This window comes from Vigna radiata, chromosome 7 (assembly GCF_000741045.1).
Source record: "Vigna radiata var. radiata cultivar VC1973A chromosome 7, Vradiata_ver6, whole genome shotgun sequence".
In the NCBI taxonomy this organism is placed as follows: domain Eukaryota; kingdom Viridiplantae; phylum Streptophyta; class Magnoliopsida; order Fabales; family Fabaceae; genus Vigna; species Vigna radiata.
In genome coordinates, this window is record NC_028357.1 from 46,821,777 (window position 1) to 46,892,944 (window position 71,168).

At 32.1% G+C, this 71,168-nt stretch overlaps 6 protein-coding genes across 10 annotated transcripts in view; 4 read left to right on the forward strand and 2 right to left on the reverse strand.

Annotated features, from left to right (window-relative positions):
* The first annotated feature begins 13,206 nt into the window (after positions 1–13,206).
* Positions 13,207–20,686, forward strand: LOC106766811 (kinesin-like protein KIN-7B). Its single transcript, XM_014651571.2, has 15 exons — positions 13,207–13,419; positions 13,919–14,173; positions 14,569–14,658; positions 14,755–14,855; positions 15,032–15,145; positions 15,247–15,328; positions 15,547–15,614; positions 15,811–15,870; positions 15,946–16,070; positions 16,615–16,810; positions 17,328–17,465; positions 17,734–17,823; positions 17,897–18,808; positions 19,852–20,159; positions 20,261–20,686. The coding sequence occupies exons 2-15, from the start codon at positions 13,936–13,938 to the stop codon at positions 20,580–20,582; spliced, it is 2,844 nt and encodes a 947-aa protein (XP_014507057.1). The 5' UTR covers positions 13,207–13,419; positions 13,919–13,935; the 3' UTR covers positions 20,583–20,686.
* Positions 20,687–28,997: 8,311 nt separating this feature from the next.
* On the forward strand, positions 28,998–32,285 carry LOC106766807 (eukaryotic translation initiation factor 3 subunit K). The gene is made up of 8 exons (XM_014651568.2): positions 28,998–29,181; positions 29,311–29,367; positions 29,461–29,511; positions 29,610–29,672; positions 30,318–30,368; positions 30,440–30,506; positions 31,329–31,411; positions 31,834–32,285. Exons 1-8 carry the CDS (start codon positions 29,059–29,061, stop codon positions 32,035–32,037), a joined length of 699 nt encoding a protein of 232 aa, XP_014507054.1. The 5' UTR covers positions 28,998–29,058; the 3' UTR covers positions 32,038–32,285.
* A 1,318-nt stretch (positions 32,286–33,603) lies between these two features.
* Positions 33,604–43,988, reverse strand: LOC106768274 (phosphoinositide phosphatase SAC3-like). Its single transcript, XM_014653326.2, has 16 exons — positions 43,203–43,988; positions 42,646–42,850; positions 42,401–42,563; positions 41,578–41,800; positions 41,380–41,456; positions 40,338–40,525; positions 40,121–40,218; positions 39,618–39,751; positions 39,399–39,527; positions 38,852–39,212; positions 37,466–37,587; positions 36,944–37,045; positions 35,587–35,778; positions 34,991–35,167; positions 34,770–34,884; positions 33,604–34,246 (listed from the first exon to the last, which is right to left on the reverse strand). The coding sequence occupies exons 1-16, from the start codon at positions 43,314–43,316 to the stop codon at positions 34,130–34,132; spliced, it is 2,517 nt and encodes an 838-aa protein (XP_014508812.1). The 5' UTR covers positions 43,317–43,988; the 3' UTR covers positions 33,604–34,129.
* Positions 43,989–48,064: 4,076 nt separating this feature from the next.
* On the forward strand, positions 48,065–51,982 carry LOC106769256. Of its 2 annotated transcripts, none has more exons than XM_014654792.2 (5): positions 48,065–48,220; positions 48,503–49,424; positions 49,552–49,752; positions 50,190–50,385; positions 51,519–51,982. In XM_014654792.2, exons 2-5 carry the CDS (start codon positions 48,552–48,554, stop codon positions 51,701–51,703), a joined length of 1,455 nt encoding a protein of 484 aa, XP_014510278.1. In that variant the 5' UTR covers positions 48,065–48,220; positions 48,503–48,551; the 3' UTR covers positions 51,704–51,982. The 2 variants fall into 2 exon arrangements, with proteins under 2 accessions (XP_014510278.1, XP_022639708.1); XM_022783987.1 differs by having other exon boundaries at positions 48,074–48,246.
* A 2,447-nt stretch (positions 51,983–54,429) lies between these two features.
* Positions 54,430–65,232, forward strand: LOC106768102 (1-phosphatidylinositol-3-phosphate 5-kinase FAB1B). Of its 4 annotated transcripts, XM_014653061.2 has the most exons (13): positions 54,634–55,038; positions 55,418–56,128; positions 56,671–57,399; positions 58,414–58,567; positions 58,732–59,076; positions 59,688–60,138; positions 60,220–60,548; positions 60,647–60,978; positions 61,849–61,975; positions 62,057–62,227; positions 62,439–63,947; positions 64,070–64,336; positions 64,499–65,232. In XM_014653061.2, exons 2-13 carry the CDS (start codon positions 55,515–55,517, stop codon positions 64,802–64,804), a joined length of 5,334 nt encoding a protein of 1,777 aa, XP_014508547.1. In that variant the 5' UTR covers positions 54,634–55,038; positions 55,418–55,514; the 3' UTR covers positions 64,805–65,232. The 4 variants fall into 4 exon arrangements, with proteins under 4 accessions (XP_014508546.1, XP_014508545.1, XP_014508544.1 ...); XM_014653060.2 differs by lacking the exon at positions 54,634–55,038 and adding an exon at positions 54,430–54,532 and having other exon boundaries at positions 59,688–60,548; XM_014653059.2 differs by having other exon boundaries at positions 54,632–54,843; positions 59,688–60,548.
* A 377-nt stretch (positions 65,233–65,609) lies between these two features.
* Positions 65,610–71,168, reverse strand: part of LOC106768103 (conserved oligomeric Golgi complex subunit 3) — an 11,201-nt gene continuing 5,642 nt past the window's right edge. The window contains exons 16-25 of the mRNA XM_014653062.2: positions 70,794–70,880; positions 70,090–70,206; positions 69,948–69,980; positions 68,786–68,872; positions 68,650–68,712; positions 67,718–67,834; positions 67,269–67,361; positions 66,884–67,009; positions 66,395–66,495; positions 65,610–66,100 (exon numbers count right to left, since the gene is read on the reverse strand). Of these exons, the coding sequence (XP_014508548.1) occupies positions 65,971–66,100; positions 66,395–66,495; positions 66,884–67,009; positions 67,269–67,361; positions 67,718–67,834; positions 68,650–68,712; positions 68,786–68,872; positions 69,948–69,980; positions 70,090–70,206; positions 70,794–70,880 (954 nt within the window). The 3' untranslated portion in view covers positions 65,610–65,970. The remainder of the gene's footprint in view (positions 66,101–66,394; positions 66,496–66,883; positions 67,010–67,268; positions 67,362–67,717; positions 67,835–68,649; positions 68,713–68,785; positions 68,873–69,947; positions 69,981–70,089; positions 70,207–70,793; positions 70,881–71,168) is intronic.

Genomic DNA, 71,168 nt, shown 5'->3' on the forward strand with positions numbered 1-71,168 from the left:
ATCAATTTTATTAAAATTAGGTTAATCTTATTCTTTACTTTATAATGATTGAATTGTTATTTTATTTTTTTCCTGTGTTTTTCTATACTTACTCATTGACTTTATGTGTAAGAATGGTAATTTAAAAATTTGGCAAGTAATAAGTTTTTTTTTTTGGCTTATATTTTAAATGTTTACTTTGACCAATTAATGTAGCAAAGAAATTTCTAATAAATTGATAAATGGATAGAACGTCCTAAACAAATTTTATGACATTACAAGATCGCAACCTTTGATAATAATGCTAGAAGACTAAAACTCATTGAATTTGTTTTTCTGAAAAAAAAAAGATAAAACTTACTGTTTGTTACTAATTAAGTCAAAAATATAACCTACAAAAACAGTCTAGCAATTAAATTAAATAATATTTAATGAGTTAGATTGGTGAAGGCAAGTTTTATTTGTAAACTAATGTCATTTCAAAGTTAACTAAAAATATAATAAAAGATTGTTATAGTGATGAATTTCATACGCTTTTAAATAAAAGTTCTCCTCATTTGTATTAATATCAATAGAAAGTCATACGTCAGTTTACGCATGCATTTATTTTTTGAGAAGATGTATTTATCGTTGTTCGTTTACAGTTGTAGATAAAAATAAAATTCAATTATCATATACTTACCATATAAAAGCTTTATTTATAGTTATCCAATCTTTTATTAAAACATTCTTATACCATTACAATGATGTTTTCAAAGTTTAAGTTTAGTTTCTGCCTATTTATATATGTGTGTAACATGTATGTGACATTTAAAGTAACATGTGCAACCGTAACAAATCTATCATGTAATTTTTTTTTTCTAAAAAAAATACATTATAAGTACAAAATATTTACTGATTTTATTAGTTACAGTCTGTCGAAGAATTCTACTATTACCATGTTAATAATTTTCCTTTATCAATATATCTTTTTTAGATGTGAAACTCTTTATTTGAATAAGTTACCTCAAACATTGCACTGCACTGCACTTAATGCTTACATTTAAATATATTAGAAAGTATGCAATAAATTTAATTGAATGATTAAATATTTTACACTTAAATATTACAATAATAATTTATTTAACAAAATTTTTGTTTGTGATTTTAATTTGGAATAACAATGTAATAGGTATAGCTGGTCGATTAAAAAAAAGAGTACTTCGTTATTTTAGTCCCTATATCTATTAAGGTTTATTTATGTACTTTATTAAAATCATGTAAAATATAACCCCTAGAATATTTTTCATGCATTAAATAAATTTTCAACCTAGACTATAGTATAACATTTATGTAAAGAATATTTTACGACTATATAAACTATAGAAATAATATATATATATATATATATATATATATATATATATATATATATATATATATATATAATTTAAGGATGAAACAATTTTTTTTAAAATAATTCAAAATATAAAACATATTTAAATTTTTATTTTTATTTTTAAAATAAGAAAAAACATAAATATATATATACCTATACACCCACAGTGAAACACTTAAAAATATAAAAATACGAATGGGAGTAAATTTTCACGGAAATTCTTAAGTACACGTGTGTGTGTGTGTGTGAGATTATTCAAATTAATTTGTAGCATATAAATGTTTGTGAAAATGTGAATTATTAAAAATATGATATTAGGTACTGAAATTGGCAGCTGCACCAGATATGGAAGGAATTGTAAGCAGACAGGTGCAATGGAGAGGATGATGAGATAATAGAATGATTAAATTAAATTTGCAAAATGCTTTATACGAGGACGTGGCATTCTGTTCTTGGAGGAAGATCTATATTTTGGATATGCTATGTGCCTCTATTCTTCATCTCACGTACATCACGATTTTATTTAGATAATTTTGCATGGGTCCTCATATGACACGTGTCTCTTGGTGGCCAGTTTTAGATATCCAACGTGTCACTAACCACCGACACCATTTTTGCTTTGTTTGTATTTTCTTTTGGTACCCTCATCAAGGATCATTAAAAACATGAAGCATAATAATGTTTGTAAGAATTAAAATTACATAGGTTTTAAATAGGAAAGGAGTGTAAATAGAGATTGGTAGGGTAGAGAGAAAAGAGAACATGTGGGGAGGGAGTGGGTGATCAGGACAATTTTGTGGTGGTGCTCTGTCCCACCAGCTGTGGACTTTGTCTCCAACCATAGTAACATCTTGCATACTATACCAGAGTATCAATCTTCTCTATCACTTAATTCTATTTTCACTTTTTTTATAATCTTATCTCATTTTAAAAAACTCAATTATTATATATTTCAAAATCATATATAATATGGTTTATCTTATAAACTTTTAAAGATAAACCACTCTTTTCTAATAAAAAATCATAATATTTTTAAATGATATATAAATTCGTTAATATGTTGTATTTAAATATTATCATAATATAATGAATCATAATTACAATTTATTGGTATTTAAATTAATTTCATATTATATATATATATTTATATATATATATATATGAATGGAAAATTATGATGTAATACACATTTATTGTAAATATAATTAATTTAAGAAAGAAAACAATATGATGACGCATTTTGACTATGATAATATTAGATTTACATAAAGAAAAACATCGTGTACTAAAATTTTCATAACATAAATTATTGGTGTGAAAAAAAAAACAATAACTAGGGATGACGAAGGATTGGTTTGGACATGAATAATGTTTACCATTATTCGATCTTAAATAAGAATTCTTATATTATCTATTTTTTTATTTGTGGGATACTTGCATATATTTTAAAAGAAATAATTTATAAATTTTTAAAATCAAATATAAATAAAGTTAAAAAAATATAAAATATAGTATAAATTAAAATAAATATAAAATATAATATAATATTAATTAAGTTTAATCTAATAAAATATAAATTAAATTTAATTAAATTTAACTTAATAAAATATAAATTAAGATTTTATTTTAATTCTTTTTAAATAATAGATATACATTGGTACACGTAGTATTTATTCAATCCGTTTATAAAAAGATATTAAAATATCCACTATTCATAAGTAATAAATACAGGTACTGACTATTTGTTACGAATTTTATTCAGAAATATTCACGAACACAATAATATTTTTGTCATCCTATAAATAGGTCATACAAATTTGTCATGTCATATGTGTGAATTGCATTCCTATTAAGTAACTTTTTTTTTATAGTGGTAACTCAATACATATAATATGATAGCTACAAATTTTTGAGTCTAATTCAAAACATAAGATTCCTGAAAAGTATAGTCAATTGTCTTTAATGTGAGTTAGTAGGTTATGACATGAGATGTAACATTTTTATTGATAGATAAACACATTTGTTTTTTTTTTATAGATGTTTAACGGTAACATAAAGGGTGTGTGTGTTTTTTGTAAAGATAGATTTCAGAGATAGTGAGTGAATATAGTCTTAAAAAATTTGAAAGTGAAAGTGAGTAGATTTAAAGATGAAATGATGAAGTTTGTGAAAGATTTCATAGATGTGATTGAATAAAAGAAATATTTTAACAAATTAAAATGTAAGATTACTTTTTTTTTAACTATATTATTATTATTATTATTATTAATATTATTAATACTATTTATTATTGAAGGATGTTATCCTTAGATAATACAAAGAACCATCTACAACATCACATGCAATTTGATAATTTGAAATGAGGGTAGTTTGGTCACAGTAACAATATCATCTTCAAATCTCCTGTGAATATTATAAAATGTGTGTATCTTGTAAATCCATCTCTTCCCTGCCTTCAAATAACTGGAAAGGAATACGAAAATCTCCACCTCCTATTGTTGACATAATCGTAGAATGTTTCATCTTCTCAAATCTTCTCACCCTTAACTAGATGAGATATTGAAATTATTCTCCAAATCCGCTCTTTCCTTCGTCTCACAAATCAGATAATACAAACGTCAATGATACCACAAATACAACCCACCAAATTCCTATAATAAGAAATGTTGTTTAGATTTGACTTTTTCATTTGTTAGTTTGTGTTTCGAACGGTTCGAACGGTCTTGATTTAGACCGTCCGGTTGTTTGTGCTGTACATTCGGTTTTATTTTTTTGCTGTTTGTTTTCAGTGCTTAAGTTGGTTATATATTGTAATCAATTTCTGTTTTCGTATGTGTCAATATTTACGTAATATTCAGTTTTTTAATCTCTCTGTTTTTTCTTCTGTTTTTCTGGGTTTCTGAATTTCTTAGTTTCCTCTCACGAACTCAACAAGAACCATCATCATCATCCAATGCAAACACGTTAAAAACCAATGAAATATATAGGTTATATATCATCTTTCAATTTTTAGTCCAAAGAGTTACACTTATTTTATTTGTGTTCTAATTCATTATTAATTATTCTTTAAAAGTTATAATTAAGTTTCTTCAATCAAATTTATATTAACTAATTTTCCGTTATTAATTAATAGGTAATTTTTGTATTAATGGGAGGGACTATTTTAATGATATATAGGAAAAAGAAAAAAGAGAGTTTCAAACAGGTAAACAAAATACAAGTGAAAAAGAAAAACGAAAACGCAATTTCTCATCTCTTTTATGTAGTAATTTGTTTTGCCCTTATTTTGGAGTGAAAGGTGTTACTGTCTGTCCGCCGCGGTTTTTGTTTTGTTGAAATGGTTTGAGCAGGTTGTCGTGTGTGTCGTGTTGGGTTCCCTTTATGAACGGACGCACTTTCAAGATTTGTACGTACGTACCCAGTGTTCACTGTCACTATTCCTGCACGTGATATACCTTATCCTTTTCTATATTATCACCTATCTCTATTTATCTGTTCATTCTTATTCATTCAAATATAAAGTGAATAAAGGATCTTACCTCTAAATATATACTCAATTATAAAAATGTATATGTTGTTTATCAGTAGTTATATATTTATAAAAAAAATTAATACCATTTTAACACTACACACATGTCAAAATGTGGTTGGACGATTTCAAATTAAAAAAAAAATAGTTTTCTTTTTCTAAATATGCTCTTACCTTAGTTTTTTTTAATTTGAAATCGTTCAACTACATTTTAATACGTATACAATATAAAAATAGTGTCAAAAAATTGTATTAAAATATCATTTTCCTATTTATAACGTCTTTAATTTCCATGAAAGAGGGTTATTTTTTATAGTTTTTTAATGTTGTTGTAGCAGTGCATGAGAGTCCATACATGGAACACGTGAGTCATGCAGTGTCAGATAGAAGGGTCAGCCTTTTTATCTTTTTCCACATAAACACTTCAAATCCTATTTTATTTACCAATGCCCACTTCACGTCACCGCTCACGCAGTACATGGCAAATTACCTTCACGATACACAAAAACCACTTCAATCACCGTTACAGTACTCACAACAATAAAATATATTTATGTCATTTTTAAAAAAACAACTATAATTTCAAACGTACGGAGCCTTAGAAAGAATACTGACTGATGAATGGATTTCAATTTAACTATTAGGTAAATGTAAAACATCATCTTTTTTGTTTTATTAACCATACTACACAACTTAATCATGCTTCCTTCTTTTCAAATTTACTTAATTCAAGCTTTGACTTTTTCAAACACACGTGCCATGCAAAATATCAAGTAGGAAAATAACTAACAAATTAATCGATTTTTTAAAATGACGTTCGCAAGCAAAGTTGATTAAATTACAAATTATGGTACTTTTGTGAAGTATAGCAACAAGGAGAAGAAAAAACGACGAGGAAGTGCGTTTGTAAAGATGTAAAGTAGAAAGAAAAAAGGTGTAAAACTCACTTTTTTATTTCCCACTTTCACATCAGCTTAACTTTTCTTTTCTTCTCTCTACCAACTCTGCAGCGAGCAAATTCTCATTGATAAATCAGTGGCAGAGGTTCAACTAAGCTAATTTATTATACCCACAATATCATTCAAATACACGCATTTTATATCTTAATAATAAACTCAAACGAGTATAATATAAATAAAAATTCCTATCAACTCAGACAAGTATAAAATGATTATAAGTACTTACTTTTATTTAGAACAACTCATAAAAAATTAATCGAATTTTATTCTCTAAGCACTTTGTATTTTATAAGATTGAATAAACTAAAATAGTCTATTAGGCTAAACAAATGACCGGAAAAAATAAAGTTAAACAAATAATTCCGTATTGATAATATTGTCTTGTTAAATATGTGACTTGCCAATTTTTATAAAATTCAAATTTAACAAAAAAAAAAAAGGTACGAATTTCAGTGAGCTTTCTTAAATGCAAATATCTCCACTATCAAAATTGTATACCGTTCTTTTTATTAAAAAAAAATATGCCGTACAGAGAATCCCAAACCCATAAGTTGCTTGATATGTTGATACGAAGTGATAACTTATCTTACTCTTTATATATTATTTAAAGTCAAGTAAGTGTTGATATGACCATTGAAATAAAAAATATTTAAGAACAACTTTTTTTTCGTAAATATTAAAATTATATATAATTAATTACATTATGGGAGCTTAAAATGTAATACTCTTTTCTACAAACTCTAATTTCAATCATACATGCTTCTAAAACAATGTAAACATAAACTAACACACAAATAAAGATCGATTAAAAACCTTACATTTACTATTTTTTCATAATAAAATTTGTTAACAATAAAGTATTTATTAGCGAACAATTTAAACTTTATAAAATTGATCATGCAAAGGAAATATTCCTACCCCATCTGGGCAGATAGTGTATGTTTGATCTCTGCGAATCGGTTTGATATTTTTGTAACATTACACAAAATCAAATGTGGCAACAAAAACTGATTTTATAGTTGTTCTTTTGGAAAAGTAGTTGAAAGAAAACACATGTTTCTGCGTATATTTGAAGCAAAAGAGAGAGTGAGAAATTATAGTGATATGAAAAGGGAACAGATAACTTAGAATATGTGGGGTCGTTGACCAAAACTAGGTTGTAATTTATAGTTATAATTGTTATAAAGAAAATCAGTGGATGCTTAAATGGTTTTATACAAATGGCTTTTCATTTCACAAATCAAAATGACTTTTCTTACACTCAAAGCGTCATATTACAAACTATTAATTCATTCCCTTTTGGTTGGAGTTGCTTTGGATGATGCTTCAACTTCATCAACTCCTAATTTCTTTCTATTAGTACAATTATTTATCTCTTATAACTAACTACTCATTAGGAATTTCAATTTTTAATTTTAAATAAACATTTTTCTCTTTATAACTCTTTTATTACACTTACTTATAATAAATAAGAATCGTCTTTTGATATTTTATAAATATAATCATAGAATTAGAAAAACTAATAAAATAGTATTTATTTATAACTATTAATAAAAAAAAAATATTCATCTTTATAAATGCTTTTTAGTATATGCACTTTTTATTAATTTTACACTTTCTAAATAACTCATTTTATTAGCTTTATTATTTATAATATATTATGATTATCTTTAAATATTACACAATTATATCATTATAAAATTTGAAAAATGCTTACTTTATAAGGATTTAGATTTTAATAAGTGTTATATTATTTAGTCTTTCAGTATATTATTTATTTACTATCACCATACAAAAAGAAATACAAACATTTACTTAAACCTATTTTTTCAGCGGTATATTTACAGATATTTTTTTTGAAATATTAGCAAGACTCCATTCACTTAACTAAGAAAAAATATTACTACCACTCGTTAACCATTAATAACAAAGTATTTCACAGGGAAAGAAAATAGAATTTATTTTAATTAAACAATTGAGTTCAAATACTAAATACATAATTATATTAAATATGTTAGAAAAATATTATATATAGTAATTTTTTAAAATTTAATAGAATCACTTTTTTGTTTGATAACAATAAAAGCATATAAAATAACTAACACGATAAATAATCTTTATAAATTAAGTGAATATTTATTAAAATATATGTTGCATGTAGTTAAAAACTTTTTGATTTTGTTGACTACAATATTGAATTGAGTTATTTGAGAATATGACATGATACTATTTATTGAGTATTTAGTGTTTGATAGTTTTGATATTCTATGAGGAATGAATCATCTAGTCGACACCAAATACCGGATATTAGATATTGTGTTTCCTAAATCAAGACCAATCAAATACTGTGTTTCCTAAATCAAAATCAACAGATATACATTGATAATAATGTTACTCATTAAGTTAGGATATTGCTTGTCGATATCTCCTTGTGCTTGTTGAAAACATCATCGCATTTGAAGATTTAGCAAAAAATAAGGGCAATTTCTTCTAGGTGAGGTGGCCATTGAGCCTCTGAGCCAATGGACCCATATATGTGACCCATTTGGATGTGGTCCATGATCATCAATGTATGTCTATAAATATTATTTTAATCATAATTTGACCTCACTATTTAGATTTGACCAGAATCTCTGACCAAGTTAAACATGAGATGATCTTTTGCAGACATCCCGTCATTCGATAAAGGACGAAGGAGACTTGAAGGACATTTATCAGACAATGAAGAGTTTGTAAAGTAGAAGGAGACTTTGCAGGATATGTTTTACTCAGCAAAAACAAAATACAAAGCTTATAAATAGGAAAATTATGTAATTGAATTTTATTTTATAATGACTATAATCTCTTTAAAACTATTTTTGTTCTTTTTCCTATTTCTTTATAAGTTTTTTTTATCTCTTTATTCTTTATTTTTTATTTATTTTCCTATTATCTCTTTATTCTTTATTCATTTTGAGTAAGTTTATTTTTATCCCTTTTCTTAAGTCTATTCTTTTTGAACTTTTGCATGCCTACACGGTTGAGCCTTTACATGTGTCTCAAAAGGGTTCAAAATCAAAGTATTTTTCTTCTTATGCTATGACCTAAATTATTTGAATTTATATTTTTTTGTTGGATTTTACAATACAACAAAATTGCTAGTTAGTTAGAAAAATTAACAAGGAAAAATATTTCTTATTAATTTCTTGCTATTTAGTGAGGTAATCATTACAAAAAAAAATATTGTAGCTAATTTAAAGTTAATAAAATACGGTTTGATAAAGGTATTTTTTATGTCACTATTCCCTCGTAATATTCATTTGTTTTAGTTACAAAATAATTTTTTGCTAATTCGTAACTAATAAATGATATTTATATTTGGCGAAGAAATAATATTCAAGTTACTCTCTTGCTAGTTTATTTATCACAATTCTATCCCTAAATTTGTTACAGATCCACTAGGAATTAGCTAGGTATAAATTGTTATAATATATTATGGATCAATTAGGGATAAGTTATTATAATTTGCTATGGATCAACTAAGGAATAGTTGCAAATTATATGAAATTTATCATATCATATAAAGATGACTTAAGTCTTCAAATATGACTTTCTATGAATTAAAGATCATAAAATAGGTGAAAAATATCTAAGTTCAATTCAACATAGAAGTCTTTTGAAAATAGAGTATATTTCTAGTAGTAATTACCATATAAATTGAATAATATTATAAGATTTGTAAGGATATTAATTTTTAATGTCCGTATTCTAAATGTATTTTGTCTTTATAAAATATGTTAGTCTATCATATTCTTATTGAATTTGTGATTTCCAATTACAATCATAATAATGTTTTGTGTAGGTGTAGAAAATATTAAAAAATGAGAGTAGTTATTTAATTAAGTATATGTTTATAATTATATGTGTGTTTATTGATAGAATTGTATCTTGAAAAAATTTATTCAAGAATTGATATATTTATTTAGTATAAGTTTAGTAATAATTTATCTGCAGAGTAGAAGGATTACACAAACAATAACAAGATAGTAAGTTATAATTAATGGATAAAAGAAATTCATAAAAATAGGATGGTCTTTTATGAAAACATTATGTAACATATATAATTTCGATGTAAAGGTAAGAAGATGATAAGATTTTATTGATTTGTTATGCCTAACATAAATGAAATGTGCAATGCAGCAGTGATAGTTTCCACCCCAAAAGTTGCTATCTTTCATAGTCAAGTTAGCAATGAGTTTGTTCATATATTGCTGTCAACCATGTTTGCGCATCTTCTCTTTCAAGATATTTGACCAGTTTAGTAATTATACATTTACTAGTTTTTAACTATAATTTAATTTTCTATAATTCTTTATATTGGTATATATTTTTAAATAATTATCATACAGTTAATAAATTTATCATACATCTCCATTTTTATTAGATAACAATGTGGTATAATTTTTTTTTCATATATTTAATCTGGGTTATAAATATGATTTTGATATTGCAATATATTTCTAACCTTTTAAACAATATTATAAGATTAAATTGAATTAAAAAATAATAGAAAAACTAAAATTAACTAAAACCAACAAATTAATAAGAACTAAATTACTATATACTTCCTTTTATTTGTTGTTGTCATCTCCAAGAGTTTTAGACACTGTTCAGTAACGTAAGAACCATATAATTATAGGTATGTGTTAATTATCCATATAAAATTATAATTATAAAAAAATTGTAAAATGTATGAATTAACTTCAAAGTTAATATATATTATTAACTTAGACATTCTAATATAATGAAATAAAACATAATAAATACTCCATACACCTATTATATCTATTATTCACCCTGTACAATTAAACGGAGGTGTTTAATTGGTTGAAATAATTAACAAAAAGTTAAAATAGATACAATTTAAAACTATAGATGTAATAGTTTAAATTCTACAAGTCATAAAATATAACATTTAAATTAAAAAAAATCAATATATTAATCTCATGAAAGGGAGAAAATTTAGTTTGATTAAAATTGTTATATAGAATAATAAATTGAAAATGAATAGATGATAATCCATCTATCTAAATTTATTTGACATAAAAAGTAAAGTTGATGTTTTTTTATGCGTTAAATATGTGCTTTTTAAAATCATTTTTAAAAATGATATATTTATAAATGAAATTATATATCTAGAGATGTAAAAATGGATTATGATGTGAAACAAATTGATTTCAATTTACTTAATTCATGGATTAAACTCAATTGAAAGTTGGTTGACCAGCAAATCTAGGAAGAATAACCAATAAAGTTTTTTACTATTTTTATTATAATTATTTATTATTTTTAATATTGAAGATTGACAATTTATTTATTTTAAATACTAGATGTTTCTACACTGATATTTGAATAATTTGAATATTTAATTTATTTATTTGTCAAATTATATAAATGATCAATTTAATATTTAATTACTAAACTACTATCATAATAATAATATTTAATAAAATAAATGAACATTTGATTTTAATAGTGTTTTTTATATTACAGACGAAATTTTACAACATAGTATAATATAACTTGGACATAACATTTATTGAGATTTACAATAAAATAAATATATAATTTAAAGAATAAAAGCATATTTAATATCTAAATAAAAGTCATACTAAAAACCATGTTTATAATCATGGAAGATTGTTTAAAGTAAGAAAATATTTGTTTATGATAATTTACAAAGGATGTGAGAGGAGTATTACATTAGAGTTTATTAAAGTATTAAGGCTAATACATGTCTATAAAAAGTAATAATGTCTATAAAAGATATATAAAGAAATAAGTTGTGAACTTATGGATATAATAGTTTATATATTTATACTGTGGTTTTGTATAAATTAATTAGGTTTAAGTAGTAATATTTTATTTTTAAATTTTATGCTATGATCTTACTTCTTTTTTCTTTCAAATTTTATGATATAATTTAATCATTTAAAATTTCATATTCTGAATTTAAGTATGTTATTTTATGTAAATATTTTTCGTGTAGGATTATGATGACTTCATTAAAATTTTGTCTTTATAAGATTTTTAGTTGACTAAAAAAAAGGTATGTGATGTTCTAATCTTATGTAATGACATTATTATCATTAATTATTATATCTAACTTATTGTCTATTTTAAAGCTATACAACTCAATCACCTAAAACATACTAAAGATGTTTCTTTACTTGTATTTGTTCATGAAAATAAAGATAACAGATCCTGTTTTTTATCTTCTAAGAAAATAAAAATATATTTATAATATTTATAAAATAAATTTTGAAACGTGTGTTTGAGAAAGAAAAAAAGAAAAATATGAAAGTGAAAGGGATTGAAAACAAAAATGTCAACATTAAAAATTCATAACAATGTCTAATATAAATTTATTCAGAAAAGAGTTGATAAATGAAATAAAAATTATATAAGATAATATGAGTAATATAATAATAATAATAAATATTTTTGTTTTACAACCTTAAAAGAAATAATTATGATATGTATTAAATTTCTACACTTTCTCTATCTTCATTATTTTACATGTTATATTCTTTTATACTAATTGGTGAAATTGTCAAAATATCATTGCATAGATATTATGGTGGAATTTTGACTACAAGGAAGTTGTTGTATGTGTTTTTTTTTTCATAGACATTAAAAAGTGTTGGTCCATAAGATAGGACTTGTAGCCAATGGTTTCTTTCTACTTCTCCAAAGTTAACTATGAATTGGAAAGTTGAAAAAGAAAAAGTCGAATGCCACAAAAGGAATCATATCAGAATCAGGGCAATGATGAACAAACACTCTGTACAATAAAATTAATTAATAAAGATTCACTTTTACTGTCAAAAAATAAACATACTTCATTTATTTAACTTAAAAGTTATATTCTCAATATTAATTAATAGATTTCAAGAATTCTTGGAACATGAGAGACAAACATCTTCATATGGGAATAGTATAAAGTTAAATTGTACAATATTGATAAAAAAAGTATCATATTCAACGAAGAAAATATATTTATTTGTTTCCACGATTATTGTAGACAAAATTCTTAAAATCATGAAAAAGACATTGCTATAAAAAATAAAAGCACTTGAATAGGCGTGACAAATTACGCAACACATTTTTCAACTTAGATTAAAATAATTTTGTAACCAACCTCTTAATAAGGATAGTTCTGTGTATATAATTTTAAATGAAGCATATAAAAATTAAGAGAAGTCAGATGCACAATTCAGAACCAAATTATATTCACTTACTCTAATTTCCAACTATTTCAGGCCCAAGAAGCCCAACAAAAATTTAAAACTTCCGTTTTTTATTGTTTCCCGTGCCGATGCGCGCTCTGAACGGATGGGCCACCATAGAAGTAGCCGTTACTATACCTCATACTATCTCTGGAACATTGAATTTCAGAGCGTTTTTTTCTCTTTCCAAAAGTAAATCTCAAGAGATTCCATAGTTTGATTTTGGAACTACATACTAAGGCGTTCACTATTCCCACCGCTGAGTTCACCATTTCCGGTCACCGTGCATTCTTTCTTCACTTGCAGGTTCTTCTTCTCTTTTATTTCTCAAAGAATCGTTTTCTTTTTCTAGAAGCATGCCTTGAGTGTGCTGTGTAAAGATCAAGAAAAAGATTCAGTAACATATCTTATGAAGTAGTAATGTCAAATCGCCTTTGTTGAGAGATAGTAAATAAAATATTGTTTTGTTTTTTTGGATGTGTTCTTGTTACTTGATTCGGCAATATTAGTGGTTTCACAGCATAGTAGGTTTTAGCTTAGTCTTCTGTCGTTCTTTGCACAGTATCTTATTTTGAAATTTGAAATCTGATTTTTAATTTTTACTTCTAAGAAGCTTAGATTTCAGTTTTTCTTTCTATTTCTGTTACTGTTATTATTATTTGTTCTCATCCAACACAGTAAGTTGCAGAGAGGCTAAACGATTTCGGAAATGTTATTATTATTATAATGTTTTTTTTTCTCAGTTGTTTTCTCTTAGAAATTAAGAGTTGTAAAATGCTCTTGCTGATGGATGATTGATCTGCAGAAATTAAGCCGAGTACGATGACGGGAACACCGGCGGCGGTGGCAACGCCGCTGTCTAAGATGCAGAGGAATCTGTCAGGCACGCCTGGTGGGTCCAAAGTTCGGGAGGAGAAAATCCGAGTCACGGTTCGGATGAGGCCACTGAATAGAAAGGAACAAGCCATGTATGATCTTATTGCTTGGGACTGTTTGGATGAGCATACTCTTGTGTTCAAGAATCCAAACCAAGAGAGGCCTGCAACACCATACACCTTTGGTACCCTTGTTGAATTTTTATTTTTTATTTTTTTTCTAGAGAAAGAGATGTTTGAATTTCTTTTCATTAGCAGACATCTTCCTAAATGGGAATTAATGAACTTAAATTCTATATTATTCTGCTTGATGCTAGTAAATTTAAACGATTCTCTTGCTCATTTATTGTTTTTATGTTTGGTCGATTGGACTTGTATTTGTTAAGTCTCTATTTCCATTTATACAGTATTTTACGAAGAAATAACATTTTTACATATATAAATTTTTTATATTTATTTGATTTTTTTTTACTCTCATATTTTCTAAAAACATATAATTTTTTTTTATGACCTCTTGTAATATATTTCAAATGAATACCATTACTCAATTTTATCTTATTTATCATGTCTTATGTCACAGACAAAGTTTTTGCACCTGTGTGCTCAACTCAGAAAGTTTATGAGGAAGGGGCTAAAGATGTTGCTTTATCAGCACTCTCTGGAATCAATGGTAATTTATTTTAGCTAATGCTTTTATTAGAACTTCTCTGTCTCTCAGATTAAGGGCTGTTTTGTATCCGTTCAGCAATTTCCTGTATTTTCGCAGCAACAATTTTTGCCTATGGGCAGACTAGCAGCGGTAAGACATTCACGATGAGAGGCGTCACTGAAAGTGCTATTAAGGACATCTACGAGTACATTAAGAATGTGAGTGACTAGTTAACTTTTGATGCCTACCAAACCATGTTAATTATCTTCCACTGAGTGCGAGGTAGAAAGTAGAAAATGAACAGTCATGATTTGAATCCTATTAGTCGAATTGAGGAATTTTAACGGTAGCTGCTTGTAATTATGAACGTCTTTTTCCGTTTCGATTTCCGCAGACACCAGAAAGGCATTTTATCTTGAGAATCTCTGCCTTGGAAATCTATAACGAGACTGTCATAGACCTTCTAAAACGTGAATCTGGTCCTCTTCGGCTCTTGGATGATCCTGAGGTATAGTTCAGAAATAAATCTGGGATTGAAATTTTTCAACGAGGGCTCTAGCTTTTCGGATTAGTAGCAAATCCTGAGGTGTAATTTTTCTTTGGATATAGAAAGGGACTATTGTGGAAAAGCTGAATGAAGAAGTAGCTAAGGATGGTCAACATCTAAGGCATTTAATTGGCATATGTGAAGGTAATTTAGAAATCTGGCGTAATTTACATGTATAGGTTTCTCAAGAGCATACAGTATCACCATGTTATTTGGCTAATACTTTTATATCTCATTATTTGCTGATGTTCTCTTTGTATAGAATCCATGTAACAGAGTTGTAGAAAATATAGAAGTTGTGATCGTTTTACACTTAGGTTATCGGCATAGTACTATTGTTCATTTTAATGTTGTATCTACAGCGCAAAGGCAAGTTGGGGAAACTGCTTTAAATGATAAAAGCTCAAGATCACATCAAATAATCAGGCTGGTAAGCTCAGTTGAGGAAATATAAATACTCATTATCATCATCATCTTTTAAGATGATAATGCATGCTTTTTTCAGTATTTCAGCTTGGTTAACTTTTGGATTTTTTTTTTTATTCTGGCTACTTTATGCGGAGATTAGAGAGAAGACATTATGCTTACTGCTCTTTATTCACTATTTTTATACGAATATATTTCAGACTATAGAGAGCAGTCTTCGCGAAAGCTCAGGTCACGTAAAGTCTTACATAGCCAGTTTGGTATGTCTTCATAGGTTGACATAATACTCTTGATAACTGGCTAGTCATACTGATGAATGATTCTTATAACCTCAGAATTTTGTGGATCTTGCTGGAAGTGAACGCATCTCTCAAACAAATACATGTGGAGCAAGAATGAAGGAAGGGAGCCATATCAACAGAAGTTTGTTGACACTTGCATCAGTCATCAGGAAGCTCAGGTCCAAAAACTGTATATTTTTTGAATACCCAAATGCATGTGGCTACTTTGTCATTGTTCTTGTGCTAAAGTTTTAGTAGCCAGGATAATTAAGCTGCAGATAAAGAAATCCTAAAAGGCTTATTTGTTTGTTTTTTACAGAAAAAACATTTTTTTTAAAATTAAGAATGTGTTTAAGAGGTCCAAAATAACTGCATAGTTTTAAAAAAAAATACAAAACCTCAACGAGATTTATGTTCAGTTTGTAGTTTATCCAGATGTCACAAAAAATTTGATTTCTTGTGATAAAAGAGTCGTCCTAGATATAAGGTGATTGTTTCCGTCTAGAAACTGGGTTCCGTAAGTTCCAAAACTGAGTCCACTTTTGGAACCCAGTTTTTCTCGTAATCGTTTTTTCATTCGATGACTACAGATTGTGGATTGTGTAAATTAGTTAATCTAAAATTGGCATCGATTACTATGATAAAAAAACTTGTAGGGCATCCGTAATGTGGTCAATGCACAGAAGTCTGATTTAGCTTTTGAAGTTTTCTTTTACTTTGCAGTGGCGGAAAACGTGGTCACATACCGTATAGAGACTCAAAATTGACACGAATTTTGCAGTCTTCATTAGGAGGGAATGCTCGAACAGCGATTATATGTACCATAAGTCCTTCCTTAAGTCACGTGGAGCAAACAAGAAATACACTAGCATTTGCTAACAGTGCAAAGGAAGTCATTAATACTGCCCGAGTGAATATGGTACGGTTAAATGTCTAAATATGATTGGTACAATTAAATGTTATGATTTGTTTGATTGGACAGAAGATTAATATGAAAAAGTTTTTACTCGTGTTCTTATATTATTACTACATAAAATATTTTTTTCCAAAAAAATTACTTTCTAAACTGAAGCTTGCAGAAGTTTGACATCTTTCAATCTTATTGACGTGTAATTTTGGCTGTTGCTCTCCCGGGCTTCTTGTAGTTAGTTCATAGGGTATGTATCCCACCACAAATTTACTAGCAGCAAAAGGGTATTTGTTTGATAGAAGTATTTTTAATTATCGAGAGAAAGTTACGTATGCACATTTTTCGTAAAAATCAAATTGTCTTTTATTTATAGTGGCAATTCTAAAGGTCTTATTTTCCCATGTGCTTACTACGTGATATTCAATTTTCTTTTTATTTCAAGTAATCTTATCGATTACATGCATTCATTCTTTCCACTAGAAAAGAAAGGTATCATACTAAGATAGATGGTGATAATTTTAAACAGGTTGTTTCAGATAAGACACTAGTTAGACAATTGCAAAAGGAAATTGCCAGGCTTGAAGGGGAGTTACGAAGTCCTGACCTTTCTTCGAATTCATGTCTAAGGTCATTACTAGTTGAAAAGGAATTGAAAATTCAGCAGGTACAAACTTCTTTCTTCGGTCTTAACTTTTCTTGTAGTCAATAATTTCTATATACATTGCAACACTTCAAATATTCATATTCTTGATCCATTCAATGCGTTTAAGTTTCCCATTCCATAACTGACCGAAATCCCGGTAACTGGATTTCAGTTGGCTGCTTTCCTTGTCGCAGAACTTGTGAAAGACCAAGTTAATAAATAAAACTGACTTTTCTTGAGTTTTTAAGTAAAAGAGAATTGAATTGATTTGATAAATACGAGTTTGCAGATGGAGAGGGATATGGAAAACCTGAGGCGACAGAGAGACCTTGTACAATCTCAACTTGAACTGGAAAGAAGAGCGAATAAAGTTCCGAAGGTATTCTAATGGTCATATTACATTAGTGTAACTCTGATATATTTTCTGAATCAAATTATATGATTTTTCTCAGGGGTCAAACGATTGTGGACCCTCTAGTCAAGTTGTCAGATGTCTTTCTTTTCCCGAAGAGAAAGAATCAGCCAATAGTAAATGTACTACAGAAAAAAGAGAGGCAGTAGGTAGGCAGGCGATGCTGAAGAGTTTATTGGCTTCTCCTGATCCATCCATACTGGTCGGTGAGATTCGAAAGCTTGAGAATCGACAGCTGCAGCTCTGTGAGGATGCAAATCGAGCCCTTGAAATTCTGCACAAGGACTTTGCAACTCACAAACTTGGGGATAAAGAAACTGCTGAAACCATGTCGAAAGTATTATCTGAAATAAAAGACTTGGTAGCTGCCAGCTCTACTCCAGAAGAAATTGTGGCTGCAGATAAGGCCGACCTAATGGAAAAGATCACTCAGTTGAAAAATCAAGGGAACACTATTGCATCTTTGGAAAGGAAACTGGAGAATGTTCAAAAATCTATAGACAAGCTTGTTTCTGCTTTTAGTTCAGAGGAGACTCCGGAGAACAAGACCCCTCTGCGAAGGAAGAAAATTATTCCCTTCTCCTTAAGCAACAGTCCCAACATGCAACATATAATACGTGCTCCTTGCTCGCCTCTTTCCTCTTCGCGTAAAACTATTGAACATGAAATTGAGAACAGGGCGCCGGAAAGCAACATTGGCGTCACTGGCAGTGATAATTTTGCTAAGTTAAATAAAGATACTCCGCGAAAGCATGACGAAAGTTGTGATTCTATTTTATCACGGGAAGGAAGCCCGGCCACCCGACAATCAAAATCAGTCAACGTAAAGAAGATTCAAAAAATGTTCAAGAATGCTGCGGAGGAGAACATTCGGAGCTTCCGAGTTTACGTTACCGAGTTAAAAGAGCTAGTAGCAAAACTGCATTACCAGAAGCAACTTCTGGTTTGCCAGGTAAAATTAGTTTATTTCAACTACCCTACTAGAGTGCTGCATTGCTCATTTTGTTTTGTTAGTAAAACTATTTCTTGTACTGAACCATGTCAGCACTTGATAGTGACCAAGTATGCAATGGACCTTAAGAATATTAAGAAGCATAATAAAAGTCAACTTTTTAAATATGAAACTCGTCACTCTTGTTATTGTGAAAGTAATGACAGAAGAAGTTCCATCATTTTATTAGCGACAACAGACAACAAAAAGATAAGAAGAATTAGGAGTGGAATTGAAAAAACATATGACCAAAATTAATAAGGCCAAGATAGAACAATAACTTAGAATGTCTTCTATTTTGAAACATGTTCATCTTCAAGGAAAAAATCCTACTCACCTCTTAGAAGTTGAAATAGAGAAAGACTCCAAATAAAAGAGCATTCTCATAAATGCTACACAAATTCTCTAATTCTAATGTATTTAAAAATAAAGTATAAAAAGATGACAGCTATTTCCAGTATTGGTCATCCAAGAATACGAATCCTGATTACAAAAATGAAATTCAAATTCTAGTTCTAGAATATACTAGGTTCGGTCGAAAGTTAAAAGTAGAAAAAAGGAGTTTAGAATATGCCAGGTTCTAGAATATGTCGTGTCTAACAGTCTTTCACATTAAAAAGAAGTGTAGAATGTCCCATTATTGGCCGAACCTCCAGTGGTGTCTAACAATCTTTCACGTGCTTTTTCTTACCTTCACATGAACATGCTTGTTGGCTCGATTCTTGGCTGAATTTGTTGCTTCTAATAGGACTTGATTAAATCCTAAAAAACACAATTCTAAAGAATATATATATATATATATATATATAAAACACTTGTTAAATAATAATATTTTGTTGTCACGCTTAAATTAAATAATATTTAGGAACTGTGTTTCATTCTTGCATTTACGAGTACTTAAGTAATGTTGGATTTAAGTTTAATATGGTAATTGATTAATCTTAATAGTATATAATATCCTCTTATGATTGTTGTACTTTCATTTCATCTCATCACGGATTTAGGTTTTGGAGCTTGAAGCAAACAAATCACTGAATGAAGGATGTGGTACTCCCGATCGATCTTCTCCGTTACCATGGGATACACTGTTTGAACAGCAGAGAAAGCAAATTATCATGTTATGGCATTTATGCCACATTTCTCTAGTGCACCGGACACAGTTTTATCTTTTGTTAGGCGGGGATCCTTCTGATCAGATATATATGGAAGTTGAACTAAGAAGATTGACCTGGTTGGAACAGCATCTAGCAGAGCTTGGGAATGCTAGTCCTGCACTTCTAGGTGATGAGCCTGCAAGCTCGGTTTCTGCAAGGTAATCCCCCTAAATGAAAAAGGTTTATTTATGTTGTCTTTCAGAAGAAAAACATTAATAGTATTAATCTATTGGTATTGATTGATGGTGAAATGCTGCAGCATCAGAGCTCTGAGGCAGGAAAGGGAATATCTGGCCAAGAAGGTGAACAAACTTACAGCAGAAGAGAGAGAAGTACTTTATGCAAAATGGGAAGTTCCTCCAGTTGGAAAACAAAGGAGGCTGCAACTTGTGAATAAATTGTGGTCTGACCCTTATAACATGCAACATGTTCAGGAAAGCGCTGAAATTGTAGCAAAGCTCATTGATTTCAGTGTATCTGATGAAAACAGCCGGGAGATGATTGAACTAAACTTTTCAAGCCCTTTTAATAAGAAATCATGGGCGGGCTGGAACTTTATATCAAATCTTCTAAATTTTTAAACACTAATTGCTGCAGTTGTACTTCATCTATAGTTTAACTGGAATAGATAAATTTAATTATTACTTTTACATAATTATTACTGTAACTATGTTAGTCTGCCTTTATCCTGAATAAGAAATATTCTTTGAGAATTAAAACATAGTGATAATAGAGGTTAACGAAATTAAAACTGATAAATATTGATTTAAAAAATAAAAGTATAAATCAAATTAAACGTTAAGGTTAAAAGAACATCTTAAATAAATTCCGATAACTAACAACATCAATTTGAATAAAAGTTCAATAAAAATAATTACAAATTCCAATAACTTAATAATAGGTAAAACATAAGAGTTTGAAATAATAGATTTCAAATTGAGATCTCAATTGTAGAAAATGCTTATTTTACTAGTTTTTCCACGTTTACCAAATACCTTTATGAACCTTCCTTTGGATGAGAGCATAAAAGAAACAAAAAACAAATATAATAGTGAAAGGAAAAACGCATTACGCAACTTGCTTGAAGAACATGTTGCAATTGGATTTCTTAATGTTAAAACTCAAGGGTGAGAATATTGCTTGAAGGTAATTGAATTGTTACAATGAAAGATAGAATAACAAGTTACATATTACAAGTTAAAGGTTGCATATTGCATGTTGCATATTATATTATGCAGATTGTAAGTTGCGAATTTCAGGTTTCAGGTTGTATGAGGTTATAGGTTACAAGTTATAGGTTGTATGTATAGGTTATAGGTTTCAGGTTGCAGGTTGAATGTTGCATGTTGCACATGTTACATGTTACATGTTATCTGTTAAGGGTTACATGTTTCATGTTATCTGTTAAGGGGTACATGTTACATGTTATTTGTTAAGGGTTACATGTTGCAGTTTGTAGGTTAATGGTTTGAAGTTTTAGGTTGTAGGTTGCAGGTCGTAGGTCGAAGGTCAGAGGGCGGAGGTTGCAGGTTGTAGGTTGTAGGTTGCAGGTTGTAGGTTACATTTTATGTTACAAATTACATGTTGCAGGTTGCAAGTTACAGGTTAATGATTTTAGGTTTTAGGTTATAGGTTACAGTTTCCAAGTCACAGGTCGTAGGTCATAGGTTGTAGGTTGCAGGTTACATTTTATGTTACAAATTACATGTTGCAGGTTAATGGTTTGAGGTTTTAGGCTACACGTTTCAGGTTACAGTTTCTAGGTTGCAAGTAGCAGTTTGCAGGTTACAAGTCGGAGGTCGTAAATAGGTCGACGATTGTAGGTTGCTGGTTTTAGATTACAAAATGCAGGTTGCAGGTTTCAGGTTGTAGGTTACAGTCACAGGTTATAGGTTATATGTACAAGTTACAGGTTACAGGTTGCAGATTACAGGTTGTAGTTTATAGGTTGAAGGTTATAGGTTGCATGTTGCACAAGTTCCAGGTTACATGTTACATGTTGCAGGTTGAAGTTTAATGGTTTGAGGTTTTAAGTCACAGGTTACAAGTTAGAGTTTACAGGTTGCAGGTTTCATGTTACACAGGTTACACGTTACATGTTATCTGTTACAAGTTACATGTTACAGGTTGCAGGTTAATGGTTTGAGGTTTTAGATTTGAGGTTACAGGTTACAGGTTACAGGTTGTAAGTTACAGGTTACAGGTTGTAGGTTACATTTTATGTTACAAGTTACATGTTGCAGGTTGTAATTTGCATGTTAATGGTTTGAGGTTTTAGGTTACATGTTACAAGTTACTGGTTGCAGGTTGCATATTGCAAGTTGCAAGTTACACAGTTATAGGTTACACGGTTGTAGGTTACAGATTACAGGTTGCAAGTTGCAGGTTGTAAATGGTTATAGGTTACACGGTTGCAGATTATAGGTTATAAGTTGTAGGTTGCAGTATACAGGTTACAAATTACAGGTTGCAGGTTGAAGGTTGCAGATTACAGGTTACAAATACAGGTTACGGGTTACAACTTACATGTTGTAGGTTGCAGGTTGTAGGTTACGGATTATAGGTTACAGGTTACAACTTACATGTTGCAGGTAGCAGGTTGTAGGTCGCGAGTCGTAAATTGTAGGTCGACGGTTGCAGGTTGCATGTTTCAGATTACAAAATGCAGGTTGCAGGTTTCAGGTTCTAGGTTACACATACATGTTATAGGTTACAGGTTGCAGATTGCAGGTTGTAGGTTGAATGTTACAGGTTGTAGGTTGAATGTTGCAGGTTGTAGTTTACAGGTTGAAGGTTGCAGGTTGCTTGTTGCACAGGTTACAGGTTACATGTTACATGTTGTAGGTTGCAGGTTAATGGTTTGAGGTTTTAGGTTTGATGTTTTAAGTCACAAGATACAGGTTGCAGGTTGTAGGTTACATGGTTACGTGTTACACGTTTGCAGATTACATGTTATAAGTTGTATGTTGCAGGATGTAGGTTACAAATTACATGTTACAAATACAGGTTACGGGTTATAGGTTATAGGTTACAGGTTACAACTTACATGTTGCAGGTTGCAGGTTACGGATTATAGGTTACAGGTTACAACTTACATGTTGCAGCTTGCAGGTTTCAGCTTGCAGGTTGCATGTTGTAGGTTGTAGGTTGCAGGTTGTAGGTTGCAGGTTGTAGGTTGCTAGTTGCAGGTTGCAGGTTGCAGGTTGCAGGTTGCAGGTTGGAGGTTACAGGTAGATATGTCAAAACGGGTAACTCGGCTCGACCCGACCCGACCCACCACCGGGTTGGTCACTTAGTGAGCCAACCTAACCCGACTCATTTATTAGCGAGCCAGAAAAACTTGAACCCGGCCCGACCCATCACGGGTTGGTGGGTAAACGGGTTGGCTCACTAGCCCATTTAATTATATTTTTTTTAAATAAAAAATATAAACTTTCTGTAATTTAAATTTAAAAAATTTCACTCCCAAAAAATTATGTTAAAGACAATTCAAAATAATAATAAAAAGTACAATATAATCCAAATGTCATCCAAAAACAAACACAAAAAACATACAAATAAGTTTCTTATATTCATCATTTTTTTGTTCCTTATCCATTTATGATATTAGAATCTTGAATAGATAAATCCACAATATTCTGCTCTCTTGAATCATCTTCTTCATCAATTGTTGTAACCCTTGACCCTTGTTCTTATTGTCTCTAAATTCACTAATAAAGATTTTCCTAATATCATAACAACATCAACAAAAAATTAATAGTTTAATCTATAACATAATTTCCCAAATTCAAAGATATCAAAAAGAGTTTGTTCAAATAATGTATACTGAAATTGTTTAGATAAAATGAACAAAATCTGATACAAGCATGTCAAAACATGAAAAAAATCATTCCATGTCTTCAAATCCCCCAGAACAAAAAACAAATTCGCAAACCCCTATTTTTGTCATTATAGGGTTTCTAAAAAGAAAAGAAAGAGAAGTGAGAAAACAAAAATGTGGAGAAAAGAGAAAAAAAAAAAGGAAGAGTGTTTTACATGCTCCTTGAAGAATTTTAGTGAAGTGAGGGTGAGAGCACCGTCAAATGAGAGCAAGTACCGTGAGAGTGATTTATGAGAGCAGAGGTTATGTTTTTGGTATACACAGTGAGTGAAGAGAGTATTTTATTTTTTAGGGTTTCATAAATAAAATAATAAATTAAAAAAATAAAATTAGGTAGGTGGGTTGGTGGGCCAACCCGGCTCATCACATGTTCAACCCGCATGAGCCGGGTCTAAATGAGTCGGGTTGAAATTTGACCCGCATATAAGTGGGTTGTATTTTTCAAACCCAACCCGGCCCGAACCCGTGACGGGCCGGATTGACCCACGTGTTGTGACCCATTTTGACGACTCTAGTTACAGGTTACAACTTACATGTTGCAGGTTGCAGGTTGCAATCGCAGGTCGTAAATCGCAGGTTGACAGTTGCAGGTTGCAGGTTTCATATTGTAGGTTGCAGGTTGCATATTATAGGTTATAGGTTACAAATACAAGTTATAGGTTACATGTACAAGTTACAGGTTAAAGGTTGCATATTGTAGGTTGTAGGTTGAACGTTACAGGTTGTAGGTTGCAGGTTGCAGGTTGCAGGTTAATGGTTTGAGGTTTTAAGTCACAGGTTATATGTTGCAGGTTGTAGGTTGCAGGTTGTAGGTTGCATGTTGCATGTTACACAGGTTTCTGGTTACACGTTACATGTTATCTGTTACAAGTTACATGTTACGTGTTACAGGTTGTAGGTCAATGGTTTGAGGTTACAGGTTACATGTTGCAAGTTGTAGGGTGCAGGTTGTAGGCTGCAGGTTGTAGGTTGGAGGTTCTAGGTTACATTAAGTTACATGTTGAAGATTGCAGGTTCCAATTTGCAGGTTAATGTTTGAGGTTTTAGGTTACAGGTTACAAGGTACAGATTGTAGGTTGCATATTGTAGGTTGCACATTACATAGTTATAGGTTACATGGTTGTAAGTTGCAGGTTACATGTTATAGGTTGTAGGTTCCACGATTATAGGTTACACGATTGCAGGTTGAAGGTTGTTGATTGCTGGTTGCAGACTGCATGTTGTAGGTTTCAAGTTGCAGGTTACAGGTGGCAAGTAACACATTGAAGGTTGAAGGTTGAATGTTACAGGTTGTAGGTTACAAGTTACATGTTACAGGTTACAGGTTACATGTTACATGTTATATGTTGAGGTTTTAGGTTACAGTTACAAGTTAAGTTTATAGGTTACAAGTTACAGGTTGCAGGTTGCAGCTTACAGGTTACATGTTACATGTTAGAAGTTACATGTGTCCAGGTCGTAGGTTGAAGGTTAATGGTTTGAGGTTTTAGGTTACATTTGACAAGTTATAGGTTAAAGGTTGCAAGTCTTAGGTTGCATGTTACAGGTTGCAGGTTGCAAATTACAAATTGCAGGTTGCAGATTATAGGTTACAGATACAAGTTACAGATTATAGGTTACAACTTACAACTTACATGTCGCAGGTTGCAGGTTACATGTTGCAGGTTACAGGTTACATGTTACATGTTATAAGTCAAATGTTACATGTTGAAGGTTGTAGGTTAATGATTTGAGGTTTTAGGTTACAGGTTACAAGTTGCAAGTTGCAAGTTGCAGGTTACATGTTGCAGGTTACAGGTTACATGTTACATGTTATAAGTCAAATGTTACATGTTGAAGGTTGTAGGTTAATGATTTGAGGTTTTAGGTTACAGGTTACAAGTTGCAAGTTGCAAGTTGCAGGTTACATGTTGCAGGTTGTAGGTTACATGTTACAGGTTACGCATTACAGGTTATAGGTTACAACTTGCTGGTTTATGGTTACTGGTTACAAATTACAAGTTACAAGTCAAAGGTTATAGGTTACAAGTTACGGGGTACAAGTTATAAGTTACAGGTTGGAGGTTGAAGGTTACATAGGTTACATACATGTTACATGTTACATGTTACATGTTACATGTTACAGTTTGCAGGTTATAGGTTGTTTGCAAGTTAGAAGTTGCAAGTTAATGGTTTCATATTTGATGTTTCAGGTTATAGGTTATAGGTTACAGGTTACAAGTTACAAATTACAGATTACATGTTACAGGTTACTGGTTGTAGGTTGCATATTGCATGTTGCGTGTTGCATGTTGCATGTTGCATGTTACATGTTACAAGTTACATGTTACAGGTTACAAGTTGCAATTTATAGGTTACATGTTTTGCGGTTATAGGTTATATATTACAGGTTATATATGTTGTTGGTTACTAGTTACAGGTTACAAGTTACAGGTTATTGGTTATTCGTTACAAGTTACAGGTTACATGTTATTGGTTATTGGTTATTCGTTACAAGTTACAGGTTACTAGTTATTGGTTACAAGTTACAGATTACATGTTACAAGTTACATGTTACAAGTTATAAGTTAGATGTTACAGGTTTCAGGGTACTAGTTACAGGTTGTAGGTTATAGGCTTCAAGTTTTAGATTACAGGTTACATGTTAGAGGTTATAGGTTACTAGTTACAATTTACAATTTACAGATTACAACTTGCATGTTACATGAAGTAGTTTACATATTATAGGTTACGAGTTACAAATTAAATGTTACAGGTTAGAGATTACAGGTTACAAGTTAGAGGTTACGACTACAGGTTACAAATAAGAAAATGAAAAAAAATAACACCGAAAAGTTTTATTCTACCATAAGAACTCAAATACATGCATAGATAAATGACCAATATGCATCAAATCGAACTAGTAGATTTAAAAGTTTATCAAAAAAAAATTATGAATAACATTAAAATTTGAAAAATCGTTATATAATAATTCAAAAATTGAAAAAAAAAAAAAAGAAAAAGAGAGATTTGAGATGATATTTCAATCTTTTATTCAACTAGATCTATATGATTTTTCCTTATGATGATAATTTGCTAACACCACTCACTCTTTTCTTTTCTTGGTTATTAAAGTTTTAATATTTTATTGAGCTCAATATTTTATTTTACATTATATTTGATCACGGATGAAAATTATACTTACAGTAATATATTTTCCTCGCTTTGTACAATTTTCAACCACTCTTGGTGTATTATTCTTATAGCAAGGATTCACGTTCTCCAAGGTTATAGCTAAGAATGGTATTTTTCATACCAGAGAATTTTTGCAGTTCATGTACATTCATCTAATCTTATTACCTGATTAGAACACCCAAGCCGACTACCCCTGTTTTCCGTTCTTCTTGTTTAATAAGGACTGATTTTCCTTCTTTAGGTTTACTTCCACTCTTTGAAAAACCATCAACTTCTTCGTTGGCCACTGATTTTGAAGAGGCCTTCTGATATGTAGATTCAGTATCTACAATTTCTTCTTCATACTCCTCCATCTTTCCTGCATTTTCCATAAGCTTCTGGAACAGTGGTCCATGCCAAAAGTTCCCTCTTCCTTCACCGTACCTTCATGGACCAAAATGCAGCTGATTCGTAACAAGAACTCGGGGCTTCCCTCTCAATTCTCCCTTGATACATTTATCAAAAACCTGAGATATTATAGTAGGCCAGATTAGACACTTGTAAGATAATACTGAGATTGTAAATCAAATTTCAAGTTGACACGAAGATAACCTGTCTAGCAACATGCGCATCCAGAGCACTTTGGGGGTCATCAAAAGAATTGGAGTACACAGCTCTAGCACTTTTCTTAAAAACATCTATAATATTAATAACCTTCTTTTTAATTTTACATATAAACTTGTTATTATTAATAAATATTGATGTATATTAATGAAATTTAAACACAATAAATGATATTTTCGAGATAAAAAGATATTTGTATAGATTGAGTATATATATATATATATATATATATATATATATATATATATATATATATATATATATATATATATATATAGGTATGATAATATATGATATTTTTAATTGGATATACGAGAACGGGTATATATAATTTATTTTCATTCTATCTCATTATTTATCTTTATTTTGGTTTTAAATTAATAAAATAATTTTAACTTATTTAGTAATTTGAAAAATTATAAGTTTATTTTCGGGATCTTTTAGTTTGCATAACTTATTTTTAACGTAAATTGTTAGTAATATTACTTCCTTCCCGTTGTTATTTTATATTTATGTAACTATGGTTTTTTTAAATAATTATAAAAATGTCTACAAACCACATAATAATAATCAAAGTAGTTATGGAGGACCATCGATCAATAATAAACTAAAAAAGAGAGGAAATAACACATGCAAAGGAACACTTATACATGATCTTAAACTAAAAATTAAAAAAAAAAAGTAGAAATTTATTTGTTGTAAAATGAAAACTGATCGATAAAGATTTACAAGTTCATTAATGAGATCTCTTAAACACTTTCAATTCGTCAAAGAGACGAGAGAAGAATTAAAAATCTTAGAAAAAATTACATACTACATAAAAAAAGTATGTGCAAAGAAGAGAGATAAACAGATAAACAAAGAAGCACAAGAGAGAAAAAAAATTGCAGATTTTTTTTGCTGTCATTACAAAGTTAACGTTTCGTATTGAATGGAAAAACTTGACTGAGACAAATTTTGTGAAATGTGAATTCAATTGAAACTTTTTTTAAAAGATAAGATCACTATAGTGAAATTATGAAAAGAAAACAATTAAACCTATTATATTTATATAATAGTATCACTTAAAAAATAATATATTTATATAATTACTTTTACTTAAATATTTAACTTACTTTATTATTAATATTAAATTTTTAATATTTATATCATTTTAAAAGTTTACTTATATTTAATAATAATTATATCATTTTTAATATTAATAATATATTAGATATTCTAAAATATGAATACAGATACTATCACTCAAAATATAATATAATATATCATAAATATTAAAAAATTGGAATAGAAATAATACTGTGTTTTCACTGGTTTTATAATTAGGATTAGGATTCCTTTGCCTCAAATAAAAAGAGAAGGGTTTGATAGAAAGAAGTAGGGTTTGAGTTGCAGAGCATATGAGAGAGATGGGAAGAGAAAGAGAGGCAACGAAGGTAGCATACACAGTGGAGCAGCTTGTGGCCTTCAATCGATACAATCCCGATATTCTTCCAGATCTCGAAAACTATGTCAACGATCAGGTTCCTTCTCCCTCTCTTTTCTCTATATCCAATTTGCTTCCTCTTCCACTTTTTCCTAAATCAAAAACCTAGGTTTCCAACCACGCACTTCTATGTCAATGCTCAATGACAATTTCTTTCTCTTGCTAGGTTTCATCTCAAACATATAGCTTGGACGCCAATCTCTGCCTTCTTCGCCTTTACCAGGTATTTCTCTTTTTTTCATCTCAATGAAATTTGTTAATTGAGTAGTTGTGAGTTGCTAGTTGCTAGTAATAGTTTGATTATCGATTCCTGCAGTTTGAACCGGACAAAATGAGTTCCCAGATTGTGGCCCGCATATTGGTTAAGGTGTGCTTATTTTTTTCTGTGTTGGCTTATTGGTTGGATTGTGAATTCCATCACGTGCTTAAATTTTGTTAATCGATTTTCTTTTTATCTTTGAACAGGCGCTTATGGCAATGCCGGCCCCAGATTTCAGCCTCTGTCTCTTTTTAATTCCAGAACGTGTGGTATGATTCTTGCAGATGATGATTCTTTTCTTTCTTTTATTTTGTGTTGTTTTCACTCACAAATAACTAGATGTTTGAATCATTTAGTGACTCTAGTTAATGTTCAATCTCTTGCATTTTATGAATTTTACTCAGTTGAATTTGAATTTATAATGTTTTATGGGATTTGCTATGACAATAATTAAAGTATGCCAAGTTGTCCCAAGTGATAACAATACACATTCCAGGGACGAAGCATTAGAATATTGATTTTGCCAATTCCTTCCCAACTTAAATAATTCTTAAACATGTGATAGCAATTCGGAAAATTTTCCAAACACTCCTCAATTATCCTTTTTTGATTATTCTTTCAAATTGCCAATTCTTTAGTTGTATAACTTCAACCACAGAAAGGAAAAGCAGGCAAGGCAGTGTAGCTAATCCAAAAGTTATAGGATAGTTTAGTTCAAATCCATGAATGAACTGAAAGAGAAAATGAGAATGAGAGGTCCGTTGAAGTTCCAATTCAACCTTAAATTTATAAGTTTTGGTTTTAAATACCAGTTTAGCATTCAGCCTAATTATATCATTATTAATGCTTTTCCTTGTTTTTGGACCTTACTGCTGTTGATTTATTTCTTTCTGTTAATCTTTTATGAATCTTAGCAAATGGAGGAGCAGTTCAAGACTTTGATTGTTCTGTCTCATTATTTGGAGGTAAGCATTGGCGTATTTGTTCGAGCACTAATTAGGCATTTAAAATTAGAAATTAATACATGCCTCTTCAGACAGGAAGATTTCGACAGTTCTGGGATGAAGCAGCAAAAAGTCGTCATATAGTTGAAGCTGTGCCAGGTTGTTATATATTTATAATTTATGAAATGGTAATTAGATACAATGAGTAATGAACTCTGAATAATTTAATCAATAGATTTCAAATCTAAAAAAAAAAAAATACGAATCCCTTGTTGCTGCTTTATTTCGTCATGATCTATCTGGTTAATTAGACCTTGTCATTTGGAAGCTTAATTATCCCCCTTGCCATGAAATTGAGCTTATATTATAGGACTGGCCATACATATTATATAGTTGTCTTCTCTTCCCCTTTTTTGAAATAATGCACTCTTTGAATGTTATGCTACACTGTCTTATATATAGATGATAGATGATAATATAGCTTTTTCGGGAAACAACTGGGATTTTCACCTAGGGTTCATTTGATACAGTGGAGAAAAATTGATTAGACGATGATAAAAAGTGAGTAAAATAGGTCAGAAATGAAACGAAAATTAAAGGTGTTTAGTTGAATAGGAATAGTGAATAAACCAGAGATATTGAGATGAATATGTGAGAAATAGAATGGAAAGTAGTGGTGGAATCCACTAACTTTGATTCTCTCCTCGGTATCTCTATTATGCTAAGCGAACCTAATTAAGTCTGTCATCCTATTTCCAATCGAACCCCCCTCCCCCCACCCCCACCATCAAATCCTGCACACCATTAGGCTTCACGAAGGCATCCCCTTGTTGACACTGATTAAGCTCGTAGGCTTCATTTTTTTTTTTTTCATTCTTATTAGAGATCAGATCAATGGTGTGCCATTGACTAGGCTTAAAGGATTCGTTTTTCCCTATTAATTAATGCTTTTATAGAAGCTAAATTTGAATTTGATTGCAGGGTTTGAGCAGGCAATTCAAGGATATGCAGTCCATGTCCTTTCCCTGACTTACCAAAAGATTCCCAGAACTGTTCTTGCTGAGGTACGTTTGTTATTTTGTCCATTTCAAGCATTGTCTCATTGCATAGTGGAAGAGTATTTTATCTCTAGCTAAGTTAGAAGTCGTTAGCCCAAAATCCTTATTTTTATTTCCTAATTGCTTGTTGAACTGGTGTTTAATGTGGCTCGTACAAGAATACAACACTTATGAAGTCCGCTATGATCCTCTATTTATTCTTTGGATGTTAAATGGTTCTTCTTGGAAACTTTAGCAACTTGTTACTTGCATTTTTCTCACTGTTTGTCAGAAACAATTGAGTCAAACCATTGACTGGTATTGTGGATTCTTTTATTAGCCGTTGGTTCTGTAAATTATGTTGTTTTTATGAATTCCACTTGCCTGTACGAGTCAGACAGGATTACTTAGAAACGTATGATCATTGATTCTTTTTTAAACTTTCATAGGCTATTAACATCGAAGGTTTATCCTTGGACAAATTTCTTGAGCACCAAGTAGACAACAGTGGTTGGGTTATTGAGAAAAGCCAAGGCAGGGGTCAACTCATTGTCCTTCCGAGAAATGAATTTAATGACCCAGCTTTGAAGAAAAATTCTGCAGACAGTATACCATTGGAGCACATTACCCGCATCTTCCCCATTCTTAGTTGATTTTTTTCCGGGTAGAATGCGAATTTTCTTTCTGAAGGATTTGTGCGAATGAGACCAGTTGGAGCAACATCTTACAATTTTCCCCTCGATACTTAAATTACAATTAGTGGACACCTATTGTAGTTTACTCATGTTTTATCGTCCTGTCTGAAAAATTAATCTATTGTGGGTACGTTTTAAAATCGACTCTATTTATTGTTCTCTTTAGCTTATAGGGTGCGAAGAGCGAGTTTTAAAGAAACTTTTAATGCGTATTGTGCTTTTCTTTAGACCGCTAAAGAGAATTAGAATTTTCCTATTCTAATTAATCTTTAAAACATATTCTGTGTTTCTTAGAATTTTCTTGCAGGGTCATCTAGGAGTATATTTCATTACATTTTATCTAAATTTTATAAATCTGATTATCAAAATTATAAAAAAAGAAAAAGAGCCAAGCTAAGGAAAAAAATTAAACTTGGAAAATAATGAAATTAGTCTTTAATATCTAAAATTCACTTGCCATAAATTTGAAAGTAGTGTTATCAAAACGGGTTATCAAAAGAAAATTATAAACTTTTTATAATTAAAATCTAGACAAATTTTATTTTCAAAAATATTTAGTTAGTTTTAAAAATAGAGAATTTAAATAATTTTTTCAAACAAAAATAATAATATTTTTTATAAAATTAAAATTAAATTTTAATAAAAAAAATTAGGTAGGTGGATTCAACCTGACTTATCACGGGTTTAATTCGGATAAATCGAATTTAAATGAATTGAGTTTAAATCTGACCTGCATAAAAAAATATAATATTTTTAAACTTAATCTAGTTTGAACCTGTGATGAACCGGATTATCTCACAGGTTGCTACCAATTTTGACAGCTTCTATTTGAAACCTGACTTCAACGAATCAAACTTTACGTATAAGAGACTAAACCTAAACTATTATTTCATGTTAACACCTAGTTTGTATAGAAGCATGTGCCATATTTTTGCTTCCAATAGTCTTTATTTCCTGTCAACAAAGACTACAGAACCGTCTGGTAACCACACCAAAGTAAAAGAGAATTAGAAATTAACTCAAACATAATATGCTCGATAATTCAAAATTTATTTTAAATTATGAGTTCAGAAACCAAATATGCAAATTGAAAAAACCGAATCTCAATTCAGTTAGTTTTGACCATAGAATCACACCAAAAGCCAGTGAGCCCCACAAGAACAGCCCGCAGAAAGTTGAAGGTGTGAGGAATCTGAGAAAGTGACATTACCTGTCGAGGGAAGCAAATGAAGTAATGGGGTGGTGAAAGATTTTGGAATGGGGGAAGAATAAGAATAATGATGAGCTGATCAATTCATATTGGATTAAATTGACCTAATTGTTAGGCAGCTTTATTTTCAACTGAGGCAGAACCATTTTCCCTGATGTGGTGATGATTTTATTGGATATCAGATTTTATGATTGATTGAGCCATGCACAGAATGCAACATAATGCCGACAACCACCAACCATTGTAGTACTTATAACAACAGTTAAACAATTTATTTCCTTTTTAACTTGATAAAAAGAACGTTTTAGAATATATCAAACGCTAAAATTCGTTATAATAACCACTTATTCCGCTTCTTCAATGTTTAATCCACCACCTTACAACAAGCAAAGTTTACTTAAAAAGAATCAATTATCTACAATTCTAAAAGTAAAACTCCCACAAGCAGGGTAATAATATTTACAGAAAAGTGCACCTACTATAACTGCTCAAAGAAAATTGCAAATATTGAACTCCAAGAAGGCAACAACATAAAATAGAATAAAAGGAAAAGACCGAAGAATTTTACAAGCATTGCTATGCACTATTTTTTTTTTTTTCTTTCTACTATGCCTTGAGGGTTGGATCGAGATTTTGACAACAGAATTAATGCTGCATGTCAATGCCGAGACTGGCCTCAGGATTGTTCTTAGATTAGCACCACAAGCACAGAAAGCCTACCCAAATGCCTGGTTCTGTTCTTTACCCGGTTCCTTCTCTCTAGTCTCTTCTAATCAGCATGTTTAGACCAAGCAAAAAAAATGTCAATTATATATTAGTGCAAGATATCATGTGCAAAGTTCAATGGCAAAGTGTTTGTCCATAAGTCACCCATTGTACAAAAGTATCTGGAAATTCCTCTCCAGTGTTGGATTGTGAATTACCATACGGTAACTCAGATTCAGTTCGCCCTCTTCCCTGAAAATATTACATAGAACTTAGTGTCTGAATTCAGAAATAAAGACCTAGTAATTTAAAAAAATACACTTATTGGAAGTTTGAACTGACATAAAAACTCCTGCAGATGCTACCCTTGGTAGTCCAAGAATAGCCTAAACACTTCTCTACCAAAAACAATGAGGTCTAAACTCATGCCAAAAAACTACATACTGCATCATGTGAATGAAAACTAGAATGTACAATTAGAGGATTCAATGAATTAATTACATCCTGTTCCCTGATATTAAAGTACGACGAATCTTTAAGAATAAGGAAGTTGTGAATGTGATTGTTCAAAACCCGCCTCCTAATTGTTACCTAGCTTATTTAGTTGTGACTTCTTTGGGAGCTGCCTTAATTGCACCCCTAAGGGTGATGTTTAATCTCACGTCGGCTAGAAATGACTTAAATAGAACTTATTAGGCTAAATTTTGTTGAGTTGAATGAGATCTTCAGCTGAAATTCTAAGAATGATATTATGCTATATCAGAAGGGGAGTTACCTTTAGGCTGGAGGCCCCCCAATCACTCGTGGAGGCAGTTGCTGCTCCTACCATTATTCCATTGACAACGTTTTCAGAAGAAACTCCAGCAATTGGAGAGTTAGTGATTGATGATCTGTGATCAACATAAACTTTTTTTAAACTAAACAAAATCATTTTCGGGTATAACCAAGACTACCAATTAATTGCATAGACAATTCAACTCCTATAAATGGTGTTACCTCTCAAATGGCTCCTCTTCACATGAATTTGCTGAAGAAGACAACCAATCCAGATCAACAAAGTTGGAGCAGCTGAAGGAATCTCCGTGATCAGAATAGCAAATATGATCACTTTCAACGCAACGCTCTCTTTGCATATCCCCAAAGAGATGTCTCCGAGGCATTGTGGGAGTGTACCTATACAAACAAAATGAATTGTGTATTATACACATACAGGCTCAAATGCAGAAAATGAAGAAGCAAATTGCGGAACACACTATCATGCAAGCAGGTAACACGAGTTCCAATTTGTATCAGTACAATAAGAGCTCATTGAATATTTTAGATTACAAATGTACACACTGAAAATAGAACTTAAAGAAAAAATAGGACAATCTAAAATAGAACAACTTTTTCACATCTTTTAGAAAATATTTATTATATAAAAATTCTTATTCAGAAGGTCTTGCTATGCAAAGACAAAAATTCTAGAATAACGCAAATGAGAGGGACGGTAGAAAAGATAGATTGTATGAAATGGGATACTAGTTATCTATTTCCTATACTATAACTTAAAACAGACTACACTTGAGTTCACGTTAATACAAGACACAAACCTTGAAAACGAGATGTCATTCTCAGCACTAGATATTTCGGGTGATGATTCACAAAGATCCTTGCCTCCATCTTCTAATCGATCTGACAAGTATTGGCTTTGGAATTTTACGTTGCTGGCATTTGGGGCTGACATTGGTGTGGAACTTTCATTAAGAATGTTCCCATCTGAGAAGGATCTTTTAAAAAATGACCTAAAAAACCCATTTCACAGTTACCATATTAGCTACATAGACCAGCATTTTCAATGCACATGCTTCAAGTTATGATTATATTCACAGCAAACCTAAATGATCATGAAATACCAACAAATTGGTTACTAGGGCAAACCTAAAGTGCATATTAGTTGAGAGAAGCATAAAGTAAATGTAATTTCATCAATCTTCTACGTAATTGATGACTTCAGATGGAAGATCAATGATTTCGTTACTCTCTAGCCTTAGCACTTTTCCGAAACTTGTCTTCAAACCCTGCAGTCCTCTTCCTCTCAAATTCAAAATTTAGAACCATAGTATTTCATCATTTACTTCTAGTTCAGAGATTGTGTTGCAAGGGAATTATTCTAATAAATTTATCTTCCCCGGAGTTGGAGTTTTCTGATGATACAGACAGTTTGTTGAAGTGTAGCTAATCATGTGCAGAATCTGTAACAAATGAATATTGTAATTTATCTATTCTGTTATTTTAGTTTATTAGGCTAATCATTTTAGTCAATTTCAATATTTTAGATCCTTGTTTTAGTGATTCTGTATTTAAATTATGATTGTTTAGAATTTGACTGATCAACCTTCAGCAAGGCCAGCACCAATATGTTGCATTGTTCTTCAATAGTAAAATATCAGAATCACCATGCTATCCTATGGCCTATTTGGTAGGAGATAAACGCCTACAGACAATTTCAAAACGTATCGTAACCATTACATTTTGTTCAGACAATTAGGCTTAAAAGTATTCTAAGGTTTAGGATTGGTTACAACTTAGGGTTTAATAAATGGGTACATAAGGTTGTAACAGGTTAGGAGATAATTAGGCTTTTCGGAAAAATAATTATCTTTCAGATACCCTAATTCTTGCAAAGATCATCCCTCTATTAGCTATGTACCACATCTCTTCACCTTGTCCTCTCCCTATAGTTTTACTTTTCTTGTTCGGTGCTTGACTCCCAATATCTCATGAATGCAATAATTTAAACCTAGTCCTTTTAATCTGCATCAACTTTTAATTTAGATTGTTTTATCAAAGTGTCCACAAGAGTGTGTCTGTTTCATAAAACCCCAATGCAAGATCTTCAAGCAAGGACCAATTTGTACAAGGTTAGGAATCACGTGGAAATCCATGGCATAAATTGCATTCAAATACCTTGAATCATCCTCTCCAGGTCTTGCTGTATCATAGAGTTGATCTGAATCCAACTCCCATAGAGCAGGCTTACCCTGTTGGGGCTGAAAATGCCCCAGAAATCTGCGTCCAGTATATAGAATGATCAACTTATGATTAGAAGATGAGGTAGAGTGAAAATTACGAAGATATCTTTACAAACGTATGATATATCACAAAGAGTGCAAGCTGCCACAGAAATCACAAAAGCTGCTGCAATACCAGAGGACAGAAAGGCATGCAGAGGGATTGGAAAAGTCTGCTGATTTTCCCTGATTTGCTTTTGCTTTTGCAATATCTGAGGAGGATTCCTAATCTAAATATTCATTTTCTCGTTTAAAATAACTATTCTCCAAAACAAAATCTCCCTATTAAATGGAGAGACATAAACAGAACAGGAAAAACAAACAAACCATATAGCAGACATGCTATAATCCAAAACTAGAAAAAATATAACTTTTAGGCATGTAAAAGAATAAGAAAATGCATGACTGTGGCACGTACACATTAATTGCATTCTGTTTCATAGCATCCATGTATGCATTGCTGTAATAGCGTTGAAGAGTCCTAAAAAACTCTTGAGACTGTGTTGCAGCTCTCCACTGACCCCTCCTCTCAGAGAAAATCTACACAGAAACATGTTACAGGAAAAGACCATCCGAAAGTGTAAAAAAAATGTGATAACAATGTATGGCGAAGATATAAAGGAGAGAAAACCCTCTATAACCATTGTTAATCAGCCTAGTCAATAGAATAGCACAGGCAGGAAATGAATAATCATCTAAAGATTTACCAGTCCATCAGGGACACATTGTCAATAAAGAAATATCAACTCTAATCTTCTATATTATTTTAGATAATTTCTGATAATCATAAAGCCATATTTGTCAATGTTCTCCATAAGTAATGCATGGAATCAATAAAGGAGCTGTCCATTCTCACTCACAGTACCCACAAAAAAGCTAGCAAAGCTACTTATAAAAAATAAAATTATAACAAGTAGGGATGTAAATGGGTTGAGAAGCTTGAACTTGACTTGTAGAAAAAAAATCGAAGACTCCAGTTTGACGCATTTGTTCAATCAAGTTTAATTAAAAGTTTGAGTTTGTCTCCTAAAAAATATTAAGTTTGAGTTTGGCTAGTCATTTGTAACTTAATTAATTTACAAATGTCATGAAAAATTTCTTAAATATATTTCAACCTTATTAATATATCATCTAAATTTTTTTAATACTAATCTATTATTAGAAAATGTGTCACCTTTTTTTCTCAAAAAAACTATTCATATATTAAAAAAGAAACTAGTGTTTTGCACAAATGTAATTCAATATTAGCTAATAGAATCTAAACTTTGAAACAACTATACTAACAACTGAATAAAACATACAAATATATAAGCGAGCTACTCATTAGCCCTTAATGTGAAGCTTTTAAAAGTTTTGGCTCAACTCAAATAATTAAGCATAATCAAAAAGTTTGAGTTTGTTTGTTTAAATCTACAGACGTTCGCTACTAGTTTGAAAAATTAACTAATAAGCTGAGCGCAACCAGATCATCAATACTTTGGCTCATTTACACACCTAATAGAAAGGCTGCTGTATGCCATCCCACTCAAACAACATAATTAGAAAGTTATGAACCCATAAACAATTTTGATCAGAAAATAAATAGAGAGGTCTACATGAACTCACCCCACCCCCTAAAAAATAGAAGTTTGATGGCACCTTGGTATCACAAAATTTAAGTCCAATGATGATATTTATCAAAAATAAATCATATTCAACCAGGTAATTAAGAAAGAAAAATGATGAGCAAATATATCTGTTCCCAAGCTACATTAGAATATGCAAACTGAAGCAATTACGACAAGCAGCAGAAGAATGCAATCACCTTATTGTGCGCTGCTGAACCACCATACTGATGAGCAAGAGTATCACCCATCCGCTCATAAAAACCCATTAAATCATCAGCTACAGGATCATCAAGATCAATTTTTGGGTGGTCAATAACTCCCACAGCATGGAGCTGGTGTCCAAGAGCAGCCAACCCATATGCATATTGTGCAACATTTGTGCGATCCAAACAGTCAATGCAGTTGGTCCTGAGAACTCCCGTCTGCAACTTGGGAGGTTTGGTAGAATGAGTTTCAATGACATCATGGTTTTCTTCAATTGGTTTCCTTTCTAAGTTGTTAGCATCCTCGTTGTCATCATTGACAAGTCTAGTAGGTGAATAGGTTGCCTTAACATTGCTGCACGCAAAACTTTACATTAAGCAAACAAAAAAGCCTGTGGAGGAACTTCAGGTATTTCCTGTCCATGCATTAACTGATCTTATATGCTGGGTTTATTCTTTCCAAAAGCTTTATCATTGTTATTATTTAAAGATATCTTGAAATTGGTGGTGATTGAAGATTTCAAACCATAGAAAAACTTACTCTGTAGTTGGCAAATTTAGAGATTCTTCTAGTCTCAATGTCGGTGTTGCTTGGCAATAGAAAAAACCTGTTAATGTCAATGCATATGCAGCCACTTTGGCCAGAAGCTGCAAGACATTTGTAGCTTTGCTGGAAGTACAATATAAGGTAAATCAGAATAATCCCAAAAATACATAGTAATTTGCAAAATAGGATGAAAATATATAATCAAAAACTAACCTCTGAAAATGTTTGTGCAGATCCCAATGAAGAAACCTAAGCCTGTTCTCCTCGGATAAATCCTTATTAATAATATCTATTGCATTAGCAAACTCTGCCCGAAGTATGGACTCACGAGGCTTCTTCTCATGGGTCTGATCGTTTATAAAAAATAACCTTGTCACTCACTACATTTCTTACAGAATTGATACATTTCAAATTATAAGATTTAGGTAAGGAGAAGAAAAGTTGAAAATACAAACTAAAAATAATACGATATTAAATTGCTAAATGTATCACGATGCCATACTAAATACCAACACAATAGTCCAATTTAAACTAATGAGCAACTTCTAATCCTAATTAAATAGTCAAGACATGGCTAATTACAGCATCAATCTGTGTCAACACAACCAAGATACAAGAAAATTTAATGTACGGGAGTTTAGAAGGTGACATGTAATAAATGAGGTGGATGGGGAATGAATTCATTTCCCAACAAAAAATAAGAAAAAGAATATTACCTTAATCAAATTCAAAATAATAATGGGATTCCCATATCTTTTGACGAGGTTTTCAAAGTGAAGTCTAGTGGCTTGATAATTCTGATCCCTCTTTGACACTGTAGAAAAATAGGTTACTTAATAAGCAAGCATATGCAAAACTCCGCATCAAAGAGAATATAAGCAAAAGATAAGTCTGCTAGTGGCACAATATTGGTTAAATCGGAGGACAACATACATATAATATCTGGTTTAATATTTAGTTTTGAAGTTTCCTGTGACCAGAAAAGGGGAATTGAACCGCGGTTCTGGATGATAGAGCTTATTTGGATGGGAAAGCCTTCTGGAACATCCTCAAAAACCATTTGTTCTGTCTCGACATCATTTGCTACTCTGCCTTTCTCATTAACACCTCGCCTCAAGTACCTAGACATAATAATCATACAAGTGAAGCCAAGAAATGAACACATGATTATTGCAAATACATAACCATCCTACCTAGCATGCCATCGATTGTTCAAAGTTCAAGATTTTATTGTTTGCACTCTGCTCTTTTCTTTAATTTATATTTCCTTACCATCTCAGAAANTCTCACATTTCATACTTTTACCGAAGATCAAATTTGTAATGCTAGCAAAACTTTTATATGCTAAAAAGATTAGTTTAGTTTGCTACCTCACTTTTCTNTTTATTGGCAAGTCACAATTTGGCTATGCCATGGACTTGAGGTGGAGTATTGGGAGAACAAGTCTTACAGTGGTGGGTAACAAAAAAAACTGTAAATATAAAGCAAGCAGTGCAAAGTTCAAATTTCCTCAGGAAACTTCCACTGTCACAATCAAGCATAATCCTACACGAAGACCAACCCACTCTCAGACACTGCAATACTTTGGACAGACACACCTTAATTTTAACAACTTTTAGCCAAATGAAAAATTGAGACACATAACACCATAAGAGCATGAAAGATAAATTATTCCATACAACATCATCCCCAATATTACACTGATTTAGAATCCAAACTGCAAAGATAAAGTTACAATTTAAAACAACTTAAAACTAATGAAAAAATAACCAGAGTATAACTGTATACAAATGAAATCCTCAGCACAAGAATATAATTATCAGGGAAAGCACTTAATCAACTGCCAGTTAAGTTTGCACAAAGTCAAATTGTAGAACTGGATGCCCAATTGAATGCCACACAGCATATAATCACAAGGGAGAATAACTCAAAAGATTTAATGCGTCTGGAAATAAGATAAGATGAATTTACAAACCTAGTGCCAGCATAATGACGTGATCGTCTTGCAATGAGTGTAAGTATAAACTCCCGTCCGGATATCATGAGTGTATCCTAATAGATGTCAGATATTAAAGATCAGGATGACAAAATAGCTTGCATTAAGCAGGAATCAGGTACTTAACAAGATTAATCAATCAATGAATACAGTATCCAAATAGTAACTTATCTTTACCTGTTTAAAAAAGCCATAAACTAGTGCGACTGTCCAAATAGTATTTTTGAGGTGATTTCTAATTCCCCTTGTTAAGAACTCATTCCAAACAAACATGGTCTCATAAAGAACATGGCCTGTCTCATTATCACACATGTTCCTCTGAAGACTACGCATGATGTGATATGAGTAGCTGAAAAAGAAGTCCTTTGTAAGGTCGACCATGCATAAGAGCCTCTTGTACCTAAAAAATCAATTAACAGAGTATAATCAATAAAAGAACCTAATAAAGCATATTCAACAACCAAAATTTTCACATATTGTCAACAATCTGTTTTCAAATTCAAAGATGCAACGAATAATGACAACCAAAAGCGTTTCTAAATTACAATAAAAGATCACAAACAATGTCTAATCAAAATTAGGTTATCCTCGGAAGTCGGTGCGATTCTTTAACATGCAGCATTATATTTGAGTCAAACAGAAGGGACCTAATCATGTAATTTTAAAAATAGATTTTCCACTAAATTTAAATCCTAATAAACAAAGAAGTGAAATAATTTAAAAATTGGATAAAGGGTATAAACTGAAAGACCATTACAAAAGTAATTTAAACAAAAAACAACAGTATTTTTCTTGTTTTGCATAATTAAAGGAAACAGTTGTAAAATATCAGCATTTGAAATGAAAAGAAGCAGATAAATATTCATATAAATATGTAATATGAAAATAGATATCACTTGGCGTAAACAAATCAGGTTTTCCATGATGAGCTTATTTGATAGCATATAAATGATCACGGATTGCACCATTTGAGCTATAATATTAAATGCAAGGTTGTAACCTGTTTTCATTTTTATCATTGATGTTAGACCCAACTGAAGAATATGGCAATGGAATCATCTCACTCTTAGAGACAGCATACACTGTATGACCACAGATTGCACCAATTTGCCTTCTTTTTGTGATAAGCACCATGTAGTAAGGTCCCAAAAATTTTATGAACCCTAAAACCAGAATAGTATATCAAGATAATAACAAATAATTGGTCAAAAGGCAGATAGAATAAAGACAATAGGATTTACATACCTACAATTCCATAACAAGTTGTAACAAATTTAAGTCCACCTGTTGACTTGTTACCCTCGTGTATCCGTCTCAAAAGATCAGAACATTCACTTTCTGTATATGTGGTGGAATCTTCACGCAAGTTTAGTTCAGAAGGATCTAGACGGTCAATCTTTAGTACTCTCCAATATGTCCTGGTCTTGTCCCTTCCTATCATGTAAAAGTTCTGTGATACAAAAATAAATGCTGAAGTTATACATTTAAAATATAAGAATAACACACTCATCCAAATAAAGGTAGCCAGTTTTGAGAAACATCCATAAATAGGTAATAAATGCGCTAAAAAATGTTATGTATATTCATCCATACACAAAGCTACAGATGAATATCAACAAGAAACTAATGCACATATTATACTTTTGACCTGTAAATTATCCACAAAGACAGAATATTTTCTATTTACCACAACACAGAATAAGCTAATGACATGACAAAATCAAAGAGATCCCAATGCAATGTACACGGAAAACTAAACAAACGGTCCCGAAACAGTGGAAAGAGGAATAAGAGAGAATTACCGATCGAGTCTCATATAGCCTAAATTTCTGTATACAGACATTGAAAGGAGGAGGAGGACGGGTTTGATCAGAGACAGGAGAGTGACAAGGCTGTTCATTCTCTGACGATGCCATGACTTTTTCTGTAACACTCAGATCCCCCGAGCCTACGGCTCAGGGAAACCACCAAATGGCATGCAAAGAGCCACACAGATCACCAAAATTCAGAATCAACACAATGCAAAAAGCCCACAACCAAAAAATCCAAGCTCGTATCCTGAACTCTAGGCTGCTTCAAATACAGCATTATTTCCCAAAACTGATTCCAAATTATTGATCCCTCTCCATCCTTTCAGCTCCACCCACGACCACCATCACTGCCTTCACCTCTCTCCATCTCCCTCTCTACCGTAAATCAACAACAATCCACTATTCCTCACTGTACCTTCCACACACCCAGATCCAAAAATCGCCACCCCACTAACAAAAATCAGAAACTTTTTAAACCCAATACGCGTTGGTGTTGGTGCAGTCACCCACAAGGAACAGCATATGAGTATTCTGAAAACGGAATCTTTTCAGGAACAAAAAATGAGAAGATCAAGCAGAGAAAAGCGGCGAAAATTGAAGAGAGGAAAGAAGATTTGGGAGGTTCGAGAAAAAAAGGTTGGAACCACGGGTGCAGAAACAAGAACTGCTAATTATTGATTGAATTTAATTTTTTATAAAAAAAATGAATATATAGTTTTAATTTTGATTTAAAAAGTTTCATTGATTTCTTTGGCTATGAAAGGGAGAGAGTGAATATGAAGGCTGAGATCCAAAGAACAAATCAAAACCACAACGACAAATTTAAATAAATAAATCCATATTTGATGTGTGAATTCTCCGTCCACACATTAAAATTCGGAGAGGCGTATATCTGGATAGGTGTGTATGAAATTATTATTCTCCGTAATTATTCATACACATAAAAAAAATATCCAATGCAAAAATAATTAATCACTGAAATTGAAGATTTTATATTATTATTATTATATTAAACGTGAAACGTGGCATCTGAAATTAGTTGGTGATGGATACAGGGTTGATCGTGAAGGTGCAAGAGAAAATGAATTTACAAGTTTAATCATTCTACAGGACGGCAATACAATAATGTTCCTTTTATTATGTCTTTTCTTTTTCCCTTTCCTTATCCCATCTTTATTTTTTAAATTCTCTGAAAATCTTTTTCTACCATTAAATTTATTATTTTTAATATCATTTTCATTTCAATTCTTTCTTATATCTATGAATTTTTTTTATATAATATAATTCATATCAATTTTACATAATTATTTCTTTATTTATAACTTTTACTTTTATTATGATCACGGTAATTGTTTATATATGGTTGCAACTTGGTTTAGTTTGATTTTCTTGGTGAGATTTATTCAAATAAGCAATATAGATTTTAATTTCACATCAAATTTAAATCAATCAAAATAATATTCTATGACTTAATTTACTTGTTACCATAAAATTGTTATTTACATACAGTGTTAGATATTTTGTAATGAAGATTTATTTATCAAATAGGTATATTATTGTTTTTAATGATCATTATGTATTCATGATTTCAAGCTTTTTTTTTATATATAAACTACGGCATTTCATAATTAATAATAATAATAATATAATTTGTTATTATATTTTACAAATTTAAATATATTATAACACACTTTCACTAACTAACTTTAAATCTATTAGTGGAAACACTGTATATTTGTATATTTTTGTGCTTATAAAAAAAGAATTTTCATCATAAGAATAGAATAAAATAAAAGATTATAACTGTGTTATAATTTTTTTATTATATCTAATTAGTTAAATTTAAAAATATAATTATAAAATTTAAAAGATGAAATAATATGATATTTTGTATTAATAAAAATTAAATTGGTAAAAATTATGCACATTAAATATTGATATAAAAGTGTAAATAATAAGTGATTGATTTAGTTTTGGCAATATTGAATGATTGGTTTCCTAAGAATTTAGGAATATTCTAAAAGAAGTTGTGATAACGTGAAATTAGGAAATTGTTTCTTAGAAATGTTCAAAGTTGAGTTATGAATTCACATGGGAATATAAAACAAAAGTGAAAAATAAAATATATAATATTCGAAAAGTAAGATAAAAATCCTAATAAATTAAAGTTAAATTGTTTGACACGTTTGAAGATTAGAAAAGTAAATGGTTGATCACATTGTAATTGTGGTGGATGAAGGTTTGAAAATAGTTTTCTATTTCAATAATTATTGTCTGTGCAACGTGGCAATGACATTGCGTGGACCTATAATATCAAATGCAATTATTGTCAAACTTAACCTAACATATCATGAACACTTAATATATTTTATCCTGTATGAAAAATATCTCATAAAAGATATACAAGGTTTTCAAATAAAACACTTTTAAATAAATAATATGGTGACATCTACAATTTTTGTATAATAATTTGTAATAAACTTAAAAAACAATTATTAAAATTAAGAAAATAAATAATATATATGTCTCATTGTCATGTAAAGTCAAAATATTTTATAAAACAAGGACAAATGAAGCATAATTTTTAAACTTTTCGTCCATGACATCTTTATACTAAAAAAATGTTCATTTATTATAACATTTGACTTAAAAAAAACAAAATAATAGAAACAAAATATCAAGGGTGAAATCGTAAAATAGTTTATTTGAAATGTGTTCACATAGTATTATATAACTAGTGAACATAATATTATATAACTAGTGAGAATATACGTGAGCACGTCTGTTTACTTTTTTTATTATAGATAATTCATTTAATTTAAGAAAATAAATCATTTAATAAATTGTAATTTAAAAATATAAACGGTAAATATTTTTTTAATTTACAAAATAATTAATGGTTATTTAAAAATAAAAATAGAAATATAAGTTTTTAATCTAAAATAGTATTTATTTAAAAAGATAACAACGTATTACAAAATTGATAAATAAATAAAATTAATTAATTAATTGGATATAATATTTAACTTGGTCTAAATTAGTAATACATTTTTTTTGCGTGTGTCATGCACGTATCAAAAATTGAAATATGACTAAGTACAACATCAAATAGACCTATGTTCAGAGTGACAGTTTTAATCAATTGATCCAAATATATATATATTTTTTATAATGTATGCAATATCATATAAATAATACAAGAATATAAGAATATATGGATTGAATTTTACATTAGAATACTTAAATTTCATCAAATTTCCTCATGCTCAAGTCAATAACATCAAATCCAATAAAATAGGATAGTATAAATTTGTTATGGTCTAATAACAATTCACACTATAATTATTTATTATATTATTTTTATTTAAATTTATAGCATTTTCATTACATCACACAAATTATTAGAACTGGAGAGGTCTTTTGGCCCAATTCTCTTACCTTAAATTATTATACACAACACTTGTTATTTCAATAGTCTCTATTATATTCTTTCTTTGATGTCATTAGTTTAAACCTTTATTTATTTCAACACTTGTGTGTAATATAAAACTTATTTCTAATTTTTTTCCCTTTCTTAACCATCATTTTTTTTTCTTCACAAAAAAACTTATTTTATTCTCCAAACTCGGCTAAGTAATTTAATTAAGTTAAATAAACATCTATATTATATATTCTCAGATAGAAACAAAATGTTCCATTTTTTTTTCTTATCATGATCGTGATAATATATATATTTTAAAGACAAATTTTTGTTTTTGTAAATATAAATATGTGAAATAATAAATGAGCAGTACTTAAATTTCAATTATGATAAAAAATTTGACCTAATTTACGATATATTTCATTGAGTAACGCAAAAAAAAAGTTTGGAGTATTGTGTTGTTGGGTTTTTTAATTGTCTGGGTTAAGAGTGGAAAAAAAAAAAAGTGAACTTAACAAGAATTACCTCATATGGTTGGAAAATAACTTCATTTTTCTTCTTTCTCTCATTGTTTAAAACATGACATAAACATAATTAACTTATTCTTGATTTATGTTTAGAATACACCAAAGAGCAATAACACTTGTCTCTCAATGTAAAATCATGTTTGTAAATAGTCTACATTTATCTTTGTAACTGTTTTTAATAAGTTAAAATATGTGTTACAGTAGACTTTGAAGCTTGATCTTGATCATAAGTAAAATTGATTTTGTATTATCTTTATATAGGTTTATGGTAAACAGAGTAAGTATTGTTTAAATAAGTTAAGAAAAATACCAAATACTCATTGAAACTTCTTTTAAGGTTAATCAATAACGTTTTTTCTATATCTCTTTTAAAATTGAAAATGAAATTTAAATTGAAAGTTCGTTTTTTCTGCTCTATAAAATTTAACTCATTTCATTTTATGTTATTTTTAATTTATATATACGTATTCATGTTATTCTCCATATTATTAAGTTGAGCACACCGCTTGGTAATTCTTTTTATAAGCTAGAAATGGGTTGACCAAATTAATCAGTTCAATTGATGAGCTATAAATATTTTTTTTTTCAATTTCTTGATATTTCTACAAATGGATGATAATATCAAATTATTATATTTCTTATTGAGATGATCTGATAGCACTCAAAGATATGATTTTTTATAAAAAAAATGAATTAAAATATATTAATATTACAAATTTATACATTAATTTAATTATGAATGAATACATAATTAATACTATTAAGATTTATATAAACCATTTGTACAAAAAAAATTACTAATCTCAAAATTGATTTCAAGTGTATAAACCAAACCCAAACGAAATTACATGGGTGGTTTTGCCTCACGCAACGCAAGTATACCTATCTTTCCGTTTCAACGACGTCGTCCAATTTACAATAATAAAACAATGCGTAGCTTCCTTCCCGATTGAAGTGCCTATTATCTTGGTTTAAACTCTGTTTTTATCCTCTTCTCTTCAATCAGGTTTATCGGCGATTCCAAAGTTCCCTCAACTCAGTTACACTTTCCAGCGAAAAAGGTTATTACAATTATTTTATTATCCATGTAATTTTCCTACTTCATCCTTGATCCCTCTTGGTTATCTTTCTTATGCATCAAAACCCTAATTTCGCATCACTCGCGCTTATTTTTATTGACGAACTTTAGTATGTTCTTTGAATTATTGGTTTTTGTGCGTGCAATACGATGCTTACTTGAAGTTTGTTGTCGCTGTTCAATTTCCTTGAAGTTGTTTGCCTTAACTGATTCGCTATCACTTCCTCTTCAATAAAGTGTGTTACTTTGGGACTTTCTATTGCAGTTTTGCATTGCTATATTTAAGTAGACAGCAGGGTTGTTTTGTTGGGTGAATGGAAGCCTCTGATGCCAGAGTTACTTATTCTTCACTTTCTAAGCTAGATAAGGAAAACACTACCTCTTTGGGCTACGGTGCGATGAATCATAACGGCGAATCCGTATGGATTGAACCTAAGCCTGACACCACACGTGGCTCAACGTTCTCTGACAAAGAGGTATTATATCAGTTCCCCTCCGAGGATGATGATCTGTTTGACGGAGGTTATGAATCAAGTGATGATGCTCGTGGGTTTGTACCCTCTAAAACGCCTCCGGAGGTGAACTTAAAGAATGTGCTTTCTGGGATCTTTGCTATTTTGACTGGACGGAACAAGGGTCCAAGTCCGAGGGTCACTGCAAACCAGCAACTCCCAAGTTCAAATGTATCATTTTTCGGCTCTGGAAAGAATGGGGATGTCCTCCTTGACTCTTCGGTTTACACGCCAAGTGCACCACCGCTGTGTCTACCCAATGGGAGTGATTATAATTCATACAAAGAGGTTTTGGAAGCTGAACCCCCGGATTGGCTTCCTGATAGTTCCACTAATGTTTGTATGCAGTGTGATGCTCCATTTACTGCACTTACTCGTGGTAGACATCATTGCCGGTTCTGTGGAGGGATTTTCTGTCGAATATGTACCAAGGGACGGTGCTTATTGCCTGTTGGGTTCAGGGAAAGGAATCCTCAAAGGGTCTGTGATGCCTGCTATGATCGGCTTGATCCTTTGCAGGGTGTTCTTATCAACACCATAAGCAATGCTGTGCAGGTGGCCAAGCATGATGTCATGGACTGGACTTGTGCTAGAGGATGGATTAATCTTCCTATTGGTTTATCTATGGAGCACGAGATATATAAAGCATCTACTACATTAAGAAACTACTGTCAGGTTGGTTTCATTTTTTGTAGTCTGACTAGTATTGCTTTACTAATATATCCATTAAGTATCTTGTTAAGATTTTTCAGAATATGAACCTGGCTGGTTTTATCTCATGTGAAGTACTTTTTGTTGGCAGGTGGCCAAATCCAATCCTGAAAAGTCCATCCCTTTAGCGGTTCTTAAAAGTGCCAAAGGCTTAGCTATTTTAACAGTCGCCAAAGCTGGTGCACTCGTCTCTTACAAACTGGGTACTGGTTTGGTTGTTTCTCGAAGATCAGATGGATCTTGGTCTGCACCATCAGCTATATTCTCCCTGGGTTTGGGATGGGGTGCTCAGGTATGGAGATTACGTATGGGTTTGGTTTTTTTGTAGATTGAAACTATGGTCATGTTCCCTGATATGATTTGACAGAAACGATCGAAAAATTATATAACAAATAGAGGGGGAGCCGTTTTGAAATTTGTTCGTGCATAGAATTTCCTCCAAATATTGATTGACATGATTATTCCGTCTGTGACTTATTTATATGAAATACTCTTGAATTGCTCGTATAGCCAACTTCAAATAGTAGGATAAGGTTTTGTTGTAGTTGTACTTTTAGATCGGTAGTGGTGACCATTTCTGAGCCATCACTTCATTAAATACTATCCTTATTATAGGTATGTAATCAATAGAGAACATAAAAATCCTCTCTGGTCATACGTGACTAAGTTGACTTATTCAGGAGTTAATCTCTGACTGATGGACTATATCTGCTCATCCTATATTCTCAGATTGGTGGTGAACTTATGGATTTTATAGTTGTTCTTCGTGATATGAAAGCTGTGAAGACATTCTGCAGTCGCATGCATTTTTCTCTTGGTGCTGGTTGTAGTGCCGCAGCTGGGCCTGTTGGGAGAGTGCTTGAAGCAGATATTCGTGCTGGTGACAGAGGCACTGGGATGTGTTACACTTACAGCTGCAGTAAAGGTAATTTTGGTGTTTTTTTTTCCTTCATGTCACTGGATCGTTGTATGTTAAATGGCAAAGATTTCTTTTAATTTCTTTATATGCATGGGCATATATATGTTTGTCATTAGTGATCATGTTAGTATCCAAACTATTGCTTTCAAATTGAATAGTTTCAACATCTGATCTAATATTTTGTCAAGGTCACGTAATAGGCAATAATCTTCATAATGTTTTTAATGCGCAAACCTAGATATCTATTTTTAGGCATACTAAAAAATGTGTGGTAGAGGCGTCCATACAAGTCCCATTCTTTGTTTAGTGCAACCTACACGTATTTTCCCAATAATATTGGATACAGTGTTGCTAAAGGGGCAAACCTTGTCGCAAGGTTGTTGCTACCTTGTGTTTTGATCCATGGTAGAGTTCCTGAGTTCAACTTTTGAAAATAGTTTCTCCAATTGTGAGGGTAAGGGGAGGGTATCTGAAGTGCTTTGGTTGCAAAGTGACTTGGAAAGAGCTACACAGGGAGGGATGACCAAAAATACTGAGCAATGCATTAGAAAGTGTAGCTGCAGGAGCATAAGGTCTTTGGGTTGGCGTTGTGTTATGATAAGAACTTGACTACTGTGGAAAGTCTAGGTTGCTGGTCAAGTCACATAAGATATTCCGTGGAGTATTAAGTAGCTTGGTTTATCCCTTGGAGTAATTGAGTGATATAAGATGTTAAGTTTGAGTAGCTTGGTTTCTCCCTTTGATTACTTAAGTGCTTTGGTTGCAAAGTGATTTGAAAAGAGCTACCTATGAAGCGATGACCGAAAAGTCCGAGCAGAGCATTAGAAAGTGGAGCTGCAGGAGCATAAGGTCTTTGGGACGGTGTTGTTTTATGATATGAACTTGAATACTGTGGAATGTCTAAGTTGTACATCAAGTGATATATGTTCAGTGGAGTGTTGGGTAGCTTGGTTTTTGTTCCTTGGATTACTTAAATTCTCTGTAACGACTGCTTTGTTTGGCACATAATTTATGATTGTTTGCTTGTGCCTATTACGCTGTTTTTATCTTTGTTCTTATTTTATTTTCCATTATTAATGTCGGTTTTATATGACGTTTGTGTATAATAGCTAACCAAAAGGAATGTTTCCAAACCGTAGGTGCTTTTGTGGGAGTGTCTTTGGAAGGAAATATGGTAGCAACAAGGATGGAGGCCAACTTGCGCTTTTATGGTGATCCTTACCTCACCACATCAGACATTCTACTGGGGATGGTGGACAGACCAAAGGCGGCTCAACCTCTGTATGCCAGTCTTCAAGAACTGTATTCCTGTTTACGTTTCTAAGCTGGTCTCTGCTTCCAGGTCCACAATTGCACCTTCTTTCTGTCTCTGCTGCAGGCGGTGTCTTAAATACTGCCTGTTGTATATACACTTCTAGTTCTTGCATGGATTTCTGAATTATGATTCCCATAGTTAATTCCAACTCCTCCATGTTTGGTTCATATGGATGAGGGATCTCTTCGTAATTCGGTCATATATTACGATTGATATTGATGCTCAATACACGAATTTATGATGTGAATATTATACTAAATTGTAAATAGGCAATCCATAAATTAGTTATTCGTTTGCTTTCTTTTATTCATGCTGATGGATTTTTCTGGAATTAGAAATATTTTAAATAGAGTAATATACTTGCCTAAAGGCAAAATAATGTATTTGGAAGCTCGAGGAGACGGCCAATTTGTTTTGTTTACTGGTTGTTCAAATTCACGCAATGAGTTGTGCATGAGAATTGGTTTTATATAAAATATTCTGTTTTTACTTTTCTGGTTGAGTAGGGTTTTTTTTTAATCAGCATATTACTACTCATCAAATTCTTTAGTTCGAGCATGGTTTACGTGCTATGTGGTTAGCATTAAGAATAAATCTTATACACCTTGACATGGATTGTTTAAACTATATAGTAATTAAGATATTCCTTAGTACAGGAACACTTTAGGATTTTACAGGAATTGATAAAAGTTTGTTTTCATTGTTTTATGTTTTAAAAAAATAATATTTAGAGAAAATCGTCTTAAAATACATTTTATTTGAATACCGGGACGCGGGGATCTTGATATTCTTTTATAATCTATTTGATTTTCTATTTTTGATCAGATGATTGAAGATTTTAGTCATTTATATGGTTAAATTTATTCTCATAACTTAGGCCTTTATTTAAGACTTCATATTACATTAGTTTCTGGGAATATTATTTTAAAAGGCCGAATCTTAAATTTTTAAAATCCTGACTATTCATAGTGAAGATGTTTTAAATTAAAATAAAACTAATAACTTATAATAATTTACCAGATTAAGATGTCACGTCTGTAAACTCTATTTGTAATAAAAAATAATTTTTTTTGGGTTAAATATGTTTTTAATTTCTGAATTTTGGAATTATTTTAGTTTTAGTCTCTTTTTCAAATTAAGGTACAATTTAGTTTTTTAATTTTAGAAAACTCTGGTTTTAATCTTTTTTACTAAATTTTTTTTAATTTTATTTGTTGTTTCAAGCATGTTTCTTGAATTGTTTATATTATTTGACACATTTTTAGTTTAATGTTAACTGTATTTGTAACTTCTTCACGCTAACCGTTTTAATTTGATAAAAGTATTCTACCATCAATATTAATTCGTTGACAGTGAGAAATACTTAAAAATTTGGTAAAAATATTAGACGTGACTCTTTAATCATTCTTAAGATTATCTTTTAGAAACTAAAATTTTAGTAATTCTGAATTATGATTTTTGTTTTTTTATGAAACGTTTGGTAAGAATTATTTCACTGTTTTTCGAGATTCGAACTTTATTTTTATCTCCTCGTAATCTCCAACAAAGTACGTGGATGCAAAGGATGTTGCAGGGTTTTATTTTACTTTAATTTTTTTTATTGAAATTTAATTAAAAGATAAAAAATAATAAGTATAGTTTTTAATATAGTAATGATAAAATTAATTAAATTATCATGATCGAATAATAATTAATTCTGTTATCATTTTATCATGTTTATATTCATTTATTTGGACACAGAGGCAATATACTTTTGAACGAATACGTGATCAAATTTTCTTTTAGAAAATTCCTAAATAATGCAAAAACTGCTTGAAAGCTTTCATTCTATTGATTACTCTCTTTCATGTGAGTATTGAATAAAGTTCAAAATGTGGCATATATCATAAACTCAACTACCAAGTTTGTTCCTATCGTTGCCAAATTCAACTCTCCTTACAGAAATCTATTAACTTTTTGAAACTCTATGATTTATCATGTGACTAAGACTTTTCCACACAAAATAAATTTGTTTTTCTGTGAAGAACGTATTTATTAAAATACAATGATTTAAAACGGATATAAGTTAATATCATTAACTTCTTTCCTCCTAAGCTATGAAAAAATTACTATATGAATTAAAAATCTATTTACTGCTTCATTTTATTTCTTCTTTCAATTTTCCAGTTTCATCTCAATTTATTAATTAAGAAAAACAATAATTCATTTTTAGGTACATGATCGATTGTCCATAAATTTATTGTGGCTCTACTTTTGAAAACTATAGCAATCGATAGTTTTAGTAACACGTCATTTTAGCGAAAGTAGGTCAAATTTCTCGTGACTTTGAGAGGGAAAAACACAAATAATCGTGATCAGAAGAAAAAAAAAGAAAAGAAAATAGTTTAGTTATCAGCAGAGACGAAAAGTATGTTTGAATGTAAAATATTTATATTATTATTTGAATTAATAAAATTACTGCTAGTTTAAGTTTATAAAAAATAATAAATTTATTATATACAATAGTTGATTGAAGTGATAGTATAAAATAATTTATATTGCTCCGATGTTAAAAATTTAATAATATTAAAAAGAAAACGACAGAGCGTATAATAATTACAGAAACCACGTGTAATTATAGAAGCTCGTAGTTTTCCAGATGTACAAAGCGCGTGGCGGTTGGTTGGTATTTCTTCCAACAACTTTAAACAAAATAATGTATGAAAAATAGGAATAATAATTAACCTGAAAAATAAACATCAGAAAATAAATGATGAAAAATAACATATGGTAGAAAGTGTCGGATACGCACGTGATAGGGTGGCGCTATGTGAATGAGGATTTTTCTATGTGCTTTTGGTTTGTCATCACTTTCTTTCCCCTTCATTCAAAATACGTTTTTTTTTTTTTTTTAATTTTTAATTTTTTTAATTTTACGATAATTATAATAACAAAAACAGTTTATTACAGTATTATTTTATTTGCTCAATCACTGTTTGTAATTATTACTCTGCTGGGTGTTTCTGGAGGGCTTGTGAGATCTGATTTCGGTTGTTTGAGGTTTCAGTTCCCCGAAAAGTTACTCTTTTTACATGCATGCTCAGTTCAACGGTTGATTGCTTGGTGGGTCGGTGACGGAGTGGAGAAATTTTGTGAACCAGCTTAGGGTGGTACTGATTCTGCGCTTGTTTGCTTGAGTGGTTGGTGTTTTTGCATCTGGGTGGTTGTTTTGGATTGAATTTTCTTGCTGTGTATGTGCGGAAGTGAGGCATTGAGTTGAGCTGCCTAAGATCCTATGAACTGAGATGGTGGGGTTTTGCTTGCCATGGCGGTGGCCAATGGTGGTCTCTGCCTTTGTTCTGGAAGTTAGTCTGAACCATTTCATTTGTAACTAAATATTATCTGTTAGCTGTTATTGGCTTTCCAATGTTTTCAGCGATTCATGTTTGAGGATAGGATTGCAGTAATAGTATTACTTTGTATGTTTACTATTTCATTGTTCTTTGATCAACATTAAATTTAAACCCCTTGCCAGTGTATTTTTCATTACTTATGGTTTATGTAATTGTTGATTTTTCAGCCGTTCAGAATCAGCGAATTTCTTTAGTATTATACAATTAATATTGTTGTATATCAACTAGTTATATTTTTAAAGGAAAAAATGCTGATTATTAGTGCAAAGATGTGCTGTTTTTCACTGTTCTTGGCTTTCTAAATTTTGAAGAATATTTACTTGTTTATCAGGATAGGATTCTTTCCGGCATCATAGATCAGATGGCATGTTAACAAGGCTGGTCAATGAAGGACTCATAATGAGAGGGCTTGGGTTGAATCACAGTCCATGGGCACCCCCGATAAGAAAAGATCTGATTTTGTTGATGTAGTTAGGTCTTGGATCCCTCGAAGGACTGAGCCACCAAATGTGTCGAGGGACTTCTGGATGCCCGATCAGAGTTGCAGGGTATGCTATGAGTGTGATTCTCAGTTCACGATCTTCAACCGCAGGCATCACTGTCGAATCTGTGGGCGAGTTTTCTGTGCAAAATGCACTGCCAATTTTGTTCCCGTGCCTTCAGATGAGCCAAATACTGTCCGTGAAGAGTGGGAGAAGATAAGGGTCTGTAACTATTGCTTTAAACAATGGGAAGGGTTAGCAACAGTTGATAATAATGGCGGTGCAGACCCTTCGTCCACCCCTTGTCTTAGCCCTTCACCATCTACAACAAGCTTGGTCAGCACTAAATCCAGTTGCACCTGCCACAGTAGCAGCAGCACTGCTGGTTCAGTTCCTTATACAACTGGGCCTTATCAGCGTGTGCCTTATAGTCCCCATCAATCTTCGCAAATGAATCAGATAGCCGATGAACAAGATAATTTAAATTCTAGTAGGAGTTCAGATCCCTCCGAGGCTGTAGGGAATTTGACTTCTAACCAATTTGGCTACTGCTTCAACAGGTACTCCTTCTTTTGTGGTTCGTCTTTTAGGACTGCTGAATGCAATTGTCTATACTTGCCCCTTAATATTAGAAGTCATTTAAGTCATCATACTTCGGATGTCGACATCAAGATAAAATAAGGATGAAAAGGAGCTAGAGTTTTTGGTTATTGATAATCTGGATGTACACAGATGAATGTTAGTCTTGCAAAGATGTGTTTTTGTCTGTGCGGCTAAGTTTTGATATGATCACTGATCATGTTCTGATCTAGAGATGAGCCTAATGGTGCCGTTGATATTGGCTGTGAGATTATGGTACTGAAAAGTAGGGTATGTATAGAAAGTATCCCATTTCACATTAGTTCTTAATGTCATTTGTAGACTCTAGAAAGACATATTTGACTAGTTCATGTGCAGCTTAGTAGACTCTGATCATTGACTTTAGAAAGATATATTTGACTATTGCATGTGCACCATCAAATCAATATGATGAATACTGCTGTTGTCTTCAGACTTTTGTTTTTCTGTTCTTACTATTAGTTTGTTAATTCTTCTGAGTCAGGAGTGATGATGAGGATGATGATTACGGTGTTTATCATTCGGATACAGAATCAAAACATTACTCTCATGCCCATGACTTTGAAGATCCAGTTAACATTAATGGAGTTGAATACGGGCCACATCAAATGCATCCTGATGAAGCTAGCATTCATGAAAAAAACTTGAGTAACCTAACGCCCCATCTTGATCTAGAAGGTATAGATGGAATTGAAGCACCCAGTAAAGAAGCTCATGAGCATGATCATGCTGATGGACGTGAACCTTCTCCTTATCATGAAGAGAGCAATAATACAGATCCTGTGGATTTTGAGAGTAATGGACTACTGTGGCAACCTCCTGAGCCAGAAGATGAAGAGGATGATAGGGAAGCTGTTCTTTTCGATGATGACGAGGATGAAGGTACTACTGGAGGTGGGGAATGGGGATACCTACGGTCCTCCACTAGTTTTGGATCTGGAGAATGTCGTAGCAGAGATAAAACAAGTGAGGATCATAGGAAAGCCATGAAGACTGTAGTGGAAGGGCATTTTAGAGCTCTGGTCGCTCAGCTTTTACAAGTGGAAAACCTAACTAGTGATGAAGATGGAAAAGAGAATTGGTTGGATATAATTACTGCTTTGTCTTGGGAAGCTGCTACAATTCTGAAGCCCGATATGAGTAGAGGTGGAGGTATGGATCCTGGTGGATATGTAAAGGTTAAATGCATAGCTTGTGGACATCGAAATGAAAGGTAATTTTCATAAACCAACCATTACTAGCTTAATCTCTTAGATGAAGACACAAATGGTTATATATGTGTATATTATTATATTTTTAACAGAAATGATTATGGGGAAACATATATTAGTTGATAAATGTACTGAACTGCATACATGTTTCATTATTTTCTTTTCTTTCAGTATTATGGTAGGTTTTATCTGATTTTAACTTAATGCTGCTGACAACTATATTTCTAATTCGTTTCAGTATTTTATCTGTACCAGAAAAAAAAAACAGGGAAAAATTGTAATAACAGTATGTGCCCCCATTGAAACAGAAAAAAGAAGGAAAATGAGCAAACAAAATGTGCAGTCCTTGCCTCTTCTTTTCCCCTTTTCCCATTATACATAGATAATTCATAGCTCAAAAAGCTATGTTCCTGAAATTCATTTTACGTAGATGGGCATTCCATTATGTTGAAGGATGGTTGATGTTTTCTCCTCACGTTAATCCTTTTCTTCCCTTAATAACCCCCTTAATAAAACTGTTGGAACGAAGTTCGTATAATTGCTAGTACTGTACAATCGTGTATATATTTTGTCTGCTTAAGTGAGTAAATTCATTGTGCCTCTACGGGGCAACTGGAGTTGGGGCAATCATAGGATAGTAGAGTGTTAAGATTTGTTATATTTCTGTGACGCGATTTCCTTTTATTTCTACGTCTGGGTTTCTTCACAAATTGGTTTCCTGTAATAGGGCCTTATTCTATCCAAGCAATTTTGATACTAAGTCTATATGATGTAAATATCGCTCTGGTGTAGAATTATCAATAATAATATTCATAACTTTTTTCGAGTTAGAGAGTATGCTAGCGTGAACCTGTTCTCTTAATAATACATCAATGTTATGTGAGCAAGCTGGTGAATGAAAAATCGTGTTATTTACTGCATATGATTCATGTTTTGGGCGAAGTCTTTATAAGTCTGTTCATTATTTCTTCTATTTGTCTCTGTATACTCTTGATGTTCTAGTTTTCTATTTCCAGCATGGTGGTTAAAGGAGTTGTATGTAAAAAGAATGTGGCTCATCGGAGAATGACTTCAAAAATTGATAAACCTCGTTTTCTAATACTTGGAGGTGCTTTGGAGTATCAGCGTGTTTCTAACCAGTTATCAAGTGTTGATACTTTGTTACAGCAGGTTCTCTCCACCCAACCAGCTCTCAAAACTTGATAATTATATGCCAAATATGCTTGTAGTTGCTGGCCTTAAATCTGAGCAATCTTCCCTTCGATCTTGGCTGTCATTTGTTTTATTTCCAATAATAATGTTGCTGAATTTCATGATTTTTTACTCATTCCCAGGAGATGGACCATTTGAAGATGGCAGTTGCAAGGATTGATGCTCATCACCCCAATGTGCTTTTGGTGGAGAAATCAGTATCTCGTTATGCCCAAGAGTACCTCCTAGCTAAAGACATATCACTTGTTCTGAATATCAAAAAGCCGCTTTTAGAGCGCATTGCCCGTTGCACTGGTGCACAGATTGTCCCTTCAATTGATCATTTGACCTCTCAAAAGCTGGGATATTGCGAAACATTCCATGTGGACAAATTTTTTGAGGAGCATGGTAGTGCTGGGCAGGGTGGGAAAAAATCAACAAAGACTTTGATGTTCTTTGAGGGTTGCCCAAAACCTTTAGGTTGCACCGTAAGTTCAATGACTATACATAATATGGGACATAAAATTCAGTGTTAGTACATACACAATTTTACTGTCTTCTATAGATCCTTAACTGACACTTTCATTTGATCATAGGCTAAAATAAGACAGGTGACAAATACAGAGACGGAAACGTTTGTATAATTTGTGTAGCAATTTGGGTCTGCATTGTGCTTTTTCAATTAGCTGATTAAGTAGCATGTTGGATAACTGTCGGAATATTAAGCTAAACATGGCAAAGGGAACCAAAGTCATTAAATTAGCATTAAAACGAATTGCAACTTTTGAAATTGATTACGTAACATTGAGTACTGCTGAATTAAATCATGTCAATGAAAACTTCTCAAAATTTGAGTTTGTTTTAGATACTCTCGATTGGATTGTAAAAGAATTGATGGAGAAACTTGAAATAATTGATTTTGAAAGAAGATTAAAAAATTTATGTGTGTTTGGGAATGATATTTTGAAAGTGAGGTTAAATTTAACTTAGTTTGGAATGGTAAGTTGTAAAGGAAAGCTGAGTTGTTTAGTGCTTGCTGTTCTTCTCCCTCCATGTTTTTATTTATTTATTATGTGTACGTTTTTCTTTTGCTTTGAAGATCTTGCTGAAGGGTGCTAATGGGGATGAGTTGAAGAAGGTGAAACATGTGATCCAATATGGAGTCTTCGCAGCCTATCACCTGGCACTAGAGACATCTTTTCTGGCCGATGAAGGTGCTTCACCACTAGAGTTTCCTTTGAAATCTCCCATAACTGTTGCATTACCAGATAAACCATCTAGTATTGTGAGATCCATTTCCACTATCCCTGGGTTTTCTGTTCTCTCTGCTAGAGAGTCTCAAGGAGCAAAACCTTTTGAAATACCAAAATCTGATGACATGCACAAGACTGAAAGAACCCCATCTAGCTGCAGTGAGTCCACTGAAAGATCTTTGGTCGGTGACTCAATCCATATGCACGAATTCTCAGGAGAGGCCATTCAATCAGCCCAGGATATGCCACCTTCCCTCTGCGAAAGTTTCCTTTTGAAGACTGCTTCTAAGGAGGATGGTAAGAAATGTTCTAAGGAATTTTTTCAATACAGACCAGATGAGAGAAGAAAAATCACGTTAAACAATGATCTTATTTCAGATTCTTTTGGAACCTTTGACTCTTCACAACAAGATGCCAATAGCTACCTCAGAGCTGCAGCATTGTACGCTAATCAAGGCCCTAGCCCTGGACCACCATATGTAAAACATGATAGTAGTAATAACAATAATGATCATGAGGACATGATACATTCAAACGAAGATTTTCCTCCCTCAACTTCAGACCATCAGAGTATTTTAGTCTTTTTATCAACACGTTGTGTGTGGAGAGGAACTGTTTGTGAAAGGTCCCATCTTGTCAGAATTAAATACTATGGAAGTTCTGATAAGCCTTTGGGACGGTTCTTGAGAGATCAACTACTTGATCAGGTATTTTTTTTCTTCCAAATCATTTCTTTCATTAAATAGATTTTAACAGTGGCTATGGCTACTCTGTGAACTCTAAACTGATAACATTCCCTTATTAGAGTTACACCTGCTGCTCATGTGAGTTGCCGCCAGAAGCTCATGTTCACTGTTATACTCATCGGCAAGGCAGCCTGACAATTTCTGTTAAGAAACTATCAGATTTTGCTTTACCAGGAGAACGAGAAGGTAAAATTTGGATGTGGCACAGGTGCTTGAAATGTCCTCGTGTAAATGGTTTTCCTCCTGCTACACGGAGGGTAGTTATGTCTGATGCTGCTTGGGGCTTATCCTTTGGGAAATTTTTGGAGCTGAGTTTCTCAAATCATGCAGCAGCAAGCAGGGTTGCAAGTTGTGGTCATTCGCTTCACAGAGATTGTTTAAGATTCTATGGGTACATTTTTCAACTCCTAAATTGAATCTATTATAAATTGGGGTGTGGTGGAATGTTTGCTTGGAAGAATATTCAAGGTTTGCATTTATTCCTTGGAATGTGAACTTGGGAATGTAATATTTCCATGTTTATTGTAATGTTTAAAAAATCTTTCCCAGGTACTCAATCAGCCCTGGAAAGTAACAATACTTTCTTTTACTCCATTTTTATTCCCATGATGAAGGGTGGTTATTGCAATGAAAATTCCGTAAGCTGTTTTCCAAATCCAATTATAAAACTTCCATTTCTACACTATTTTTTATTCTAAGGTTTTTGAATTTTAAATAATATTTTTCTGAGAATATTTAAATTGATCCTATTACATTTTTTAATGTACTCAAGAATAGCATTCCTGGTTCTAGTATTCCTAGCAACACACTACTATACCTTGAAATAACTGCCCACAAAGAAATTAGGCAAATTTAATTAGTTATATAGAGGGGATTACTTAAGTGATGTATAAATAAATAGGAGAGTTGACATATATCCCATATTCGCATTGTTTAAGTTGAGAAAACTGAGGCATGGCCTTGCTGCCCTAGAAAAGAAAAGATGCAAAAATAATGAAATTATAAACAGGGAAGATTGATTGTCTCGCTCCTCAATGTTTTAGGTGGGTATGTATGGAGCAAGTACCGTTGAATCATGCATAATTTAGATTGGAAATAGAATTATCCCTTTTTCCTTTATTTTTTCAAGTGTAGTATCGATAAGGCTTTTATTGTATCACTTGAGATTGTGAACCACTTGAGTTTAAATACTCTCATGTCTGTCTACCAAATAAAAATAAACTTTTTGTTGTCTTCTTGAATAGTGTTTTTCTTTGTGCAGTTTTGGGAAGATGGTTGCCTGCTTTCGTTATGCTTCAATTCACCTGCATTCTGTTTATCTTCCCCCACCTAAACTTGAATTTGTCAACTATGATAGGCAGGACTGGCTACAAAAAGAAGCTTATGAGGTTGGTAGCTAATATTAGTTGAAATATAGAATTCTCTTCTGAATGTTTCTGTATTTATGAGATTGTGATCTTGTTCACCAGCTGCATGACAAGGCTGAATTACTGTTTAGTGAAGTGTACACCGTTCTGCATCAACATTCAGAGAAGATTTCAGGTCTCGTGTTGCAGGAGGGTGGACATAGGGTGTCAGATTTTAGGAATCTAGCTGTGAAACTTAAAGAAATGCTGCAGTATGAGAAAGAAGAATTTGAGGTAAGTGATTTGAGACTGAGATTCGTCGCCCCTTTTTAAACTGTTCCCCTTTCCGGCCTCCTCCAAAAAAAAGTTTAGGACGGATTTTTTTTCCTGCATTTTTGTTCCTTAGATTGAATCCGTCCACTTATATCCTATACTAATTATAAATTGATAGGATTGGTATAAATTTGTTGTTTTTCCTTGCTTAATATAATGTTGAATTACCCAGAACTCACTACGAAAATGGCTGCACAGAGAAGACAAAGCTGAACAGCCTGCGATTGATATTCTAGAGCTCAATAAGTTGCGGAGGCATATCCTAATCCAGTCTTATATTTGGGACCAGCGCTTGATTTATGCATCCAATTTAAGTAAAATTATTCTTCAAGAAAGTTCCAAGATTTTAAATCATAGAGAGAAGTTGCATGGTCCTAGGGAAAAACTTGTTGAAGCAGATATTGCTACTAGGCCAGCAAGAGGCCATAGCAGTTGTGATTCCTTTCTTTTGGAAACAAAACCTGATGGAAACCTAAATTTAGAAAATTCTAGCTACCTTAGTCACCCTGGTGAGGTGATTAAAAGTGAGGACAAGGTTAAAGATACAAATCATGATAAGGTTGACCTTTCTCTCTCTGGTGGTGCAAATATCAACGATAGATCTGATTCTGTAGAATTCGAGATGTCTGTAAGGAGGGCTTTGTCAGAGGGAGAATCTTCTGTTGTGGCCAACTTATCTGATACCCTTGATGCAGCATGGACAGGTGAAAGTCACCCTTCAATTTCATCAGTCAAAGAAAACGGTTGTCTGTCTCCTGATATGGTTGTTCATTCACCTGTTGCAAATTCAGTTACATCAAAATCAAATTCTGATAACTATAATGCTGATATAGATGGGATTGAGGCAGGATGCACTAATTACTCTAAATTACTTTCCAAAGGACTTGATACTAAATGGAAAGCAATGCCTTTTGCAGACTTCTTTGGTTCATTCGACAAAACTTCCTCTTTCAATATACAGAAGCTTGTTGAGTATAACCCAGTCCATATTTTATCATTTCGAGAGGTGGAGCGCCAGACTGGTGCTAGACTGCTTCTGCCAGCGGGAACTAATGATACCATAGTTCCCGTTTATGATGATGAACCCACTAGTGTCATAGCGTATGTGCTTGTGTCAGTGGATTATCATATGCAAATGTCAGAATTTGATAGACCAAAAGACAGTGGAGATAGTTCAATTGCATTGCCACTCTTTGATTCAAGTATACTTTCTCTCAACTCTTTTGATGAGACAATTACTAATACATACAGAAGTATTGGCTCTTTTGATGAGGGCATGTTATCCAGTGGGTCTCGGAGTCTACCGGCTGGGGATCCACTCTCACACACAAAGGATTTTCATGCAAGGGTTTCTTTTACTGATGATAGCAACCTTGGGAAAGTGAAATATACTGTAACTTGCTACTATGCTAAGAGATTTGAGGCTTTAAGAAGAACTTGTTGCCCTTCTGAGTTAGATTTTGTGAGGTCCCTCAGCCGTTGTAAGAAGTGGGGAGCTCAGGGAGGAAAGAGCAATGTTTTCTTTGCAAAAACCCTGGATGATAGGTTCATTATCAAGCAGGTTACAAAAACAGAGCTGGAGTCATTTACCAAGTTTGCACCAGCTTATTTTAAGTATTTATCTGAGTCAATCAGTACAGGAAGCCCAACTTGTCTTGCGAAGATCTTGGGGATTTATCAGGTACTTTTTGTTACACAAGGGTTAGGTTGAATCTTTCTTGTAAACAGCTATTGTTTTCCTAGTGCAACTTATTCAGATGTTTGTCTGCTCTAATTGGGTGTTATTGTGTTCTTTCTGTTAAGGTAACATCTAAGCACCTCAAAGGAGGGAAGGAAACAAAAATGGATGTTTTGGTTATGGAAAATCTTCTTTACAGAAGAAACATTAGACGGCTTTATGACCTCAAAGGTTCTTCCCGATCACGGTACAATCCAGATACAAGTGGGAGCAATAAAGTGCTGCTGGATCAGAATCTCATTGAAGCTATGCCAACCTCTCCAATATTTGTTGGTAACAAGGCAAAACGGTTGCTGGAGAGGGCAGTGTGGAATGATACTGCCTTCCTTGCAGTAAGTCTGATACCCTTTGCAATTTTAATTCTTTCTGAGTAGGGTTTAGGTCTACTTTCATCGATTTTCTTGCAACTTCCTTTTCTTTCTTTTTGCCTGATATATGATGTTTGGCTGTAAGCATCCATTAATAGAGTCTAAACGAGTGTTTGGCATTTGCAGTCAATATATGTTATGGACTATTCATTGCTGGTTGGGGTGGATGAGGAAAAACATGAGCTGGTATTAGGAATAATTGATTTTATGAGGCAGTATACATGGGATAAGCACCTCGAAACATGGGTGAAGACCTCAGGCATCCTTGGTGGACCCAAGAATACTTCTCCAACTGTTATATCACCGCAGCAGTACAAAAAACGGTTTAGGAAAGCCATGAGTTTATATTTTCTTATGGTGCCAGATCAATGGTCTCCTTCAGAGTTACACCCCAGTGGATCCCAATCTGACATTTATGACGAAAATGGTTAAGGGGGACCCATTTCATTCACGTGTTCAATATTTTACCTTGTATAAATTTTACGATTCCAGCATCCGTTGACACGGGTTTCTCACCCATGTTCATTCTCCCTTCTTAGTGTCCGTAATATTTGCCTGCCGAAAAATGCAGCTGTTGATCTGTGTTCCTTAAAACATCGGAGGTATGCTGGACCATATCCATCAAGGGTAAGTAACTGTACAGCGATTTCCCCCCTCTTTTTAATTTTTTACATCTTGTATTTAATCTCTTGTTTTCGCTATCCCTCGTCTTCAAATTTTTATTTTTATCCTATTAAAGGGTGCTTGAATTGCACATTTCGTTAATTTTGTTCCACTGTTATATGACCCTAATGTATGGTGTGTATATGTACACATATACAAACATATATATCTATATATGTTAAAATGGTTTCTTCGTATGGCCTTACACATGTCAAGTAACGATATTTGAATGTTTATCACACTAACAACTAGTCTGACGGATATTTTAATATAATTATTACCAATGTGAAAAGATCAAATTAGCCTTCGTGTTATAAAAAATATAATGATTAAATTCAATTATTCGTTAAAGCATATAAAAAACTAACTGAAAAAAACGCAGGCTTGATTTCTCACTATTAACTTTCCACTCTAAAAACTAACATTGAAGGAAAAAATAAGAATGGAATTATGTACCATGCTATTTACTTTTACTTATTGCTGAAGTGATATATCTTCCAAAATAATCCTGAACTAGCATCACTTTAAATAGTGAGTCGGACCATACTATAAGTTAAGACCAGAAGCGAAAACATGAAAATTGAAAAGAACATATTATAACTTTCTTTAAGGTTGTTCCCAGTTCATTACAAACAAAACTAAAGTCGGATCGTGTGGCAATATAAAGAGCTATACTATTGCCATTCTATAGTCATCGCATGAAAGAACAAAGGCAAGTAATTGTAGCTCACTAGTGAAAAAATGTATATCAATAACGTCCATCAGTGCTGAAAAAATGAAGATAAATTGTCCGCAGAAAAACCACAAACTCTGCCATCTCTTGCTAATAATTCTACAAAACTATCTAGAATGTGTATGTAACAAAGTCTTTGTTCAAGATCCGTAAGTGAGTAAAAATTGGATAAGAAATTATTGAATGGCCTTTACATACAAAATTAGAGTAAATTATCAAGCTCGTCTTGCAGTTCCTGTACGGATATCAGATTAATGATCTGGATCTCTTCACTCGAGTATTCTGTTTGTAGCAAGGATCGGACTTGGATATGGGCTTCCACGATATTTGTCCTGCATGAACACCAGGAGAAACATTTTTAGATCGGTACGATTAGTGTAACAAATTCCGACCAACATTAACCAAGTTTCTACCCAAAAATGCATCAATTCACAACATATCATCATCTAATTAAAAGGCATTTCTATGGAGAAAAGTTCTTCAAGTGAAACTACCACGTTATACATTTTAGAAATTTGACTAACTGAATCAAATAATACGAAATGATAATCAAGATGCACTTGTCAAAGTAAAGGTGTGCAGAAAAATGTTCATGCCGTAACTTTATATTATACATATAAACTTACTTTATTGGTTTGAAAAGTATAGTTCTTGTTGACGAATTCTGTAGATAAAGCTTCATTTTTGCGATCACCACCGGCAGTTGCTCCTGAATAGCGGCCCTGACCTATTAGACCACAGAACATCAATTTAGCTTCATAAATAAGAAATTCCCAATAAACATAACGAGACGAATATTATTTTCTATTTTAACTTGTGTTATTTAGACATGACTTCTCTAAGACGCAGATGAGTCTCTAGCTTTCTGTCTGCATAAAAAGGACAATTTCGTTGGCTAGTGATGATTGATGAACTATATAATACCTGGGAGAAAAATGCAGCACTTCTGCTTTATCTAAAGCTCTACTTAATTTAAACATGGGATTAGAGTCTTTAATTTTTTATTTTATTTTTATCATCTCTAAATTGTAGGAGTTCTTCGCAGAGAATACTTTCATAGCAAACTGTCTTGTAGTTCAATGAATAAATAATGTAAATAACTAGAAATGACCTACCTTCTGAACAAGTTCAGCCACCTTATCTGGAGTAGCGAAGGCTTGATCCTTCAGAGGTTTGGCCATACCTGACTCTGGCTTTTGATTCTGACCACCTGGAGATAATGCAACTTTGACTGCCGTGACCTAAGACAAAATGAAAACTTTAGTAAATAAATTTTCTCTTTACAAAGACAATAAAAGAAGTTAAATCTTCCAGTGAGAGTTGTAAGAAATAAAATAAAATTCAAACGTATGTTTATGACACAAGATTTGTAGCAGGCAAATAACACAATTTGTAATAAGAACCAATTATATATATTTACATGCATTTGCTTTAAAGCCACGGGTCTATTTTAGTTCACCAGCTGGCAAAACACCAAATAGTTTGGTTACATAAACAGACCTTTGTAACGAATGAAAGCAAAGGATCCACCACAAGTTTAGTAACCGACATGATGAACTCCTCACATGTGGCTTTGAGGCTCTTCTCGAGTTCCTGAAAGAAACCATACGTCAAAGGCCTAGAAAATGGTAGGAATTTGGTTTATGCCACATACAATATAAAATCAGTAAACAACTGCTGAACTGAAAATAAAATCCATTTTAATAATCCTCAAATCAATTAATTCAGGTGTAGAGACATGACAGTATCAACAGTATGAAGGGTTGCAATTATAACTACAAATTTAGGGGCGAAATTATTTTAGTTAACTAGGAAAGAAATAAAGCAGGTAACCATTGCAGGGAAAATGGACAACATATTGGGTTTGACAACTAAACATGCATGCCAATCAAATTAACTTTGAATTTTGAAACCTCTTGAACGACCCTAAATTCCACAATGTCACAAACCTTCTTGGTGTCAATTTGATTTTCCAAAACTCTTGGAGACAATGTCCTTGCCAATGAAGTTGATCTTGACCAGTCAAATAGTGAGGCTTGACCTCTTAGAAGTCTTCGTAGATGCTCCTGATCCATATTCAATATTCATAGAGACATAACATATTAGTGTTAGTGATATTAAAGCAAAATCAGCAAAATAAACTATTAAATGTTAATCATGACATGGAGACAATATCAGTAGGCAAAAGTCCATGATTAAAAAAAAAAAAAAAAACTCTTTAGCATCCACATGCTCCTTGAAACCTTTAAAATAGTAGATCAAAGGATGTTCAAATAAAATAGATTAAGAACAAGCAGTTCTTGTAGTTTATTAGATCATTGGTAATTTTACTTTCTGAATTTCCTCTTTGTTCTATGATATCTATCTATTGGGTGAGCACTGACATTTTTATTAGAGAAAAAAGCATGCATTTTACTTAAATCTCTTCACTATACACTTAGGGATAGGGTCAACCAATTTGCAAAGTAGTTGGGATGCCCTACTTGTTCTTGTTCTATTGTTTAATTCTTTTTTCAGCCATTTAAGATATCTTATCCTAATACCGGAATACTTATTACCTTCTTTTTCTCTTAATACTTTTTCTACTAGAAAAATAACTTCCTCTAAATGGCACCAGACACATGTAAAATGGCAAAAGTACTCAGTCCTCTACGCAAAGTTATAGGCCACATTTGATAAGAATCGTGATCATGAATGAAGCAATATCATCTTTGACTACTAAGCATAACAGTAGACAGAATTGCCACAAGTCCAGACACTTTTTAATGTAAAAAAGTTGAATTATGAGAAATGTATACAAATTTGACCAGTGTTTGAAATCAGAATGACAGTGTATTGAACTCAGCTAACAAAATATAGCATTGGGCTATGAAGTACTAACCAGCAAATGAGAGAAATCAAGCTCCTTTTGTGTGACGGAAAATTCAATATTGAAGGGTGCAATCTGGAAGACCAAAAAAATTATTCAAAATACTAAATCTACTAAATAGTTACACAAGAAAGTCTGACAGGATTACCTGCTCCCTTAAAATTAAAAGATGTTTTATAAGGAAGAGCTGTCCATCCATTTGTGATGATCTTTTTGCAATTAATTTGCTTGCTTTCTGTGGCAGACAAGAGGAAGTAGAAACAGAAACAAGCCAGTCAAAACAAAGTATCAAGCACGTGTCAAATTTAAATAACCAAAAACAGATAACGCCTCCACAAAAGTCCGGACCTCTCACTGCTTTGTCTCCTAGGGGCCTATGATATGTGCAGCTATTTTTCTAGGCTTCCACCGTTTTTTCATTTCTTCAGCAACTTTTCTTTAAAATTGTTAAAAAGTAGATTTTAAGCTTAACTTAACTCCCACAAAACCGGTTTGTAAGGTGAGACTTACACCCACTTATATATTATAAATTGGTTTTATCTCTAATCAATGTGAAACTTCCAACAAGAATTATATTTTTAGGATTTTCAACAAAAATTGGACCTGCCTGAGGGTTATATCTGTTTCTCCTTTTTTAAGTTTAGATATTTTTGCTTGTACAAAGAAGCCAAGATTATGTGGCGGTGCTGTCTTTGCAATTCTCAGCCATGTTTGGATGGAAATAAATGCTAGAACTTTCAAGGTAATTTCTTCTTCTACAAGGAAGATCACAATATGCCTTGATTTGGATGTTGCAGACTTGATGGCCCCAAAAATTTATCTATCCTAATGTGCTGTGTGCAATTGAGCCAGGGATTTGCCTTGTTCCTCCCTCCAATTTTCAATAATGAGCCTTTTATTATTTCAGGTAAGAAATTGTATCCTAGTTTGTTGAACCAGTTTGCTCATGTTCACATTCAAGGGTTTGGTAATAAGAAAGAAAACAAAATCTCGTGGCAATGTGTGAATTATTGGATTTTGTGGTAGTAATGGAAATGAGTGTATGCTCAAGAGTGTATTTCGACCATTGATCTACTTCTGGAATAGGGTTGCGAATATGACACTTGGTCTTTAGTGCATGTACTTCAGCATATTATCATTTACAACATGCAAAAAATTTGGACAGCTTGTACACTAACTATAGGAACTTCTATTGCCTTTCTATTGTTTTGCTTTTCTTTATCTGGGATTGTGTACACTTCTTCAATTGAACGGGTGGAGGACGAGGAAAGAATATGAACCAATACAGATAATCACTAGTTTGCCATTACCTGAATCGATGTTGAGCAAACTTCCACTGCTTCCTGATTGAAATAACAAAAGCAGATCATTAATTAATTATTCAAAGGAAGAGGAATTTGGGGTCCCAGGGGAGATTAAAAGTAGTTAAAGTGAAAGTGAAACCTTCAATACCTGTGCTAAACCAGTAAAAACTTCAGACTCTAAACAACGATACAACTTTGAAAGACATGATAGAGTTTTCTCCAGGGGTGGATACCATGTTTTAAATACATCTGGGTTGTCATCAGCCTGCAAATTGAAAATTACAGAGGATGAAAGACAGACGATTTTAAAATCTAGACCTATTTACATAAAGAAAATATTCAGAAGTAACCACAAAACGAAATACAAATCTAGTTGAGGTCTCCAGCAAGTGTGCAACAAGCACAAGATATATTCACTAATTTATTGATAAATTTGCTATCTTGGTGAAATTGGGGGAAAAATCAAGATGGGACTGGGAAAAATAATTGATTCGTCAGATGGTATCATCAATACCTCAATTATCAGATTTTCAACATTCGGTCAGCCATATCCGTTTACGGTTCAGAAAAAGGTAGTGTTTGGAAGGTGAGAATAAAGACAAAAAAGAATCACCTGTACTTGTCACCATAGTTACATACTCAACTGGAAACTAATGAAGCAGGCAAACAACCAGAACTCAAATTACTAAATATATCTCACAAGCATTACGATATGAAAATCAGCATATAGTGGTTATCATGCGTGAGAAACAATCATGGCTTAATGTTAGGAATCTGGGTTCTCTCTAAGTGCTAACACTGAATATGTATATTCAAGCAAAACCCAATAAATTGCAAGGAAAGACACTTTACAGGATTGATCTCAGAAGTACTTTCCACAGATATCTTCAGCTTTTCAGGGTAGTCCAAATCTTCATTAGTTGGGATGTAATTCGCTATCTGTAAAAATACAAGGAAATAAGGTTTCCAAAAACCGAAATATTAGAAAAAAAATTATAATAATCACCTCTAGGAACTAAATATGGTAAGCCAAAAAATTGTTAACCACCAACCAAATAAAAGTACATGTAACCTGACAATGTGATTCTTAAAACTGAATTATTTATTTCAATCATCTAAATAGATTGAATGGAGCCAACAAGTGTGTTTGATTTACAGTAATGGACAACACAAGAAGCATGGTAGCGTTAGGTAAGTGATGTCACAAACTTTTGTTTACCATTCTAT

Bases quoted from the DNA above. Each gene is read 5' to 3' on its own strand.
- LOC106766811 (XM_014651571.2), top strand. From the start codon at position 13,936: ATGACGGGAACACCGGCGGCGGTGGCAACGCCGCTGTCTAAGATGCAG. The intron at 14,856-15,031 runs GTGAGTGACTAG...CGATTTCCGCAG, and splicing joins TCTACGAGTACATTAAGAAT to ACACCAGAAAGGCATTTTAT. The intron at 15,329-15,546 runs GTAATTTAGAAA...TTGTATCTACAG, and splicing joins TTTAATTGGCATATGTGAAG to CGCAAAGGCAAGTTGGGGAA.
- LOC106766807 (XM_014651568.2), top strand. From the start codon at position 29,059: ATGAGAGAGATGGGAAGAGAAAGAGAGGCAACGAAGGTAGCATACACA. The intron at 29,182-29,310 runs GTTCCTTCTCCC...TTCTCTTGCTAG, and splicing joins AAAACTATGTCAACGATCAG to GTTTCATCTCAAACATATAG. The intron at 31,412-31,833 runs GTACGTTTGTTA...AAACTTTCATAG, and splicing joins CCAGAACTGTTCTTGCTGAG to GCTATTAACATCGAAGGTTT.
- LOC106768274 (XM_014653326.2), bottom strand. From the start codon at position 43,316: ATGGCATCGTCAGAGAATGAACAGCCTTGTCACTCTCCTGTCTCTGAT. The intron at 34,885-34,990 runs GTAACACCATTT...TGTTGATCACAG, and splicing joins GAAGAGGAGCCATTTGAGAG to ATCATCAATCACTAACTCTC. The intron at 34,247-34,769 runs GTAACTCCCCTT...TAATATTTTCAG, and splicing joins GGGGGGCCTCCAGCCTAAAG to GGAAGAGGGCGAACTGAATC.
- LOC106769256 (XM_014654792.2), top strand. From the start codon at position 48,552: ATGGAAGCCTCTGATGCCAGAGTTACTTATTCTTCACTTTCTAAGCTA. The intron at 49,753-50,189 runs GTATGGAGATTA...CTATATTCTCAG, and splicing joins GTTTGGGATGGGGTGCTCAG to ATTGGTGGTGAACTTATGGA. The intron at 50,386-51,518 runs GTAATTTTGGTG...TCCAAACCGTAG, and splicing joins CACTTACAGCTGCAGTAAAG to GTGCTTTTGTGGGAGTGTCT.
- LOC106768102 (XM_014653060.2), top strand. From the start codon at position 55,515: ATGGGCACCCCCGATAAGAAAAGATCTGATTTTGTTGATGTAGTTAGG. The intron at 58,568-58,731 runs GTTCTCTCCACC...ACTCATTCCCAG, and splicing joins TTGATACTTTGTTACAGCAG to GAGATGGACCATTTGAAGAT. The intron at 60,979-61,848 runs GTACATTTTTCA...TTCTTTGTGCAG, and splicing joins GATTGTTTAAGATTCTATGG to TTTTGGGAAGATGGTTGCCT.